Below are 72,089 nucleotides of genomic sequence, written 5' to 3' on the forward strand. Positions count from 1 at the left end.
TACTTATGCTAACTTATCAATGTCCCCTTTTGAGATTGCTTCACTTGTAGACCTAAGAAGAAGATTAGTTCCCCCATCATACTCATTTCAAACTCACTTCCTTTGAGTTTTGCAAATTCTTCACATAGGGAATCAACTATTGCTCCAAAAATGATGTCATCAACATAGACTTGAACAATGAGCAGGTTCCTTCCTTGTTTATTCGGAAAGAGAGTGTTGTCGATTTTCCCTCTTGTAAAGCCATTTTCTAGATAGAATTTTGACAACCTTTCATATTAAGCACGGGGAGCCTACTTTAACCCATACAAGGCCTTGTCGAGTTTAAAAACATGCTTAGGATGCTCATGATTCTCAAATCCAGGAGGCTTCTTGACGAAGACTTCTTCTTTTAGAAAGCCATTCAGAAATGCACTTTTGACATCCATTTGGAACAATGTGAATTCCATATGTTATGCAAAGGCAATAAGAATTCTAATAGCCTCCATTCGAGCGACTGGGGCAAAAGTTTCATCATAGTCAATCCCCACTTCCTGATTGTAGCCTTGAACTACAAGCCTTGTATTGTTTCTTGTCGTGTTTCCAAACTCATCAAGTTTGTTCCTGAATACCCACCTGGTTTCTATAACGGTTCGATCTGCAGGTCGAGAAACCAGGTGCCATACCTTATTCCTCTCAAATTGATGGAGTTCCTCCTGCATGGTCGTAATCCAGTCTGCATCTTTCAATGCTTCTTTGATATTTTTGGGCTCTATTTGAGAGATAAAAGTTAAGAAGGCAAGTGAGTTTCTGGTCTTTGATCTGGTTTGAATTCCTGAATCAAGATGAGTGATTATGTTATTATTTACCTTGAAAATGGTAATTACAATTAGATTTAATTTTGTGGTTCTAAAAATACGTGATTTATTTTTATGCTAGTTGTTAGACAATAGATGCTAAGTATGAGCTAAAAAAGTAAAATAAGAGCTTGATGATAGTATGTTATGCAAACCAAATAGCCATAAATCGGGGCCTCGAACTGGCCTAAGCTGGGCCTCGAGGTTGAGCTAGAGTGCTTGACTAGGGCTGTTCGATGAAGGACTAACAGACCTAAGGGGCTTAAAGGTTGCTATTTATGATCAATGATGAATAATAAATGAAGAACAATAAATGTAAGCAATAAATCAAAAGAAAGACAATGGAGAATGTTTAAGTTGGAGAGCAGAGAATGTTCTTATTTTTGTATTAAATATCATGTGTGCAGGAAATAGCAAGGGTCCCCTTTATATACGAGGAGAATCTCAATATGGTACATGTATAATTATTACAAGGAAAAGTAGCTGACGCAGCTACTTAAAGGTCCAGTACAGACTCGTACTATTCTTGCAGGCATTGTCAACTTTTGATCATGTGCCTTGGGAATTTCCCACTTGTCTATGATAGTCGTCGATTTGTGCTACCCTGATATCGAGCATAGGGGACCCTCGAGGTCGGACTCGAGCTGAACCTTGAGCCTTCTGAGCTACGGAATGTCATAACGATCATAAAATCGGACTCTCCAATTTTAGCCGTGTACAGATAGTCCCCATGTTTCTTAGAGTGAAAATGATAAGAAACAGTCTTGGATTCTTGCCTCTTCGATACATCCATCATGACGTTAGTTTCGCTATATCAAGCGATTGATGTGACAAAAAAGGGCGTCTAAAGGTCACACCCATACAACCTTTGAAGAGCCTTTGAATTGATTACAGTGGTTGGCTACCGTTTGGCCTGCTTCAACATACATGATTGGCCTCTATAAATACTTCTTCCTTCTCCCCTTATTTTCCACTGTATCATTAAGCCTTTAAAAGAGTTCTTCTTACTTCTCTCTTGTGTTCTTTCTCTGATTACAATCTCTTCTCCCCTCTGAAACCTTTTTAACAAGAATGGCGAAGACTTCCATCTCGGTCCCTTAGGAAGATGTGCCTCCCTCTTCTTCACGCTCATCTAAGGGTAAGCCAACAGTACCCCCTCATCTTGAGGAATGCATCCCAGGACCCTACGAAATAACCTCCAATTTCAAGGTCGACAAGCCTTCTTCGAAGCCGGGACGATATGAACCCGTGTCCCGATACATTAGTTTAGTAGCATATGCAAAGAAGGTGAATATCGACTGTCGCTGGAGAGATGGGGTGATGGTGGAAATCCCTTCTCGGGGAGAGGACATAACGACATTCAAAGCCTGCTTCCTTAGCGTGTATACCTATCTATTTACTCTTGGCCAGGTGGAGCCATCCTCACCTTCATTAGACCCCGTGATCCTCGACTTCTGTGAACGATATCGGGTGACTCTCGGCCAAATTCATCCATCATTTTGGCGGATTGTTTACATGATTAGACATTTTTCGAACATGATTAAGGGGATGCCCTTCATCCTCGACCACTTGATCAGAATGTATAGTCCCCGACTCCTTCGAGGGGGCCTGATTAAGCTCTGATGTTGGGCCTCGAAAGCCTTTTTTGCTTGTACTGACGAGGTTAGGGACGGAGGGTGGATGAGATGTTTTGTCCAAGTTAGGACCTCGGACCTGATCCCAGTGGAGAAGATGCCGTTCCCCGAAAGGCGGAACACGAAACGTAAGTGGATATGCTGATTAAGCATTTTTCCTTTAGTATTAATTTATTTATGAACTAATGTCCTCTGCTGATGCAGCTGACGTAGTGTACCCTGGCATGATTAGAGATCTATGTGACTGGGTTAGCTGGCTAGATTCGACTTGCCCATATGTTGAGCGCACGTGGCGCGATCTGTCTAGGGCTCGATGGGAGGCCAAGAACCATGGTGAGCCCTCACTTCTACTGTAATTGAATCACCGATTGCGCCCTTATCCCCTGCATTTATATTTTGTATTTGTGCGGGTTTGTGAGAGGCCTCCTTGTGAGAGAAGCAACGCCTGGGGAAATGGATACCCCGAAACCTGACAAAGAGAAGAGAAAATGAAGGGAATCGTCAACTGAGCCTTCAAAATCTAAGAAGGCCAAAGTGGAAGAACCTAAGGCAGATTTAGTAGCCTTAACTCTAAAAGTATCGGGGAGTCCCCAAGCTGAAGGCGAGGAAAAAGGTGATTCCTTGGTAGCACCCGAAGGAGGAGAAAACATGTCCGTCCTTCATATTGCTAAGCTGGTGGCTTCTAAATCAGAACTTGATGCTGTTGTTGACCTACCTCGGGCTAAAGAGGCCTTCGAGGGTGTATCAGGTAATGTCCCCGAGCCGGTTGACGACCAAAATATTCCTCGAGTTGAGGTATATTTGGTAGGCGGTCCAGAGGAGCGTAGTTCTGGAGTTCTCTAGAAATAAGAGGCGGACTTTATTGATCCAGTCGGGGTTATTGAAGTGAGAGATTCCCCTCCGGGACCGACTTTACCTCCAAGGGAGATGCAGGATGCCCAAAATAAAGAACCTTCTGATATGGGGGCATCCGTCAGAGATAAAGATGCATTTGAAAGGCTTTTTGTTGTGCCCGAGGAAAACCCTGAGCTTGACACCTCACTTACTTTCAGTGAGATCGATATGCTCTATGAGCAGGTAATTTTTTGTAAATTCTACTCAGCGTCCTGATCTTCATCTTTCTAACTTTGTTTCTTTCACGGTTCCAAGCCAAGGTGCTTCATAATCAGACCTTTGCTAGATTTCAATTCGAGTTGGCTCACTACGAGGGTGAGCGCAGGAAGCTCACCTCGGAAGTTGATAAACTTAGAGCTCTTTTTGCCAAGAAGGAGGAGGAACTCCATGGCCTTCGGGGTTGTTTGGAGGCGGTGTCCTGAGAGAGGACTCATTTTACTATGTAGGTTTTTGTAGTTTTTGTTCGTTTTTGTCTACATGCTTACCCGACTTCTGTGTTTTAATACCTTTGGGCTGATCTATGAATCTTGAGAAGAAGGATGCCCTAATGAGGGAGGAGCTCCGAGCTAGAGATTCTGAAATTGTCAAACTCAAATGGCACGTGAGTGAGATAGCCTCTGAGAGAGGTAACCTTCAGGGGAAGGTGGTCTCAGTCGGACGTCAACTTTATGATACGAGGGCGAAGAGCAATAAGTATAAAGAACTTCATACTGAGTTAGTTGTTGCGCTATCTGGGATCAATGCTGAAGCCGAGGCACTCGTATCCTCGCACAAAGAGGATGATGTTGCTGCAAATGCTCAGGCCAGGAAGGTGTCCGAGGGGGTCGAGCTGCAATTTACCCGAGCCGTGGAACATGCCCAGTTAGAATCTCCGAGGCAGGCTCTCGAGGATATACATCCAAGGAGCATCGATTTGTCTGCCGAGATCGAGAGGGCTAGAAGGGGAGGCTACAACCCTGTTTGCTTCTAAAGGTGAGTCGAGTAGTGGCTCAGAAGATGATGAAGGCGAAATCCTCGAAGGGGAAGATGCCATTAAAGACTTGGGGGCCATGGCCGGAGCTATTGAAGGAACAACCTTCGAGGGAGCCATCGAAGGCACAGCCCCGGTGGTAGATTAAGGTTTCACTTGCTTTCTCCCTTATAAGGGCTTTAGGCATAAGCCTTGTAAATGTACCATTGTGAACTTTCAATATATATATATATGTGTGTGTGTGTGTGTGTGTGTATGTAAAAAGCCATTCGTTTTATATTATTTCTTGTTTTTCCTTTGCCTTTTAGGAATAAACTATGACGCTTGTTGACAATTGGTCCAAAATTTTGGACCTCGGGTTAAACCCTTAGGTTCTCTCTATTGCTGAGTGATTTGTAATGGTCGAAAGTTGACCATTTGGGGCTTAGTCCCGAGTCGAGTTTTGACTTGAGTTCATCGACCTTTAGGTCTAAAAATCGGCCCAGAGGCTATTTGAGGCGGCCCTTAGGCTCTTACGCATTGGGTCGGTGCCACCTCTAATCGGCCCTAAGGCTCTTTCAAGATGGACCTTAGGCTCTTACGTGTTGGGTCGGTATGACCTCTAATATAGGCTGGCTCTTAGTCTCTTATGTGTTGGGTCGGTACGACCTCTAATATAGGCTGGTGCTTGGGCTCTTACGCGTTGGGTCGGTACGACCTCTAATACAGGCTGGCGCTTAGGCTCTTACGCATTGGGTCGGTACGACCTCTAATATAGGCTGGCGGTTAGGCTCTTATGCATTGTGTCAGTACGACCTCTAATATAGGTTTTATTTTTCCTTCGTTAAAGACTTTTTGAAATTTTTTTGTGTTCGTCCGACTCTTCGATGGTTTGATAAGAACCTCGATTGTGAGCCATTATGTAACAATAAATGAGCGCCTTGGGAGGTTTCGCTCGATGGCTGAGTTGTCTCGAAGCCTTTTTATTATTTGGAGCTGATATGATCGAAGCTCTTTTGCTTATGTCTAGGGTAGCCTGATTAACTAGTTCTTTTCGAAGTATTTTCGAAGTAATTGAAGGCTATTGATTTTATAGCGACGGTCGGGCGTCCCCGAGTCGTGTTAGTTTAGCTGGTACAGCCTTGTGACCATAGTCACTGTATTCGGCCATAGCCTTTTTAGTCCCCGAGTGAGGTAGCCTCAACGCCTATATCGAGGGTATGCCTTTTCAGGGGTCTTACAAGTTTGAATATATAGCCTTGACTTTAAGATCAGGATTATGCCTTTTGTAAGGTCTTATAAATTTGAACATGCTATACTTGGGGTCTTACAGGAAGGTTACTTGTTTTAAGTATAATTCATGCCTTTCTTGAGGCCTTACAAATTTGGTATTGCCTCATGAAGGTCTTATATTTCTAGCATTGCCACAGGAGGGCTGTCGGACTTTGAGGTTGCCCACTTGGGGTCTTACGGCCTCGAGTTTTTGATAGCTCGATGGGTGACAGTCCTCGAGACATCGAAAGTTTTTGGCTCTGGATCCGTTCCTTGTAAACTTGATGTTGGCTCATTCAGGGCTTGTGAGCTCGAAGTTTCCGGCCCAGAGGTCTTATGGCTTCGAGTTTTTGGTGTCAGTTTTTGAGTGTTCGGGAAATTTCTGGCCCTGGGGCTGTTTCTTGCGAAAATAGCAAACTTATTTGAAGTGCAAAGTGTTTTGATGGAAAAGATATTCCTTGATTACTTGGCACAAGTATACATAGTTTTCGTCGTCGAGGGTTCGATTATTCTACGCGGACACGGTTCATTCAACCGTTTGGCCCGATACATCATCTTACTATCGAGACCCTCTTTGGCTTGTTTTGATCTCTCCGATGAGGCGATCTCCCGGGTGAATGCCTCCAATATTCGAGGGTGATTGGAGAGAAGCCTTGAATACTTGTTGAGTCTGCTTTAGGTAGCATATAGGTGTAGCCTTGTTAAAAACCTTGCCGGTAAAACCCTTTCTAGGATAAAATCCGATCGAAGAAAAAGAGTACAATGCATGATTTAAAACCCAAGGTCTTTGAGTCAGAGGATGTTTATATGTCTTTCATTGGACACCTTAGAAGTAATAGCATTTGAGCATTGATATGTTCCAATTGCTTGGAAGCTATTCGCCTTCCATGGTACCGAGCTTGTAGGACCCTTTGACGATTACTCCGAGGACACGGTACTGTCCTTCCCAGGTTAGGCCTAGCTTCCCTTCATTAGGGTTTCAAATGTTTAGGGTGACTTTCCTTAGGACTAAGTCCCCGACTCCGAAATGTCGGAGATTTGCTCTCCTATTATAGTAACTTTCCATTCTTTGTTTTTGGGCAGCCATTCGGACCAGTGAAGCTTCTCACTTTTCATCTGTTAGTTCGAGGGCTGCAGTCATGACCTCGTTGTTCGAGATCTCGGTGGCATGTCGAAATTCGGCGCTTGGTTCTCCAACCTCGACCAGTATCAAAGCCTCGGACCCATACACCAGAGAAAAAGGCGTCTCTCCCGTGCTTGATTTTGTAGTTGTTTGATATGCCCATAGCACCTCGGACAACACTTCTCTCCATTTTCCTTTCGCATTTTCTAACTTCTTTTTCAAGTTTTGAATGATAGTCTTGTTTGTGGACTCGGCCTGACCATTTGCACATGGTGGTAGGGTGTCGATAGGATCCTTTTGATTTTATGGTCCTCGAGGAACGTTGTTACTTTGCTTCTGATGAACTGCTTCCCGTTATCATATGTTATCTTGGAGGGAATCCCGAATCGGCACATTATATGGTCCCAAATGAAGTTACTGACTTCTTTTTCTCTTATCTTCTCAAAAGCCTGCGCTTCCACCCATTTTGAGAAGTAGTCAGTCATAAATAAAATAAATGTAGCTTTACCTGGTGCCGTTGGTAGGGGTCCGACGATGTCCATCCCCCACTTCATGAACGACCATGGTGACAAGACTAAATTTAGCTATTCACCGGGTTGGTGGATCATAAGTGCAAATCTCTAGCACTTGTCGCATTTACGAACGAATTCTTTGGTGTCTTTCTCCATGCTATCCCAATAGTAGCCTGCTCTGATCACCTTTTGGACTAAGGAATCAGCACCGAAGTGATTTTTGTAGGTGCCCTCGTGGATTTCTCGGAGTACATAATCTGTGTCCCCCGGTCCCAAATATACTGCTATGGGCCTATCAAAGGCTCTTCTGTATAGAGTTCCTTTTTCATCGAGTGAGAATCGGGCTGCTTTGGTTCGTAGGGCCCTTGACTCTTTTGGGTCTGCGGGCAGCTTCCCACTTTCCAAATAGTCGATATATTTATTTCTCCAATCCCATGCCAGGCTAGTGGAGTTGATCTCGGCATGGCCTTCTTCGATCGCTGATTTGGATAGCTGAACAACAGCCTTGTGAGTATGTCATCTTCCTCGACAGATGATTCTAGGTTTGCGAGGGCATCGTCCTCGCTATTCTGCTCTCGAGGTATGTGGACCAGAGTCCATTCTTTGAAGCAGTGCAATGTGACTTGAATTTTGTCTAAGTATTTTTGCATCTTGTCTTCTCGAACCTCGAAGTTCCCATTTACCTGATTCACCACCAGAAGGGAATCACATTTTGCTTCGATGACCTCTACTCCTAGGCTTTTATCCAATTCCAGACCTGCAATCATAGCCTCATACTCGGCTTCGTTGTTAGTAAACCTTGCAGTTTTTATAGATTGCCTAATTATGCCGCCCGTAGGTGGCTTCAGAACTATGCCGAGCCCGGACCTTTTCACGTTCGAGGCACCATCAGTGAATAAGGTCCATACCCCTGAAGATGTGCCCGCTTTTAGGAGAAGTTCTTTCTCCACCTCGAGCACGAGGATGGGCGTAAAGTCGGCCACAAAATCTACCAGAATTTGGGACTTGATAGCCGTTCGGGGTTGATACTCGATGTCGTACCCCCGAGTTTGATGGCCCATTTAGCCAGTCGGCCCGATAGTTTAGGCTTATGCAATATGTTTCGAAGAGGATATGTCATTAAAACACAAATACGATGGCATTGGAAGTAAGGCTTTAATTTTCGAGATGCACTTATCAATGCAAGAGCTAATTTTTCTAGGTGCGGATACCTGGTTTCGGCATCTCCCAGGGTACGACTTATATAATAAATAGGGACTTGCGTACCTTGTTCTTCTCGAACCAATACCCCACTTACCGCTACCTCAGATACGGCCAGGTACAAATACAATGTTTCATCCTCCTTTGGGGTGTAGAGTAAAGGTGGGCTTGTTAGATATCGCTTCAACTCCTCTAAGGCACGTTGGCATTCCGGAGTCCATTCGAAGCTATTTTTCTATTTGAGTAAGGAGAAGAAATGATGATTCCTATCTGATGACCTCGATATAAATTGGCCCAAGGCTGCTATCTGCCCGGTCAGCCGTTGTACGACCTTCACATTGTTTATCATCGTGATTTCTTCGATGGCTTTGATTTTGTCGGGGTTGATCTCAATTCCCCTGTTTGACGCCATGAAGCCTAAGAACTTTTCCGAACCCACTTCAAAGGCACATTTCTCAGGATTGAGTTTCATGTTGTAGCTTCTAAGGATGTCAAATGTCTCCTGCAAATGGGGCAGATGGTCCTCTACGCGCAGGGACTTAACTAGCATATCATCAATGTAAACTTCCATGGATTTGCATATTTGATGTTCGAACATCTTATTAACTAGGAGTTGGTACGTGGCTCCCACATTTTTTAGCCCGAAATTCACATTGTAGCAGTACGTGCCGTACTTCGTGATGAATGAAGTTTTTTCCCTGTCCTCGGAGTTCATCTGAATTTGATTATACCCCGAGTAGGCATCGAGAAAGGTGAGGATCTCGTGGCCGACCGTGGCATCGATCAAGCGGTCGATGTTGGGCAATGGGAATGAATCTTTGGGGCACAATCTATTTAAGTCTTTATAATCTACACACATTCTTAACTTATTCCCCTTTTTGGGGACTACCACCACATTGGCCAACCATTTGGTATATTTTACCTCCCTGATAGACCCTATTTTGAAGAGTTTTGTTACCTTGTCCTTGATCGCGTGTTTTACCTTGGACTGAGGTCTCCTTTTTTGCTTCACCGATTTGAACCTGAGGTTGACACTTAGTCGATGGGTGGTTATTTCCGGCGGGATCCTTGCCATATCTAAATGGGATCAAGCAAAGCAATCGACGTTATTAATAAGAAATTGAATGAGTTTTCTCCTGAGTTCGGGGGTTAATCCCATTCCCAGGTATACCTTTCAATCTGGGAGATGCTCGATCGAAACAACTTGCTCCAGTTCTTCGATTGTTGATTTTGTTGCATCTGATTCTTCGGGGCAACAAAAGCTCGGGGAGCGAGGAAGTCTTCTTCATCATCCTCGGGGGTCTGTTTGCCCTCCGGCTCCTCTGAGGTAGAGGGTATAGAAGTTGGTGCCTCCATGCGAACCGCGAACATCTCCTTTGCCGCACGATGTTCTCCATATACCATTTTATACCGTCTTCTGCGGGAAACTTTATCATCTGATGAAGAGTTGACGGTACTGCCCTCATATTATGTATCCATGGCCTTCCAAGCAACACATTGTACCTCATGTCACCTTCGATGACGTGAAATTTGGTATTCCGAACTATATCAGACATATTGACCGCGAGGGTGATCTCCCCTTTTTTTTGCTTTGCCGGGCATGTTGAAGCCGTTGAGGACTCGAGAGGTAGGTATGATTTGATTGAGCAGTCTGAACTATTCTACCACCTTCGACCTGATTACGTTGGCCGAGCTACCTGGATCCACGAGTACATGCTTAATTTGAATATTATTCAAGAGAAACGAGATTACCAGCGCATCATAATGTGGATGCGACAAGGTCTCAAAGTCCTCTTCGCTGAATTCTAGGATGTCCTCGGGCATGCCGCCCCGAATTTGCCATTCTGTTGCAGCGGAAACTTTTGTCCGCTTGATCACGGGTCCTTGAGGAATATCGTTCCCCCCAATGATCATATGAATGATGTGCTGAGGTTTTCCCGTTCCGTTCCTCCCATCTGCCTCTCTTTCCTCCTGGGTTGGAGTTTTTCGAGCTTTCTGTTGGCTTTCTTGGCGTATACTTCTGTTAGTGTAGGGGTTTGTCCCGACGCGTTGGGTGTTGCGCGAGCCCACATCTATGGGGATTGGCCTTGGTGCATCCTCAAGGTTTCGCATTGGTAAACCGATGCCTGGAACAACTACATCATTCTCTCCATAGTCCCCAGGACCATTGTTTTCAGGTGCATTCACTGAGTTAGACATTTTAACCTGAAATAAAAGATTCTTGGATAAGAAAACGTGTGAAGAATAACTTGTGTTTTCAGTAAACCAGCACCAAAACAATCACTATTATTTTTAGCCCCACGGTGGGCGCCAAATTATTTACCTTGAAAATGATAATTACAATTAGATTTGATTTTGTGGTTCTAAAAATACGTGATTTATTTTTATGCTAGTTGTTAGGCAATAGATGCTAAGTATGAACTAAGAAAGTAAAATAAGAGCTTGAGGATAGTATGTTAGGCAAACCAAATAGCCGTAAATCGGGTCCTCGAACTGGCCTAAGCTGGGCCTCGAGGTCGAGCTAGAGTGCTTGACTGGGGCTATCCGATGAAGGACTAACAGACCTAAGGGGATTGAAGGTTGCTCTTTATGATCAAGGATGAATAATAAATGAAGAAAAATTAATGAAACACAATAAATGTAAGCAATAAATCAAAGGAAAGACAATGAAGAATGTTTAAGTTAGAGAGCAAAGAATGTTCTTGTTTTTGTATTGAATATCATGTGTGTAAGAAATAGCAAGGGTCCCCTTTATATAGAAGAGGGGGAATATCAACATGGTACATGTATAATTATTACAAGGAAAAGTAGCCGGTACAACTACTTAAAGGTCCAGTACGTGCTCATACTATTCTTGCAGGCGTTGTTAGCTTTTGATCACGCGCCTTAGGAATTTCCCACTTGTCCATGATAGCCGTCGATTTAGGACCCTCGGGGTCGGACTCGAGCTGAACCTCGAGCCTTCTGAGCTATGGAATGTCATAATGATCATAAAACCGGACTCTCCGATTTTAGTCGTTACAATTATCAAGGGGATGTGAACTTTTGTGTTTCCAGTTAGACACCTGAACCTCGTTGTGAGAAGGTCCAGGTATTTCTGCTTGTGCACCTTGATTGCTTCTTATCTCAGCATGTTAGGTCCCTTGAACATCATTGACAACTCTGTTTTTAGCTTCAATTGTTGTGATTGAGGGACCAGGTTCCCCTCCATTAGTTGGAGATATGGTTGCACCATCCTCCTTTGATTCCTCAACGTGGCTCATCATATCAGCCTTTCCATTTGCCATGTCAATGATTTTACCAGGAACAAGTGACTGTTCTCCGTCTTGATCATTCTTATCATTCAAATCCCTTCCACATAGGTCATGAGATTCATTGAAGATAACATGAATGCTTTCCTCAACACATTGAGTTCTTTTGTTATATACTTTTTAGGTTTTGCTTTGTGATGAATAGCCTAGACAGATTCCCTCATTGCTTTTGGCGTCAAATTTTCCAAGGGCTTCCTTACCATTGTTGAGGACAAAACATTTGCAACCAAATGTACTCAGATGTGTCAGCTTGGGCTTCCCTCCGTTCAGCAGTTCATATGGCGTCTTGTTCAGAAGGAACCTGATCATGCACCTGTTCACCAAGTAGCATGCAGTATTGACGGCTTCTACCCAGAACCCTTTTGCAATGCCAGTGTCAATCAATATTGTTCTTGCTATGTCTTCAAGCATTCTGTTCTTCCTTTCCAAACCACCATTTTGTTGAGGTGTTTTTGGAGTTGAAAAGATGTGAGTGATGCCATTTTTAGTACAGAATTCGTCGAATTTTTCATTGTCAAATTTTGTCCCATGGTCAGGCATGATACATACTACATTTCGACTCATCTTCACCTGGATCTTCTTTACAAATGCCACAAACACTTGAAACGTTTCATCCTTGGTTATGAGAAACAGAGTCCAAGTGAATCTGGAATAGTCGTCCACTATGACAAATATGTACCTCTTTCCTCCTTTACTTGGCACCCTCATAGGTCCACATAGATCCATATGAAGGAGATCAAGTGGCTTTGAGGTGCTAACTTCCTTTTTGGGTTTGAAAGAGGATCTGACTTGCTTTCCTTTTACACATGCATCACACACCCTGTGATCCTTGAAGCTTGGCTTGGGTAGACCTCGAACCAGGTCCTTCTTGACCAATTTGTTCAGCAACGTGAAACTTGCATGACCCAGCCTTCTGTGCTATAGCTCAACATTATCATCAACATAACTCAGACAACTAAGATCCCTATTTTGGAAGGACTCAAGTTAGCAACATAGATGTTTTTGTATCTTTTGGCCACTAACACCACTTCACCAGTCACAAGATTTGTGACTGTGCATATTTTGGATAAAATTTCACTTTGTTCCGTTTGTCATAGATTTGGGAGATACCCAGCAAGCTATACTTCAATCCCTTCACATAGTACACATTTTCAATAGAGTGAAAGAGATACTTCTTGATCCTTTCAACTCTCAGAATGTATCTCTTTTTGCCATTTACAAAAGATACACTCCCTCCCTGTAGGACCTTTAGTGAAATAAAATCCTTTGTACTTCCAGTCATGTGCTTCGAGCAGCCGTTATCTATATACCATTATTGGCTGCTTTATTTCACTATTCCCTGCATAAGAGAATCAAGAGTTAGATTTAGGGACCCAAACTTGTAATGAGAAAAGGGTTAAATTAGGGCTCTTTTGGTCCAGGCAAGCATTACACATTTTTTATGTGAAGGACTAGGTTCCCTAGCAGTAGTTACTTTTTCAGCAAAAACTTTATTTTTCTGTTGAGATTGGAATTTGGCCTTACAGGTTTCCTTAAAGTACCCAGTGTTACCACAGTGAGTGCATAACCAATTGTCAGGTATAGTGACGTACTTGCTATGAGGGTTGTCGGGAGTCTTTTCCCATTGAAACCCGATTCCCTGCCTGTTTCCCCCATTGTTTGTGTATATGGAAGTGATAGCATCAGAGGACCAGGTCTACTTGAGTGATTTTTCAAGATCACTCTTGACTCTTCCTAGTTCTTCCTGAAGTTGTTTGTTTTTCTCAAGCTCAACACACAAACTAGATTTCACTGATTTTAACTTATTTTCAAGCTTAAGATGTGCCTCGCTTGTAACTTCCTTTCCCTTTTGACTATTCCCAGGCCTACTCTCCATTTTAAGTTCCTCAATTGTTTCCTTTAGATCTACCACCACTACTAGTAGGTCATCTCTCTCATGTTCAATGTTAGTGACTCGCTCAATTAAAACTTCTTTCTCATTTTTAACACAATCAATGGTCTCTTTTAGATCGACCACAAAAACCACTAGATTGTCTCTTTCATGTTCTATGTTTGCAATTTTTTCAGCTAAGACATCTTTTTCTTTCTCCAGACTCTCAATTGTTTCCTTTAAATCTACCACAATGATTACTAGATCATCTCTACACTGTTCTGCTTCTTCTAGTTCCACACTTAATACATCTTTATCATTTATGAGACTGTGATAAGCATCAATTAAAACATTTGCTAAAGACATAAGTTTTTTCGGAGAATAAGACTTTAGATTTCTTTGAACATCCAGAAAATTTACCTCATCATCATCGTCGTCATCTCCATCATCATTAAATTGTGCCATCAAGCCAAAAATGAATTCATACTTAGCTGTTTCATTTTCCACTACCATCATAGAGCTGTTACCTTGATCATCATCTTCTTCAGACTCGCTGGAAGAGTCTCCCCATGCAGTAAGAGCTTGTTTCACAACGTTATCAGCGACATTTTCCTCTTGAAGCGTTTATGAAATCAGGTTCCTCTTGGCTACTTTGTCAATATTGTTTTTGTACTGGTCTTGATTTAGGAGAGGGAAATCCTAGATGAAGTGTCCTAGCTTACCGTACTTACGACATAAGTCATAATCTTTTGGCTTGCTGGAGCTCCCCCTTTTTGGAATGCCTTCATTCTTGCGAACCATCTTCTAAAAATATTTTGTCAGGTAAGCCATATCAGCATCCTCGCCACTTAAATCATTGCTGTCAGTTTCTTCTTCTTCTTATTCTTCTTCTTATCATTATTTTTCATTCTGAAAAGCTTATATTCAGTTGTAAGCATGCCAATCATTGATTGCTTGACCTGTGTTGTTCCCTCATGGGCTATTTAAAGAGCTTCCCAGATTTCCTTTGCTGATTGGCATGCCGATATCCTGTTATATTCATCAGGACCAATGCCACAAACAAGAATTTTCTTTGCACGAAAATTCTTTTTTATGGCCTTTCGGTCAGCATCATTGAATTCCTTTTTTTTGTTTTGGGAATAGTTACAGCTGGGTTGCCAAGAGTCTTGGTAGGAACAAAGGATCCATCACAGATAACATCCCAAAGCTCAGAATCTTCAGCCATGATGAAATTGTGCATCCTAGTCTTCCACCATCCATAATATTGGTCGTTGAACCTTAGTGGTTTTTAAGTAGACTGGCCTTCTTCGAAGTTTGGCGGAGGATCCATGAGGATCCTTTCTAGGTGTTAGCCGGATAGAAAGAACTTGCTTTAATACCAATTGATAGAATTTAAAGGTCCACCAAACTAGATAGAGAACCAAGTTCTCTATTTGTTTTCACAAGTCACACGCACACTGCAGTAAGTAAATGACACAGAAGAATTTTACGTGAAAAATTTCCAGCTCACGAGATAAAAAACCACGACCTACCTTTGTAGAATTTTAACTTCACTACTGAGCAACTTTAGATTACAACCTATGTAACCTAGGAATTAACCTCTTAATCTCTTATTAACTTGTAACACTCTATTACAAGCCACTTTATAATAACTCTATTACAAAGACTTTATAACTCGACTAACTCTAGCCAAGACACAAACACAAGGGTTTATGATTTACAAAGGGTTTCCTACGCAATGCTTCTAACTAAGCTAAGTAGGAATTACAAGTAAAAAACTTCAACAAAGGTACAACACAACTAAGGACATATAATAACTCAATACGGGGAACTGGTCCGTTGCTATGTTGTTTTTTATTCTTGATGCCCTAAAGAGTCACTTGCAATATTGATGGATGACTTGAGAGAATAGTTGATCAATTCTTGAATGTGCAAGTAATTTGTTTTATCTTGCTTGATGTTAATAATTCATTTGTGACATCACTTTGAATGATGTAAGCAAGTTAGATAAAGGGCATTCCCCATAAAGTTGACTGCTGCACTGTTTATGTACTGTACTATGTGCAGGCAACAACTTTACAACTGGGGCAGTTGACTTGTACAGTCTCCTCGGAAACTGGTAGCTATCTGTTCCCTCTGTTGTTCCTTTGACTCTGAAGAGTTGAACTGTGTCCCCCAACTGGAGACTTGTTGATCGTTAAGTTCTTGAGGATGTGTATCGGGTTCCTTATCTGGTTCTTATCAGTAGGTTTATTAGATCATCCATATATAACAGGGATATACATATAACCTATCAAGAGGCAAAGCCCGCAACTTTTAGAGCTATTTTACCTGTATAACTGGCCCATTAAATTGCCCGAGAAGTTGTCTTTATTTACTAAATTCTCTTATGGCATTCAAAGTAATAATATAGAAAAATAGTGGCAAAATATAAAAGCCTAAGCAAGCATGTTGATGACACTGACTCCTGATGGAGCTTAACTGCCGCTTCTATAATAAGAGAAAAAAAGAACGACAGTCGAGTAAGTTAAAAAAATAAACAACTCAGCAGCTACTGAATTATCTTGATATTCCCAACAGACACATAGAAAGTTGGTAGAAAATGACAAGAAAACTCAACACTCCTGGTGTGTACGTAATAATTTTTGTAAGCGGTGTCACAATTTATAGAAGAATTAAAATAGTAACTTTAGTTATCATACTTCTATACAATAAATAACTTTTGTTTATTAGTTTTGTTGAGTATTAAGTTAGAAAAGACAATTTATGTTAAGTGGTGTTAGTTTTTCCTATTTATTCATTTACTCACAGTATTAATACATATATTTAGTTAAAAAATTCGACGAAGCGATATCACGTGGCACTGCTATGTTTAGCATGCATCCATCCCTGCAACACTCTGAGCATTGATATAAGTTTTTAGGGTTACACTTGATTGGCTATTTGATATTTTAATTTATTTGTGTGAATTTGATTCCTCACCTTATAATCTCATTCCCCTATTTCCCCTTTTCATATCCCATTTTTTTTTTTAAAAAAGAGGTTCATAATATTGGACAGTACTCGTAGTTGTAGTAACTAGCAACCAATCTTTCTAAGGAATATTCAATACTATATTGTATTAAATTATTTTATCAGATAGTGAGAAAATCTCATAAGTAGAATAGTTTGAATGATAAAAATCAACATGAGGCAATGCTTTTTATGATAAGTTTAGTTTCTTTTGCAGTCGTCCGCAGAAGCGGATCCAGAATGTAAACTCTATGAGTTCAACTTTTAAGGTTTTAGTATTGAAGTTTCACAATCTAGAATTCTCATCATCAGGACCATGATGGCTCCTAACATTTCACTTGCCAGACAAGCCAACGTTAGAATATTTTTTTTAAATCCATTTTTAACAGTTTAATTTTACTTAATGAGAATGAACTGAAACTACTGCAATAATTCAAAGTAATAATGCGGAAGCTAAAATAACCAAATATTTAATACATCTCTGGACCCGGTGTCACAAATGCATGAGCTACTAGAATAGTACAAACAAGGGTCTGAAATAACATAAAGATGTCTGAAAGGAAAGTGCACAGCCAAATAGAAAGGAAATGAGACTCTAGGAGCTGTGGGCGCTGAGCAACTGTACCTCAAGTCTCCACAAGCTGTCCAATCCGAGCACGCTAATATCCGCCGCTAGGACTGACTCCAAAATCTGCACAAGAAGTGCAGAGTATAGTATGAGTACAACCGACCCCATGTACTCTGTAAGTGCCGGGCCTAACCTCGACGAAGTAGTGATGAGGTTAAGTGACGAGTGTCTAGCGTATATAAAATTCTAACTCGTACTATGTAAAATAATAGTATAGAAAGATATCGAACCCATAGAGATTGGTTTATCTATTGTACAGACGTTTCTTGTTTTAATTACTATTTGAGAAAATCAGAAAGAGTTGAGTTGTGACTTATCTAACTAAAAATACATGGATAGAGCAATAGAAAATATTTTGCTTTCCACAAATATAATAAAAAGGTGTTAGGATCTTGACTTCACTTAATATTTCTATTATATAGCAGAATTAATATTCCTCAATTTTTATTTCTAAAAAAAGTATAAATGCCTCTCACGATTATAAATATGTATTATTACTCAAGTTGAATAATTAATTGCACTCCTCTCAATTACACAAATTAATCTTCAAACTAGTAATACTAAAGAACTAGAAAGATATGATTGAACTAAAACATGTTCTAGTTAATAAGTCCATTTCTGTTACCCTACTTGTTATAACTAATTATTACACTATTCGCCTCTCTCGATTACAAATAAGTGTAAAAATTAATTATAACATAAAATAGATAGATGATACTAAATAAATATTAACATCTATCAATACTACAATTAACTATATTATTTCTTCCGTCTCTCTCGATTACAGAATTAATAAATAGTTAATATAAAGTACAAGATAGATAGATATTAATAAATCAAAATGTCTAACTGTAAAAGCAAATAAAAGTTTAAATAAAAAGTTTTAGCTCAACCATGTGAATTTGAGGAATAATATCTACTATTATATAGAAATATTAAGATCTGTCTTTCTCCCAATACAAGAAAAGTTACTCCATATTGGAATTAGTACTAACAATGAAAATATTCTCGTCCATTAAATAAGAAATAGAAAGAAATATTCAAGAAGAATAATTCTCCCTATTTAATTAAAAGCAGGAAGTAGAGTAATTTTCTACACTGGAATCTATTTAGAAACAACAACTAAACCACTATTGTGATTTAAAAGAAAAGATAACTCGATACTAGTGAAAGAAATAAACATAGAAGCTTATTAAGAATTTGGATTCAAACTTCTAGCTCTAAGCTTTCTCTCTACCGGGACAGATAGAGTTAGAAGAAAAACGCACTATACTTTTCTCTAAATAAAGAAGAAGATGCATTTATTTCTTATGAAAGAAATTAGTAAAATTAAATGGAATAGAAAATTAATCAAACTAATAAAATTCTAAGTCCTGAAATGCAAACTCTTACTATATGTTATGATTTACTAAGCGCTCAGTGAGCTTATTGTGCACTAATTCTGTATATTCCCTGATGACGAAATAAAAAAAAGGAAATTCCAATATAGTGTTTTTTGGGTAGAAAAGATAATTATATTATAATTAAAGGGCCGTTGCTTTCACTCAATTAACATCGTTTCGTACTCGGTCAGCAACGGCTACCGTCACACTGCCTAAAACCTGGGAGAATCACAGAGCCTGACTAGAGTGCCTCCACTTTACTACAGTTTCCATATTCATAAATTTGGAAGAGGAAAGAAAACAAACTCCCAATTCCAAATTCATATTTCTGCTCTTCTTTCACAGGTAATATCTTAATGAAGGGTAAAATAAATTTGCATTCAAATGATTGTTTCTTGCTTTATGTGCATGTTTCTGCGTTTACTGTTCCTGCCAATGTTGATAAAAACTGCACAAGTCCCTTCAATTTCTGAGTGAGTTCACATGAAATGTAGCAACTGGAGTTTGTGAAAGTGCTCACCTTTGGCAAATTTAAACGACTAAAACTACTCAATTAAGGATATAGTTAAGGAACCATTTTAGATCTACCCCACACGTTTTTGTCATTTTCTCAAGGAAATTACCAAGATAGTGAGATCCCATTTTCACTGGAGAGATCGATCCCATTTGGTTGATACCGAAGCGTTTGTGTTTTTATTGGGGTATAGAGATTTAGAAACTAAAGTGTAGCTACATTTACCTTTCGTTTAGGATATATTTAGACTATTTTGTAACGTTAGTTTTTGCAATGTCATGCTTACCTTCTTATGCGTTTAACTTGATTTGTCAATGCTTTTGCAAAAGGACTGTTTTACTCCCTATTGGATAATAACTTGTTTAGGTTAATTTAAGTGTTTTTCTTCATCTATGAAGTATATTACAAAGATCAGAAGAAAAAGGGGAGTGCTAAAGCATAAAGATTCTTGAATTCTCCAAAATCTTCTTTACTTTCATCTGTATTGAAGTAATTGGTCAATGAAAATCATGTTATAATGCACCAACTGCTTAACTGTGTGGCGAAGTCAAGAATTTTGCTAAGGTGTTCAAAGTTTAATATATATATGTATAAAAGGTAAATTTTGATCTATATACATAGTATAATTTTTATATATACTCAGTGTAATTTTCCGATGAAGGGTGTTCAACTGACCAACGTTCACGCTATGTGGCTACGCCACTGAACTAGTGTACTGCTCTTATTAATTTCTCGCATTTTCATGTGTTACTAGGAAAGGCGAAGGGTGCTATTTCTTGATGTCTACAGTGGCCAATCCTGCAAACATATTCTGGCATGATAATCTAGTCGGTAAGACAGAAAGGGAAAAGCTGCTTAACCAACAGGGATGTGTTGTGTGGATTACAGGTCTCAGTGGATCAGGTTGGTGTTAATATGTGTTGTTGCTTATTATTTGTCTATTGTATCAGCTGTATCAAATTCATATAGTTTGGACGTGTGTTTAGAGGCAGAGGAAAAAATGCCATCCCATATTCAGTTTGACATTTAGTCTGAAGTCTGAACTATTATTATGAGGTGGTCAAAAGTTTCAGATGCTCACTCTTGCAACATATTTTTACCGTTAGTTTTCAAGATTCAATCTGAATTTATGCAGGAAAAAGCACAATTGCATGTTCCCTAGGTAGAGAATTTCAGGCAAGGGGAAAGCTTTCGTACATTCTTGATGGTGACAACCTTAGGCATGGTCTGAACAAGAATCTTGGGTTCTCAGCAGAAAGCCGTGCTGAGAATATACGTAGGACTGGTAAGTGTATTCTTGCAAAATATAAGTACAACAACCACGAGTTTAGTAAGTTGTCTATTAGTGAGACTTGTGATGCAAACAACTTGAGCAAACAATGTGTTGCATATCTGTTTACATATGACTCAATAGATTAATTCTAGATTTGGAAGCAAAATCCCGGCTTCAAAATCTCTCCAGTCTCCAGTCCCCAGGATTTCTTATTTCAAAATTTTAAGCTCAAAAACGACCTGTAAACACTTGGAGAACGTGATGGTTCTTTCACCTTCAAATTTAAGTCCACACTCCACTTCAGTTACATGAAAATGGAGTGTATAAAGGCGGTGATGGAGTGGGAATAGCTGCAGCCTTATGGGAATTGCGTGTATCTCAGGCTTTAGGCTCAGTGTCATCCTGAATAGGTGTAGTTAAGGGGTACCTTTTTATTTTCTCTTGGACTAATTGAATTACTCTAGGTACTTATCGGTTTGGCACGACACTTATTGGTAAACAGTTTGTGTTCCTGATTATCTGTACTATCTATAAATTTGATCAGGGGAAGTTGCAAAGCTCTTTGCGGATGCTGGATTAATTTGCATTGCAAGCCTGATATCTCCTTACAGAAAAGATCGAGATGCTTGTCGTGTGCTATTGCCAGATAAAAAGTTTATTGAGGCAAGTCTAATGTTCAACAATTTATTGTAGAATCTTTTGCATATCTAATGTTCCTTTTCTTATGACATTCCAGGTTTTTCTGAATATGCCTCTACAATTGTGTGAAGAAAGAGATCCAAAAGGCCTCTACAAGCTAGCTCGTGCAGGAAAGATCAAAGGTGTGTTTTAGCTTTAGGATAGTAGCCCATATTGCTTTTGATATCTGTAATCTGGAACCAGAGTGAATTATCTCATTAAGTAGTTGGCATCATTTACTGTAGTGCAGTGGTTTATATTTGCTTAATTGGTGGTGAAATGATATCTTTGACTTTATTACTGAATGAAATACTTCAAATTCTTATTTGCAGGTTTTACTGGAATAGATGATCCTTATGAACCACCTTTGAATTGTGAGGTATGTATTATATTACTTCCGCTGGCTGCTAAGCTTTGAAGAAATTGTTAACTCCCTATTGGTTTTCATAATCACTTGTGTTCAGAAATGATATCTTTCACTTTTTTCTTTTTGCTTCTCTTGTTAGATTGAAATACAACAAAAAGATGGACTAGTTCCTGCACCAAATGAAATGGCTGGGCAAGTAGTCTCTTATATGGAGGACAGAGGCTTTTTGGAAGCTTAGTAAGCGTGGCGTGCTTGCTGCAGATAACAAGAAAAGACTCAGCAGATGGAATTGCCGAGAATTTTTAGTTCTCTCCATCTGTTTCTAACATTACATTTGCTGTTTGATATCATCACTATCTATGTGCTACAGGGTTAGGAGGTCAGAGTACGGCTGGCTTGCTTCTTCCAATTAGTTAGATGTGTTACTTAGATGACGAATATGCTACCTGTCAATTTGCCACTTTCTTTAAGACAATGTTGAATGCCAGAGTCTCCTTATAAGTTGAAGGTTTTTCAAGCAGAGAAAACAAGAAAGTCGGCATTCCATGTTTTTATGGAGAAGCTACACTACCAAGGAGATATTCTTGTTGAACTCTCTTAGCAAATTAAAGGCATCTTCTGCTAAGGACTTGAACCAGTGGATTTAATTGGAATTATGCAGCTAGCTTGCTTATTTTTTTGCTCTTTAGTGATTAATTTACTTTTCACTTATCGGGAGTGAAATGATTCAGTCAAAGATATTCTTGCTTCTACGAGCAATTTTGATGCTAGTAATGATTTTGATGTTAGTGACTATATTGATCGTGACCTTGATACGAAGCTGGGACTGCTAATTCGAAGGAATGAGCTAACTATGGATGTAATGCTGGAAATAGACCTATTTTATATGGTGTCACACCTTCAACTTCAAGAATGTTATGACATGTTTGGTAGTGAATTGACAAAAAATAAGGTATGCTGAAAAGTTCCAAACACGATGCCAATACTGAATGATATCTGAAGTTAGAAAATGTATGTTCAGATCTACTTTTTCAAATGGAAGCTCACTGCTTTAGTAGTAATTCTTTAGTTTTATTTAATGATTTGAAACAACAACAACAACTCCCAGGATTAGTCACACATTTACTGGCTCTTATTGACTGATTATTAAATCATAAAAGAATAAAGAAAGACATGTTAAGTGCCGTCAAAAAGAAAAATAAGAGCTGTTTGCCAAATGTAAATGGCCTACGTCAATAAACCATCCACTTGGCCTCCAAATTCCAAAAAGTTGCTTTAGATTAAAAAGATAAGACGAAATCAAAAGCTAAAAGCAAGAATCAAATAGAGATTTGCAGCAAAAGAGACGGAGAAAAGCAATGGTTTTTAACAGTCCAGTGGTGGTGAGTGTGGCGAATTTATCTGCAGATTTTTGCCAATTTATAGCTTGCAATCCGGAAAGACTAAGCAGTGATCAAGTTCTTTATCTCCTCTTTTGTTACCCTTTTCAACAGCTTCATCGCTTCACACTCTGTCTCTGGACTTTCTTTTGTTTCCCTCTGCCTAACTCATCTCTCTCTTTTCCCTCCTCTGCTCTCTTTTAAATGTCACACCACATGCTACTTGAATAATGTTTGTTTTATAACCATCCCGATACTCACTGGCTTGACTAATCTGGATCCGTGCTGTGTATGCTCATTCTACTCGGACATCTTTGCTAAAGGGTGGAGGGATCCCATCAATCCAATACTCCCCTTGGTAGTTTCTGGAATAATGTTAATATATGCCCACATGTAGTACAGTGTCTGTAATAATGATCCTTTTTTTCCCTTACTAAGGAATATGTCATTTTGATCGTCTTACTATGATTTTCTTGTAACTCCCTGTTGGTTATGGGGGAAAGATTTTCTAGACTGGTTATGATATCTAAATTGGTTAAAGATTCAATTTTTGGCTGTTTCTTGTCAATTGAATGATCAGCTAATGGTTGTTGTAGATTTGATGAGTAATTATGTTGTTGCTTTAATTTGTTGTGTAAGATTTATTAGCGTAAAAATTCTTGGTTAATAAAACCTACTTGAAGGAATACCTTGATCAACTTATGCAGAGTTATGGATTCAAATTCGTAATTCTATCACCTTCATCTAATTTACTAGGTTCAAAAACTATTATTTGTATATATTTAGTGGATATTTGAGAAATATATATGGTCTAAGCCGAAAGTTATGGGTTCAGATGAACCCACAACTTGTTTACTGGATAAGCCCCTGAGCTTATGTGAATAACACTATCACAGAACAGGACTGAGCAGCATGTAAAGCATACAAAAGCACCTAGAACGGCCTAAAACAATACATTATTGAAATAGCTGTGTATTATCTTAACCAAACTCCAGTGTTACATAACATATGACTTTACTACAAATTGCTAATTGAATAATCTGGGAATTAAGTCCAGTATATATACAACGGTATATAGTATTCCTATGTTTGGACACTAGGATCGAATATTGAAGTGTTAAAATGATTCATGAGACTGATAAACAGTCTTGAATATGCTCCAAGGAGCGTAATAGTAACCCCTCAACGTCTGTGATGCGTTTGTTTGTTATAGGAACTCCTCTTACTCCACAAATTGCTTCATTCAACTTTGTTGGCTGCTCAACCACTTGCTTCATTTTCTGCAGTTCCACATATATATAACACTTTTGTTAGATCAGTGAGTTCATAAGACTGCACATGCATATGATGAATCATAATTGATAATATCAGTGTATTTCAACCTATTGCGCCAAGTTGTGTACTCTATTTTTCAGGTTACTATATCAAACTTAGTTATAAAATGTTGGTTCCCCTAAACAAAAGTTACTTTTAGGAAAGTTTTCCTAATGATCAATGCATAAAGCTTAGACCAAAAAAGGGAAGGGATCCCGCGTTTACGGAGAGTCCGAGGAAGGGCCACGCTGCGAGAGTGTGATGTGGACAACCTACCCTAATCAAGGGTGGATCTAGAGTTCAACATATGGGTTCACGGGGACCCAACAACTTTTGCTCAGACTCTGTTTATATATTAAAAAGTCCACTAAATATCTATAAATATTTGACTGTAAGCCGAGTTATTATTGTAAATTCTTGAAGTCAATTTTAGGATACATAAGCTTCAAATCCTCTGACCCTAATACAAGTTCTTCCAATTACATACTTGTTTTTGGCAAACCAGTAATATTGAGTGCTAAAGTTGTTGATGTTTAGATTCATAAAAAAGGATTCAAAGAAAATAATGGAAATTTAGTCAAACCTTGTCATCAGAAAATTGGAATTTAAGCTTCTGATTCTGCTTATTTTGTTTCTGTTTTTGGTGATTTCCTATGAAGATGCAAATGGCAGCAGCAGCAATCCCAAAGGAGCAAATAGCACCAATTCCAGTGAAGCTCCAGTTCCATAAGTTCAATCCACTATTGTTCTTTTCAATATCTGCTTCCATGTTTTCTCTTTTCTTGATCACAGTACTCTCTTTGTCAATTACCTCAGCGTTATCCTCAAACTGCAAAGGATCTGAATCAATTTGAGACACACAAGTCTTGTTACTGAACTTGGGTGAGTCCAATTTCATGTTTTCATATTCTGTTTCCTTCATTTTCTTGAAGAAAACTTGTGACACTTGATCTTGTTCATTTTCCACCACAGTTGCTCCCTGTTGTGATACAATAGACGTAAGTAATTAAAGTATGCTCTCCGTAATAATTTAAATTTTCAGGTGAGATGATCACTCAATTTAAATAGCCAAAAAGCAAAAAATATTTTCACATTTTTGATCAACAGAAAAAGAAACATTCTCGACTTTTAGGCGAGATGATCACACAATTTAACATTCCCAAATCTGGAGCTTTGATCTTTTTTAAAAATATTTAGATGGTAACATGTTTACCTCAACTGGAACCTTAGTGATAACTTCTTTAATAACCTCATCATCTTCTTGGATATTTTGTATACTTGGATTCAGCTGATTTGGGAGTGGAACAATTAGTTGATTTGGCACTCTAGAGTGCTCTGTTGAGTCGACAAATTGAGAATCATATTTCCTAAAGGAAATATTTTGGCCTCCATAATCATGGATTTCAAGAAGTCCATTATTAGGAAGAATTTCCCACTCAGTTTCAAGATCCATTTTTCACTGAATGAAATTAGCAAGGAGTTGTTACTATTGAATTGGTTTAAATAGTTTAGAATTCCGTGGAGTTCTTATTCTTTTGGCAATTGAAAAGTCAAAGAGAGTGAGTAATGTGGGATTTTATTGAGAGAAGGCACTCAACTCAATATGGAGGATGTCTTCTTGCTCTTTAGAGAGTGAATGTTGAATTTCTCCTCTTAGTTATGATGGTGATTGAGTCATATAGGTGGAAGCTTATCACTCTTTGAAAAATCAATAGGATAGACCACATATAAGGAGGCTAATCTATACTAGATATTTCTCTCAATTATTAATTGGATTAATTAATATATAGTCATTCTCATTAGTTCAATTATGTCATTTCGGATAAACTTGAACTATGGTGTGAATTAACTATAGATTTTCTTTATATTAGTGGCGTCTAATCAACTTGGCATACCTCAACTGTTCCATTCGATATTCAATATTTACTTAGATTTGAATTACCTAAGTTTTTCATAATTTTCGGTCACTTTTCAATATCTATTACTTACTTAAATTTGAGTACGCTAGTCTTTCATAATTTTTGCTCACTTCATTAATAGTAGTTAAGCCATACCCTTTAGTACAACTATAGAGTAAACAATGTTCTCAAAGCCCTTTTATTTCTTCTCTCTTTTAACTAAAGTGATTCTCATCAACGGTGTAATTATAACTCCAATCTCTCATAACATTTTTTTATTAGGCGAAATACATAAACAACTGACTCATTTACCATTTAGACACTTCAAGTAATTATTAAGTGTATCAAGTAAATACCCGAACGCTGAAGACTCTATACGTAAGCTACATTTGCCAATGACGTGTCAAATAAGCCAATTAAAAAACGACACGTGTAAATTGGAATAAAAAATTGACACATAATTAAAAAAAAAAAGAAAGAAAAGAAAATACATTAAAGATGAAAGAGAAACCATTTTCCTTTACTTTTGTTAAGACCAGTACTAACCCTCCCCTTCCCCCTTCCCCTCCCTTCCATCTTCTTCTTTGCAGCAATCGTGTCCCCCATCCCCTTTTCTTAAATCCCCCAACAAATTAATACTCAAACCAATATGAAATAACATAGAATAGCTAAATAGAGAACCACTAAGGATCGTTAATTGACCTCGCTGAAAAAGCACATTATGCAACCTTCATTGTCGAAAATTTGTTCTCCAAGTAAAGCTAGAAAACGATTCTACCGGAATCTTCAATCTTCTCTCTATTATTTTCTTGATTATGAATTTAGGCTTATATTACTTTTTTTCTCTCTACTTTGTTGTTTTTGGTATAAAATTATACTTTAAATTTCTGCCGTGAAAATGAAATAAGGTGGAGAAATTGTGTTTTTACGGTGGAGATGAGAGTGACAAGACTACTAAGAAAAATAATTGGTAGCTCTTGTTGCTGTATTTTTGTTGCTTCTTTCGCTGGGTTTGGGACTGATTTTTGGTCGATGGAACTAGGCGGAGCTCGTAATAGAGTTTTGTATTGAAAGGTGGTAGTTTCTGGTGGTTTCCGGTGGCTTAGTTAGAGCTCTAATGGCTGATTTCCTGGCCTCTATGGTGGTTTCATGGTGGGTTGAAGTGGTTTTGTTAAGAAGAAAGAAAGAAGAGAGGCTAAGTTCTTGGTTTTTTTCCAAAGAAAAAACAATAGGCTGAAAAAATGACTTCAGGCGCCCAAGACTTTGTTAGCAAACATGCATGTGACACATCAGAATCATGTGTTTACTTTATATACTTAATAAAGTCTAAATGAAATATGTGTTAGTTGAGGTATTTGTTTGATTGTTAAAAATAACTTAAAAGGGCTGTTTATGTATTTTGTTTTATTATTATTATTATTATTATTATTATTATTATTATTATTATTATTATTATTGTTGTTGTTGTTGTTGTTGTTGTTGTTGCAAATTGTAAGAGGTATTTTTAGAATTCACGTAGTCCTTTTTAATTAAGAGAAGGTAGAAAGGAAGAAAAAATTAAAAGAGGCAAGAGTGAAGTTACCACACTCTATAAGTCATTAGATACAACTTAGGCCGGTTTATAGATAATGAGTTGTAAAGCATGAATTAATATAACATACTATTATTCATTTAAGACTCTTCCATTTTCTTCAGCAATTGATGTGAATGGTTTTTTCATTCTTACTTGTAAAGGCCAACGACGCAGGAAGAGAGAGGAGCCAGCTAATAATTAAGTACTTTCTTGGATTACCAATTTTTTTTCATTTCAAATTCTCAAGTACATCCACAATATTCAAGTAACTATGATTCAGATAAGAGAAATATTAATTAAGGAATTGAGATAAGTTTAGCTTTAACCTAAATTTAATTTTTTTAAAAAGTATTTCACTCCTATTTTTTTTCTATAGATTTTAAAAAATGATGTTAAATTAATTATTGAAACTCTAACTAAGAGATACACTTGCGACATTTCCATTAGTTTTATTTATATTAGGCGAACAAAACTAATGGTTATCTCATTATTACACTTATTAGTTTAAAGTACTTTAGTAGTTTCCGTAATTATCTAGAGTATACTATATAGTTTGAGTTTTTTCTAAAATAAAAAAGATAAAGTACTATGTAGACAATAAATTGCGTCAAGAAAATAAAATCAAGATTGAAAATATCGCAACAATTGTAGTATTTTATTTCGAATATCTGAGTGTACAATCTCTATGAATCCTCTGATTCTTCTTTTCAATAGTAAATAAATTCAAGGGCCTTTGAGCTTGATCTTGAATCTATATTTGTTTCCACGAACGATGATCTTGTTCTTGAGCTTGAGCTTGATTGCTTGAACTTGACCTTGATTTGTTCTTCGTTCTTGAGCTTGAACTTGATTTCTTGAACTTGAACTTGATTGCTTGAAGTTTAAAACTTGTAGAGAAATTTGCGGCGTTTGATCCATGAGCTCTCTCTTGCTTCTTGTTATAACTTCTGGTGTCTTTTCTGGGTTATGAAGACCCCTATTTATAGTTGTGGAAGGGAGGAGTTATGATAAGAGCAAACTCTTTCCGACCAATCAAATTGAAGTGTGACATGGTCGCATTTGACTGGCCAGAACATGTCGCTTGCACACGTGGCATGATTACATTGGTCTTTTAGTGTGACTTGGCATGCCTTGTCATTTTGACATGTGGCATGACCCTATTGGCTTTCCCGTTTGACTTGGCACGCCACGTCATTTGACATGTGGCGCTAAACTGGGCCTCTAGGAAGATGACATCTTGACTTAATGAAGTGAGCTCATCACTTTAGCACAATTAAATGGGCTACCCCAATGGATTAAGACTTATTTATTTAATTCATATATATTGAACTTATATAATTAATTCAATTATATTAGCCCATAATATTTATTTGGATCAGTATATTTAAAATATAGTCCAATTATTTATTGAATTTAAATTCAATAAATTTTATATGCCTAAAAATGCCCCATACTTCAAGACTTGTCACAGTATATATTTTGTTTATCAAAGACGAAGCTAGAAGTATCAACTCATATAAAGATTAGCTTTGAATTTGTATGCTTCTTACGTGGGGCAAATGTCACTACTTTTTGAATTCATAAATTATCATATTTGTCATGACATGGACAAACACTAATCACATTACTTTGTCCACTTATTTTGCCCAATCGTGTTCTTTAACAGGGAATATTTTCCCTCTTTTTACGCAGATCCTTGGACATCCCAAGTCGGATACATTCGGGTAATTATTTGGAATCGAAATGCTTGAGGAAGCATATTTGACTTCAAATTGGATACCTAGTGCCATTCCCAGTAGATATAGGGAAGCAATTTTTTTGCCACCTATACACATGATCCCACATCGGTAGTTACTGCACACAAGTCGTCCTTTACACACCTATATAAACCCTATGCTCATGTGATTGTTGAGCATTAATTCGCAAGCCACTTGAGTTTAGTTTTTTGGATTCGGAAGCATCAACGCGAAGGTAATTTCTTCTTCTTTTCTTATGTTTTTCTTCCTTTGTTGTCTTTTTTTTTTCTTTTTTATATGTCAAGCGAGAAAGATATGCTCTTGTTCAACAAGATGATCTATGCATGAAGAAGGCGGTCTTAGGGTGTGAGGGGATGGATACTCATCCCTGCCCAAATATCGGAGAGATTACTCTCAATGGCCCAACTATCAGAGAGATTACTCTCAATGTGGCTCGACTATCAGAGAGATTACTCTCAAAATGACCCGACTATCAGAGAGATTACTCTCAATATGGCCTGATTATCGGAGAGATTACTCTCAAAATGACCCGACTATCGAAGAGATTACTCTCAAAATGATCCGACTATCGGAGAGATTACTCTCAATGTGGCTCGACTATCAGAGAGATTACTCTCAAAACGACCCGACTATCAGAGAGATTACTCTCAAAACGACCCGACCATCGAAGAGATTACTCTCAAAATGATCCGACTATTGGAGAGATTACTCTCAAGGCAACCCGACTATCAGAGAGATTACTCTCAATGTGGCCCGACTATCGGAGAGATTACTATCAATATTCCCCGACTATCGGAGAGATTACTCTCAATGTGCCTCGACTATCGGAGAGATTACTCTCAATGTGGCCCGACTATCAGAGAGATTACTCTCAATGTGGCTCGACTATCAGAGAGGCCAACTTAAGGTGCAAAGGGACTCATATGTCCACCTTAAGATTGGAAAGTTATAGTTCCTTTTAAGGACAAACCCACGAAGAGGACAACTTAAGGTGCAAAGAGACTTATATGTCCACCTTAAGATTGGAAAGTTATAAAGCTTCAACTCGAAGACTTTATGGACTTGATGACGTCTACTTGAACACTTGGAAAACTTTGAAGATTTGGCGGACTTTGCAGACTTCAACCTGAAGACCGACAAACTTGAAGATTCGGCGGACTTTGACGTTTCAACCTAAAGAAGGACAAACTTAAAGATTCGGTGAACTTTGACGTTTCAACTTGAAAAATTTGAGGGCTCAAATATTTCCACTTGAAGTCCAACGAGTTTGAGGACCTCAACTTGAAGACTTCAACTTGAAGATTTGGAGGGGTAAATATTTAGACTTTAAGACCGACGAATTTGAAGACTGAAACTTGAAGACCGACAGATTTGAAGACTTTAGCTTGGAGACTTGGAGGGCTTAAATATTTCAACTTGAAAGGTGGAGAACGTGAAGACGTCAACTTGAAGACCGACTGTTATGCCCTGCAATATTACGATAATGTTACGCCTTGCAGTATTACAATACGATGATGCTACGCTTCGCAGTATTAAATTACGATAATGTTGCACCCTGTAGTATTGTACGTTGAATTTGTCGTAAGGTAATTGACATAAGTCCAAGGGAAAGATTATTTGGAGATTATAAGGATTATGCTACTTCAAACAAGTGATGAGTAAGTTCGTGAAGATGAAAGGGGAAGAAAGTCAAAGAAAATAAACTTTCGTCCAAGTTTGGCATGTTGGGATAAAATACGGGCCGAGCATTAATACCCGATATTTATGGACTAGTACCATACAAGGTACCATATGATCATGTCAATATGATGTATAAAGTGTATTAAAAAGGAGTAGTATTTAAGTAATTTGAGACTATTCTTAATTATGTGGATAATTGGTTAATTATTGAATTAGTGAAGAATTACCAAGTTAATTAAAGAAATCGATAATTAATAATAATTTGTGTAATTCTTAAGCATGATGTGGAAGCCATATAAAGCCCACATTATGATTATTCACTTACATACCATGTGGCATGTGTAGAGGAGTTAGTGGCTTACAAGGATAATTATGTATAGCTATGAGAAAAGTGCATAAATTTGCCAAAAAAAGGCTTAACGGATGGAGCTTGGCATTCAAATATTTTCCATATCCAAAAACTACAATCATAAGTTTTTAATACATTCCATTCTTAGAACACTTCGATCAAAATCTAAACATTACAGTGATAACATGATTTCTTCAACCAAAATCCAACAAGGTTCTTAGCACAATTAACAACGTAACATTTTGCGATTCTAAGGGAGTAAGGTGCAACCTTTTACAAGAATATCATAAGAATTTTTTTCTACTCCAGGTATGTTAAGGCTAAGCTCTTCTTTCATTTTGCATGATCTCATAATTACACAAGTTTGATAACGAGTCATAAAGAAAAATTCATATCCCGAAATTTACGTATATTTTGCTAGCCTCGTAAGTTAAATATATTTTTCTAGTTTTGTAAATTACGATATTCTCCTTATCGGAACTTCATATTCAATTGAGTATTTCCTTCTTCCAGTCAAGAGAGCAGAGAGTCTATATTTATACAGTATCACAGTATTTTCATTACCATTGAGCTATAATCGATGGACAAGTCCCTATTGGGCAACCTCTGATAAGATGGTAAGTTATATACCGAGCCTACTGTGGCTGAGTGCCTATGAGCGAGCCCAGTAGGTCGCGATACAGAGATTAGTATGGTCGAGTACCTATGAGCGAGCCTACTACAATAGAGCAGTTATATATATACCAATCGTTATAGGGCCGGAAAGCTATTTTACTTACTATATTGAGAGAGTTGAGTCAGTATCAGCAGGTAAGCATATCTTTAGATTATCTTTGACTTTCAGCTACTTGCAGTTATTATATTATCAGTTCAGTTTCAGCTTTCTGTATATTGCCTTACATACTCAGTACATTATTCGTACTGACGTCCCTTTTCTGTGGGCGCTGCATTTCATGCATACAAGTTCAAACAGACAGACGGGTAGGCCTCCTCATTAAGTGTTGCCCGAGTTCAGCTTAATCGGTAAGCTCCATGCCTTTCAGAGTTACCGGGTCTAGAACCTTATGTACATCTTGTATATGTATGTATATATGTTATGAGTAGGTCGGGGAGCTGTTCCGATCACATTATATCAATCAGTAGAGGCTTGTAGACCTATCCTGTCAGATAGTGCAGTATGTTGGGCTTGCATGCCTTGTATGTATATTTGGTTAGTTTGTCAGCTGTAGTACTTATGATAGCCTTGTTGGCCCAGTTTTATATTGACATTTATTCAGTATTCGCAGTTGTCTTTCAATGTGGCCCATGGCCAAAGTATCACATCATATGTTTAGAGTCCCTTAATTGCAAGTAGGTACGTAAGGATAGGTGAGACACTGGGTGCCGGTATCGCCCCCAGGTTCGGGGCATGACAGAAGTGGTATCAGAGCAGTTCTATCCTAGGGAGTCTACAAGTCGTGTCTAGTAGAGTTTTGTTTATGGGTGTGTTGTGCACCACACTTATAAGCAGGAGGCTACAAGACATTTAGGATTGTCACTCTTTCTTCTTACTCTAGATTGTGTAATAGAGCTCACTTATAAGAATTCAAACTCCTAACTTCTATTCGTGATAAATGATACCTACATCCAGAAAGACAGTTGGTAAGAGATTGAATGTGGCTATGGAAGAGTTGAGTCAGGGGAACACAATTTTTCATGATGCCCATGATGAATAAATATGAGGTATTCAGCATATCATGTGTGTATTAAGACGTGTAAGTTTCTTGATAAGGATCTCTAAGGCAAGAATGTCTATCCACTCTTACGGTAAACAAAAAAAAGAATAAGAGAATCAAAAGGTAGACACAAGTTTCAACAAATAGAAGAATCAAGGTGAAAAAGGGTACGAGGTACCTAATTAGTAGAGATGAACATTACCTACAATTCAGGAACAGAGATATAAGCATTTTGAGTTACCTTCATTAATAACAGAGGTGATGTTCTAAACGTCAATACCACACAAGAGGGGGGGGGGGTGATTTGTGCGGTACCCAATTTTTCGATCTAGAAGAACCTGATTCTTCTAGGTGTTCTAACTGCTACTGTTGCGGAATTAAAAGTACAAAAAATAAAGAACACAGAGATTTTTACGTGAAAAACACCTAACTCAAAAGGTAAAAAAACCACGACCTACTACTCAGTAGAATTTTCCCAAACATCCACTAAAATCACTGAGCCAAAACAACATTTACAAAACTCTTTGTAAACCTAAGGATTAACTCTAATCCCTGTGTAGCACACAACCTCAACTGTTGCGACACCTTTAAGTTAGCCTATAACTTGAACACTCAAAGTACCAATTACAAATGCTTCTATGAAAGCTGAAAAGGTACAACTTTAAACCACCTACTACAATTGAACTAGAATAAAAATAAACACAATGGAACTGGTTCTTCTATCTCTTTCAAGTAGATTCAGGTTTGCACACTTGAATCACACACGAACTGCTTGCAAAAAACATTGCTATTTTTCTCCCTATTCACGTTTAACTTCTGCGTATGTGCAACACCTGTAAAAGAGAACAATCACTATTATTTAATGAGTTCGTAATCAGAGTTTGATTGAAACTCAATTGCTGATCTTCCATCGAAGTTGAGTCCTTGTTCAATACAAACTCCAACCCTATCATTTATTCGAATTGTGTGATTGTGTCATCTTCCCATAAGGAGACTTTATCTCCTCATCCAATATGCAAACTTTTTGATCAGTTCAGGAGATATTGCTGCTTGATTACTGAGACTTATCTCCTTCACGTGTATCTCACATGTCTAGGTTGATAAATAATGTGCCTCACATGATGAACCTGGTCCATGACTGAGTTCATTTGTCATTCTTCAAAACTTCACCTGAACTTGGGCCAACAAATTCACCATTTTTGATGATGATAAACTCTGTGCTTTTACTAATCAATGAACCTGTAGGAACTCAGCTTGACCATCAACACATTAACTTAGAATTTTAACTTATCATCAAGGACTAGATTTAATTAGGTTATAAATATCACATTATTCAGAATAAAGAGTAAAGCATAGTATCTCTTCCCCCTTTTGGCATCATCAAAAAGTTACATGTATTGTGAATCCCAGATTTTAGTAATTACTCATGGCCACTTGGGCAACTGCAAGTGAGAACATCGATGAAATCATCAATAATCAACAAACATATTCAAACTATTAAGAGCAAAATCTTCATAGAACAAGAGAAACAACAGCTGTCATTGATAAGATATGTTTCCACCAAAAAACCACAAAAAGAAAGAAAAACTTCCAAAGCATGAGCAAAAAAAAACGAAAAAGTCCTAATCTGGGTCACTGGGGGTACTAGTTTGGTTCAGAAGACAACAACTGGACATCCTAAGGCTTGGAGGAACTAGAGGGCTGGGTTTGGAGAAGGTTGAGCATATTTTGAAGCATCCCATCACTCTTCTCCTTTTCTTTTGCTATCTCAGTTCTAAGGCCATCTCTTTCAGTTTCCAGTTCAGCTACACGAGCCTGGAGCCGAGCAATTTCAGCATCCTTAGATCCACACTCTTGAACCAAAGCCCTAACCTTGCTATTCACATGTGTCTTCAGGGATGAACCATGTTCAACTGGGGTGACATTGACTGGATAGCCACAAGCCAGAAGAGTCTTGACCCAAAAGTGTTCCTTTCTTGATGCCATCTCCCATTTCTTTAAAGGCACATTCAACCTATCCAGAACAGTAGTCAATATGAACCCATATGGGGTGGCATGAGCCTTGGAGCCATTTATGACCCTGTCCAGTAATTTGATAATAAAGGTAGGCCAATTGATCTGCATTCCTCTCACAAGGCACTCCATAAGAACCAGGTCCATGTAGTTGGCAGTGTGCCTCCTCTCCTCTTTGGGCAGCAGGCACTTGTTAACAAATTCAAACAAGACCTTGTGCTCAGGCCTCATCTCACTTTTCTGCCCAAACCTGGCTTCAGGCACATCTTCAGCAGTTGCGGCATCACAAAAATTCCTAGTGATTTGAAGAGCAGTAGGGAGAGAATCTAGACATGGCCACCTTTGCCTTGTATAATCATCATACCCCTCACTAGGTATGTCTAGAATTTTACCCAATTTGAGTGCATCAAACTGCACCCTTACTCCTTTCACTATACTGGTGACTACCCCATTCTTCACTGTGGCATTGGCCATAAACTCAATCAATTCTTTCCTAGCCAGCCTCCCATCCATTTCAAGGACCATGTCCTTCCAACCTTGTGCAGCTAGGGTATCCACCAGTCTTTCTCATTCCTGGCTCATCCAGGTCTCTCAACAGTTTTCCTTTCAAAAATTTTCTTCTGCCAAAGATAGCAAACCTATCTTGTTCCTTTTCAGATTCCTCTTATTCTTCTTCTTCTTCTTCTTCTTCTTCTTCTTCTTCTTCTCCACTCCATTCTTCTTCTTCCTCAGTAATTTTTACCTGCTTACCTTTCACTACAGATCTGGTTCTTTTGGCTAAAGGGGGTTCATCAGATACAGGTTTAGAGGAAGACTTCTTGGAAGAAGCCTTGGCCCTTTTTGGTTTGGGTGTAGGAACCTCCAAAGTTGTTCCCCTTTCTTGATGGACCAGTTCCATCTCTTCTTCTTCTTCTTATTCTTCTGCAACCTCATAACTCTCCACAACCTTTGCTTTTCCCTTCTCCTTCTTTTTCTTCTTGCTTTCTACTAGAGCTTTCTGTAACTCAGCTTCACTTTGTCTGACCCTGCTTCTAGTGGCTCTTCCCTTAGGTACTGAAGGTATAGTAGGTTTTGGGAATGACATTTTGCTTTTCTTTATTGGCTTGGAAGCAGTTGGAGCCTTTTGTGTGGAAGCTTTACGCTTCTTTGGATCATAACTGGCCCCAACCCTCTTCAGAAGATCAGCCAGTGTTTCCTCAACAGATGAACCAGGTTCATCTTGTTGCTTGCTTAGATGCACAAGCCCTTCAGCCGCCTCCCCAGAACCACTTCCCCCTGACTTGTTGCCACCTTCTTCAACACCTCCACTAATAGCCATAACCTTTTCTTTCCCATTTCCCCTCTCATCATCACTTGCTCCCTCTTTTTTTTTCTTTTTACCTCCACTTCTACTAGATTCAGCCCCTTTTACATCTTTGACAGGACCAACCAAGACAAACCTATTTTCTACATTTTCAACCACAGTAGAGAGTACCACACAAGAACTTACCTCACCAGGGGTTTCTTGAATTTTGGTAGTGTTAGAAGACCCATGTTCTCCTCCTTCGCTAGTAGAAATAAAAGCTTCAGACTCAAAGCTTGAGTCAGATTCTTGAGTAGGACTTTCCTTCCTCTTGCTAGCCTTCAATTTCTCATTTAGAACTTTTCTTAGAGCTCCAGAAGCTACAGTTTTTCTGGCCAACATTTTCTGCCTACGAAACTTAGGTTTTGGGGTTTTACTAGGGGGTGTAGATGAGGATGTATTTGAAGGGGATACTGGTGGTGGAGTGCCAGGATTATCTTGGGGGTTAGTCATGGTGGATTGTTTCTTAAGAAAAATTTGGGAATTTTGGAGAGAAGAAGAGCGATCAGAACTTGAGAAGAGTTTTGACGGTTATGGACTAATGAAGAAGAGGTGTGGCGTGTATTTAAAGATGATTAGACTTAAATGCAGTAACGATAGCTTTTTCAAAGGTCAATTAGAAGTCTAATCAAGATATAATTCCGGTCTCTTAGTGATTATTAGGCATCACTAGATTTTAGGAAAAAATCCCGATTTTTAGAGTTCTAGGGGAACGAAACCGGTTCAATGCTCAACAGATAGAATTTCTGAGAATTTGATGAATGTAGGACTTCTGCTCATGATTGGAAAAATAATCTTTCTAATTGTGAAGAGTATAGAAAACATACTTGAGCTTTTCATATGAACACATACTGATGAACCAGGTTCTTTATATAGAACTCTCTTGAACATGCCTCAAATGCCAAAATAGAAGAAACTTTGTAAGAGATCAGTGAGTCATACATATGTCACAGGAGTATACTAATTAAAGTATGAAACTGAGTAAGAATTGATCTAGATATTTACACAAAGTTAGAACTCCTAACCAATATATATATTTTCATTATGCATTCTATATATATATATATATATATATATATAAAGGAACAGAATGCATAATATATATTTATTATGCATTCTGAACTGGACCTATTAGGTGATCTTAATCATCCCTAACTCCAACCTGTTCCTCTCAAAGTTTTCTCTACTCAGTGCTTTAGTGAAGATGTCAGCTATTTGTTTATCAGTAGCACAGAATTCTATTGAAATCAATCCTTTCTCATAGTTATCTATTAAGAAGTGGTGTCTAACATCTATGTGCTTAGTCCTCTTATGATGAACAAGGTTCTTTGTCATACTTATAGCACTAGTGTTATTACAGAATATTGGAATACATCCCACTTCAATTCCAAAATATACCAGCTGTTGTTTGATCCATAATAATTGAGCACAACAGGAAGCAACATCAACATACTCAGCCAGCAGTAGATATGGCCGCATAATTTTGCTTTTTGGTAGCCCATGACACAAGACATGAACCAAGGAAATGTGCCATACCTGAGGTGCTTTTCCTGTCCACTAAGAAACTTGCATAATCAGCATCAACATATCCAACTAGATCAAAATTACTACCTTTAGGATACCAGAGACACATATCATTGGTGCCTTTCAGATATCTCAGTATCCTCTTTACCGCAGTGAAGTTGGACTTTTTTGGATTTGCCTAAAAACGAGCACAAAGCCCTACACTGAAAACGATGTCAGGTATGCTTGAAGTAAGATACAAGAGTGAACCAATCATACCCCTATACAACTTTTGATCGAATGATGAACTAGGTTCATCAATATCTAATTTGGTGGCAGTTGCAATGGGTGTGTCTATTTCTTTAGATTCCTCCATTTTAAACTTTTTGATTAGCTATTTTGTATACTTCTACTGATGGATCATGGTTCCATTTGAACTTTGTTTGATCTGCAAGCCTAAAAAGAAGTTAAGCTCACCCATCATGCTCATTTCAAACTCACTGCCCATTAGTTTTGCAAAGTCCTTACTTAGCTTATTAGTGGTAGCCCCAAATATGATGTCATCCATATATATTTGCACAACAAGGAGATCTTTACCTTTTTCCCTTAAAAATAAGGTACTGTCAATTTTACCTCTTTTGTAACCATTCTCTAGTAGAAATTTGGATAGTCGTTCATACCAAGCTCTTGGGGCCTGCTTGAGCCCATAGAGAGCTTTGTCTAACTTGTACACATGCTCAAGACATTCCTTGATCTCAAATCCCGGAGGTTGTTTCACAAACACTTCTTCCTTTAGGTAGCCATTCAAGAAGGCACTTTTGACATCCATCTGATGAAGAATGAATTCCATGTGTGCTGCAAAGGCTATGAGGAGTCTGATTGCCTCTAGTCTGGCAACTGGAGCAAATGTCTCATCATAGTCTATGCCCTCCTCTTGTCTGTATCCTTGTACCACCAGTCTTGCTTTGTTTCTTGTAACTGTTCCATCTTCATCAAGTTTGTTTCTGAAGACCCATTTTGTACCAATGACTGATCTGTCCTTGGGTCTTAGAACTAGATGCGAAACTTGACTTCTTTCAAATTGGTTGAGTTCATCTTGCATTGCATTCACCCAATCTGCATCCTGCAAAGTCTCAACAACATTTTTAGGTTCAATAAGAGATAAAAAAGCATCAAAAGCACACAGATTCTTTAGCTGTGATCTAGTTTTGACTCCAGATGTTGGATCAGTAATAATGTTCTCAATGGGATGAGAACTTTGATACTTGTGAGGTTTCACAACCAACTGGTTTCTGCTAGATGTCTCTCCCATGTTTTGTTGCTGAGTAACATGTTGATGAACAAGTTCCTCTAGGGGGTTTGATTCAATTTCTCCTTGATTAGTTCTCCCTGTCAGGTTGCCCTGATTTGAAGGACCTGTTCCATCACCTGTTCCTTCTTTTGATGCCACTTTGACTTGTGCTGGGGATTCAGTCAGTTCCTTTACCAATCCAATGGCTTCATCTTCATATTCTTGTCTCTCAAAAAGAGTGTTAGTTTCATCAAATACTACATGTACACTTTCTTCTATACACAGAGTTCTTTTATTAAACACTTTATATGCTTTGCTATGTGAAGAATATCCCAAGAATACTCCCTCATCACTTATGGGATCAAACTTACCTAGGGAGTCTTTTCCATTATTGTGCACATAGCACTTGCAACCAAATGCCCTAAGATGGGATATGTTTGGTTTTATCCCTTTAAGTAACTCATAGGGAGTCTTCTCTACCAGAGGTCCGGTCATGCATCTATTGATTATGTAACATGCAGTGTTTACGGCCTCTGCCCAGAAGCTGTGGGGCAATTTACTAGAAAGTAGCATGATTCTAGCCATGTCCTCCAGAGTTCTATTCTTCCTTTCAACTACTCCATTTTGTTAAGGGGTCCTAGGGGCAGAGAAATTATGATCTATACCATTTTCATCACAGAATTCAGCAAACTTGAAATTTTCAAATTCAGTTCCATGATCAGACCTAATGGATACAAGTTGATTTCCTAATTGTTTCTGAGTTTTTCTAACAAATGCAATAAACATGTCGAATGCTTCATCTTTGGAGGTTAGAAATAGAACCCAGGTAAATCTAGAATAATCATCAACAAGCACCATTACATATTTCTTTCCACTTTTGCTCATGGTTCTCATTGGACCATATAGATCCATATGGACCAGTTCTAATGACTTGGTTGTACTTACCATTTTCTTGCTTTTGAAGGATGATCTTACCTGCTTCCCCCTTGTACATGCCTCACAAACTTTGTCTTCCTTGAACTTGATATTAGGTAACCCTATCACCAAGTCTTTAGAGACTAATTTGTTTAGCTGATTTAGACTTGCATGACCAAGTCTTTTATGCCACAGGAGGGGATCATTAACCAACACACTTAAGCAAGTGAGTTCATTTTCTGAAAGAGTAGACAAATTTACAATGTAAATATTGTTATCTCTTTTTCCCTATAAAACAATCTTGTCAGTGGTAAGGTTAATCACAAAGCATTTGGTAGAGGTAAAAGCTACACGATTACCTCTGTCACACAATTGTGACACACTTATTAGGCTATATTTCAAGCCATCTATCAGGTAGACATTCTCTATGGAATGAGAATCTGTTTTGCCTACCTTTCCAACCCCAATGATCTCACCTTTCTTTCCATTTCCAAAGGAGACATTACCTCCTTTTAAGTCCTCAAGTGAAAGGAACTGGTCCTTGTTCCCAGTCATATGTTTTGAGCAGCCACTATCCATATACCATATTTGGCTCCTCCCTTTCACTTGGACCTCTTGTTCATCATCTGATTCTCCTATGGCCATAAGAACTTGTTCATCTCCAGCTTCAGCTTCTGATTCCTCATCTGATGTATCTCCCCAGGTAGAAACCATAGCCTTTGGTTATCCTTTGTTCCCTTTTGGTTGAACCTGTTCCTTCTTCCTGCTCCTTCATTCAGCTCTTTCCTTCTTCCATTCAATTTCCCATTGAGGGCAGTTTTTGATGTGGTGATCAGTCTTCCCACACTTGTAACACCCCTCATTGGTTTGTTTTTCAGGAACCCTTGGTTTGTTGTAACTTCCACTTCTGGAAGGACCCTTTCCTCTCATTAGGTACTTCTTGAATTCTTTGTGATCATGGTGATTTCATCCTCCTCTAGATCAGCACCTTCAGTGATTTTGAATGCCAGGATCCTTTCCTTCTTGGGTGCATCCATCTTCAAGGTTTGCCTTCTAAGTTCATAGGCAGTGAGATTTCCAATTAGCTTATCCAACTTAAGAGTGACAATGTTCTTTGATTCCTGAATGGCAGTGATTTTGCTTTCCCAAGTGACTGGCAGAACCCTTGTCAAAATTTTCTCAACTTTGTCCTCTTCAAGAATAACCCTTCCAAGAGACTTAAGTTCATTTGTCAGTGTGGTGAACCTTGTATACATCTCCTGGATGGTTTCCCCTTCCTCCATGGTAAATTTCTCATATTGAGAATATAGCAGTGTTCCTCTAGACCTCTTCACTTGAGGTGTACCTTCATGAGACACTTGCAAAGTATCTCAGATTTCTTTAACAGTGGTACAACTTTTAATTCTACTATACTCGTCTGGACCAAGTTCACACACAAGCCATTTTTCACTTTAACATTCTTTTTCCATTTCCTCAAGTCCTCAGCATTGCAGTTAGCTCTTGTTTTTGGCACATCTGCTCCTTCAGCATTCTTCTTTATGGTAGCCAGGGGACCATCAGTGATGATGTCCCATAGCTGATAGTCTTCTCCGATGATGTGATATCTCATCCTATTTTTCCACCAAGAGTAGTAGTGGCCATTAAAGAGTGGAGGCCTATCAGTGGATTGCCCTTCCCAGTTTCCAGGTGGTGCACTCATCTTGATATGTTCCTAAGGTGTTAGCCTCTTCAAGGATAACCCGCTCTGATACCAATTGATGTTCTAAACGTCAATACCACACAAGAGGGGGGGGGATGATTTGTGTGGTACCCAATTTTTCGATCTAGAAGAGCCTGGTTCTTCTAGGTGTTCTAACTGCTACTGTTGCGGAATTAAAATTACAGAAAATAAAGAACACATAGATTTTTACGTGGAAAGCACCTGACTCAAAAGGTAAAAAAACCACGACCTACTATTCAGTAGGATTTTCCCAAACATCCACTAAAATCACTGAGCCAAAACAGCATTTACAAAACTCTTTGTAAACCTAAGGATTAACTCTAATCCCTGTGTAGCACACAACCTCAACTGTTACGACACCTTCAAGTTAGCCTATAACTTGAACACTCAAAGTACCTATTACAAATGCTTCAATGAAAGCTGAAAAGGTACAACTTTAAACCACCTACTACAATTGAACTAGAATAAGAATAAACACAACGGAACTGGTTCTTCTATCTCGTTCAAGTAGCTTTAGGTTTGCACACTTGAATCACACACGAACTGCTTGCAAAAAGCATTGCTATTTTGCTCCCTATTCACGTTTAACTTCTGCGTATGTGCAACACCTGTAAAAGAGAACAATCATTGTTATTTAATGAGTTAGTAATCAGAGTTTGATTGAGACTCAATTGCTGATCTTCCATTGATGTTGAGTCCTTGTTCAATACAAACTTCAACCCTATCATTTATTCGGATTGTATGATTGTGTCCTTTTCCCATAAGGAGACTTTCTCTCCTCATCCAATATGCAACCTTTTCGATCAGTTCATGAGATATTGTTGCTTGATTACTGAGACTTATCTCCTTCACGTGTATCTCACATGTCTAGGTTGATAAATACTGTGCCTCACATGATGAACCTAATCCATGACTGAGTTCATTTGTCATTCTTCAAAACTTCAAATGAACTTGGGCCAACAAGAGGTATGTACAATTAGTCGCACCCATCTCAGTTATGCCCTATGGGGGTTAACAAGTGTAGTTTAAGGAAAGGACAGAATATCAGAATCCGGTTGGGGTTAGAGTAATCCAAAATGGTGAATTGATTATTTGTATTAGTTGACATTTCCAAAGAATATTATAGATGTGCTAATAGATCTCCCCGTAAGACACCCAGGTGATGCACTCTAGAATATTACAATTAGATGTGAATACTAGCATGGTCAAAAATAATTTCGAAGATAGGCACTGAAAGCCTGTAAAAGATAAATATTACCTTAGTGTGACTCTCGTCCCTAGTAGAGCGAGGACGTTGAGAAAGACCCTACAGTAATAGAAATCAGTATGGACTGATGAACAGGATAAACTAAAAATGAATTTGGGACTGAGTTATTTAGTTATAGTCTGCATCATGAGAATTTCAGATTGTATTCCGGTAATAATAGAATGGACAACAAAAGAAGATCCATGATGAATTCATAAAATGATCATTCAGGGAGACGCTTCCTTAAAGCAAGCAGTATGATCAAAGTTAAGCTTAAGAGACTGTATGTGCCAGTTACACTAAGTGTCACCATCGCAAGTGAGGAATTTTGTTATCCTTGGTACAGAAGGATTACCGCAAGGCGAGTAAGGGTCATTGATGATGTGAAAGGATGCCAAAATGAAAAGGAAAACATCTATAGGCAGGTCGTTATAGCTCCAAGTCTTAGTACTCCCCTAAAGGGGGGAGGAATATGGAATAATAAAGGAAGAATGCGATAAAAATGAGAAAGAAATGAGATTGCACCTATCCAGATGTTACAGATATGCTATGATTCCAGAATGTTATGTAAGCACGACATCAAAAAAAAGTAAGGGTTTCTGCCCCGGGTATTATTGATAGATAAGGAGCCAGTATGTGAGGTCAGTTAAGACAAGGAAATAACCCAAGAAAGAATACGTGGAATATGGATATGAGAATGGGCTGACGAGTAGTTAGTAGTTGATTCAGGAAGAGCCTAGTCATGACTATACAAGAAGTTACAGACAAATTAGTAGATCATGCAAGATAAATGTAGTAAACCACAACATGGAGAATTCAGTCTCACAGTAATGACATTATAATACTTGAGATGTATTCAAATAGGAGTCGGGATAGTTAAAGGTAGCGTAGAAGTGTTACGGGGATAAAAAAGTGCCACTAGGAAGCCAGTCAAAATATCAGTTCAGGAGAAACCCTACAAGCACAAGGGCATGGAGGTAAGCAACTACGGATGATTATAGGAAAGGAAGGACATCAAAAGGTCCGTAATAATCTCATAGCTTTACAAGAGTCAAGGGTTCTCCCTAAGTACTACAACAAAAGACTAGCAATAGCTGAGGAAATAAGGAAGAAGGCTTCAACCTAAGCACAACAACCTAAAGAGGAGATGGTCGTGTAACGATAGTCTCACAACAATATTGTAAGCACTCCAAAGGAAAGTGGCACATACCGTGGCTAATGAACGAGAAGTAAAATTAAAAGTAATGTTCGAGATCATATGAGTTGCACGAAAACTCTGGCATGTGTGGGAACTAACATAAGCTAAGTATGTACGCAACAAGAGGACAGAAAGGTCAGGAAAAGTAATAGCTTATGTTAAAGGAAGTTAAGAAGGAACGAAAGGAATTGTTCGATCAATGATCCCGAGTTAGTTACGTTATGAACACACTTAAGAGTTTGGAGTTTTATACATGCAACATATACAGTCGTAGAAGATTCTGGTATATGTTAAAAGAAGGAATTGAGCCTAGGTTATAGACAAAGGATTGAATTATTAAAGGATTGCATCATGAATATTCCTCAGCACCCATGAAAGGCTAAATAGAATAACTAATACCATGAATCGCAGATCGGGAAATGACTTAAGCCTACATAAAGGCTAATCAGAAGAAGGAGGAAACTAAAGAGTTACATCAACAAACAAAATCTGGAATCCGATTATTGGACCCAGAAGTTATAGGAATCATGATTGAGAACATAGCAGAATCACTCTTATTATTAGAGGTGCAAGAGAGATAGAACAAAAACCATATTCTATAACGGCTCTACGATAAAGCCAGTTAGAAAAATACCAGCCTCATAAGAATTCAATAAGGAGCTCCCGTCGGATTGTATAGGCACCAGAGGTGCAAGTATTATAATAGAGCTTCAAATGGTGGACGTAATTTATACCTATGTGGGAGGGAGGTTATGAAAGAGATAGAAGAATGTGAGGTGATATTTTAAAGTAAGTAATGTAAAAGTGAACAACGTACAAAATACTCTAGTATAGAAGGATTAGAGTGGTCCATAGTTCAGGTAAAAGACTAGAAGCGATGGGATTCATTATCCATGAATTATAGCAGCGTTGTTAGTGGCATAACTTCCAGCCTATGGTTTCTATGTACCGAGAGGTCTATTAAAGAGAATAAAGAAGAGATAGAGACGACGTGATGTTTCGCTTGATGTTCTAGAATAACATAAGGAAATATATGGTGCAAGGAAGTTGAAGGAAGGCTGCGAGTAGTATAAATGGACATGTATGGTTCGCAAGCTAAATTATGGTAAAGCGACAAGGTTGTAGGAAGATAGGAGTAAGAATAAGAAAGGGCGAGTGCGAAGGTGACAAGAATGGATAAGCCCTCGGGATTAAGCCCACGAAAATGAGAGAGAGCTGATGGGTTTTTTAAATTATATAAAGCTCAATGTAGCCTGAATAAGCTCAAAGGAGTCTAAGACTAGTAGCATTTAGAAGAAATGGAATACTAACCTGGTAATAAAATGAGGGTGTAATTGTGACAGATAAAGATTGACGTTTGGGCCTTCGTTTGAATAATGATTTGAAGAAAAAAGGAGAAAGAGAAAAGATTTCGCAGACGGCACGAGATTAAAATACCCAACATAAGGTGAATCATATTGAGAGACTATGAAATACGATTATGGAAATCACTTTAAATATTCCTCAATGCAACGTAAGCCCTAATTGCAAGGTATTACGTAAGACGTTTCAAGTTATCAGTGGTATAATGTAGATCAATATGAAGGCAAATCAATAATGGATGGACAAAAGTCATAAAGTATGAGATGAGATTAGGTCGTCATTTTTAAGATGAACAGTAATGAGGAAGCATTAAAGGACTTAGACTTCTACATACAGGATAAGCAATGAGAGTAAGCTGGAATTTGGTAGCAGACCTCAGTAATGATAAATCGAAGTAAGAATTACGGTATAGTATGACCTATCTGGATGCAGTAAAGTCATACGGATGGATAAACGGATCCATGGAATAAGGTATAAACATATTCGTAAATTCAACAAAGTACGGAGCGAAAAATTTCAGTATACCTATAGATGCCCAGAGGGACATCTTGTCAAGCTCTGTATATGTTCACAAAGTAAGGCCTAGAGGTTGGCTAAACGCTGGAGGAAAAAGGAGAGAAGAGTCGCATAGGCGCACTTCCAAGGTCAGAATCGTACAGGCTACATGAAAGAAGGTAGCAATAGTTACAAGATTGGAAGGATTTCGGCCACAAGTCATGGCGTGAGAAAGAAGCCTAAAGGGGGGAATGCCCTATCCTTTGGATTTATTAAGGTATTCATAAGAGCTATAAGTTATGAAAATGATAAGAGCATCAATCAACATTCGAGGACGAATGTTCCAAAGGAGGGAATAATGTTACGCCCTACAATATTACGATGATGTTACGCCTTGCAGTATTACAATACGATGACGCTACGCTTCGCAATATTAAATTACGATAATGTTGCACCCTATAGTATTGTACGTTGAATTTGTCGTAAGGTAATTGACATGAGTCCAAGGGAAAGATTATTTGGAGATTATAAGGATTATGCTACTTCAAACAAGTGATGAGTAAGTTCGTGAAGATGAGAGAGGAAGAAAGTCAAAGAAAATGAACTTTCGTCCAAGTTTGGCTTGTTCGGATAAAATACGGGACAAACGTCCCGATATTTATGGACTAGTACCATACAAGGTACCATATGACCATGTCAATATGATGTATAAAGTGTATTAAAAAGGTGTAGTATTTTAAGTAATTTGAGACAATTCTTAATTATGTGGATAATTGGTTAATTATTGGATTAGAGGAGAATTACCAAGTTAATTAAAGAAATTGATAATTAATAATAATTTGTATAATTCTTAAGCATGATGTGGAAGCCATATAAAGCCCACATGATGATTATTCACTTATATACCATGTGGCATGTGTAGAGGAGTTGGTGGCTTACAAGGATAATTATGTATAACTATGAGAAAAGTGCATATATTTGCCAAAAAAGGCTTAACGGATAGAGCTTGGCATTCAAATATTTTCCATATCCAAAAATTACAATCATAAGTTTTTAATACATTCCATTCTCAGAACACTTCGATCAAAATCTAAACATTACAGTGATAACATGATTTCTTCAACCAAAATCCAACAAGGTTCTTAGCACAATTAACAACGTAACATTTTGCGATTCTAAGGGAGTAAGGTGCAACCTTTTACAAGAATATCATAAGAATTTTTTTCTACTCCAGGTATGTTAAGGCTAAGCTCTTCTTTCATTTTGTATGATCTCGTAATTACACAAGTTTGATAACAATTCATAAAGAAAAATTCATATCCCAGAATTTACGTATATTTTGCTAGTCTCGCAAGTTACATATATTTTCCTAATTTTGTAAATTACGATATTCTCCTTATCGGGACTTCATATTCAATTGAGTATTTCCTTCTTCCAGTCAAGAGAGCAGAGAGTCTATATTATACAGTATCACAATATTTTTATTACCATCGAGCTATAACCGATGGGCAGGTCCCTATTGGGCAACCTCTAATTAGATGGTAAGTGATATACTGAGCCTACTATGACCGAGAACCTATGAGCGAGCCCAGTTGGTCGAGATACAGAGCCTAGTATGACTGAGCGCCTATGAGCGAGCCTACTACGGTAGAGCAGTTATATATATACGTTATAGGTCCGAAAAGCTATTTTACTGACTATATTGATAGAGTTGAGTCAGTATCATCAGGTAAGCATATCTTCAGATTATCTTTGATTTCTAGCTACTTGCAGTTATTATATTATCAGTTCAATTTCAACTTTCAGTATATTGCTTTACATACTTAGTACATTATTTCATACTAACGTCCCTTTTATGGGGGCGCTGCATTTCATGCATGCAGGTTCAGACAAACAGACGGGTAGGCCTCCTCATTAAGTGTTGTCCGAGTTCAGCTTGATCGGTAAGCTCCATGCCTTTCGGAGTTATCGGGTTTAGAACCTTATGTACATCTTGTATATGTATGTATGTATGTATGTATGTATGTATGTATGTATGTATGTATGTATGTATGTATGTATGTATGTATGTATGTATGTATGTATGTATGTATGTATGTATGTATGTATGTATGTTATGAGTAGGTCGGGGAGCTGTTCCAATCACAATATATCCATCAGTAGAGGCTTGTAGACCTATCTTGTCAGATAATGCAGTATGTTGGGCTTGCAGGCCTTGTATGTATATTTGGTTGGTTTGTTAGCTGTAGTACTTATGATGGCCTTGTCGGCCCAGTTTTATATTGACATTTAGTCAGCATTCACAGTTGTCTTTCAATGTGGCCCATGGCCAAAGTATGATATCATATGTTCAGTATCCCTTAATTGCAAGTTGGTACGCAAGGATAGGTGAGGCACTGTGTGCCGGTCTTGCCCCCAGGTTCGGGGCATGATACCGACGAACTTGAAGATTTCAACTTGGATATTTCGAGGGCTTAAATGTTTCAGCTTCTCTTTTGCTTTACATTGTTCGACTTTTATCTTAGTTGCATAATTTTCAGCTTTAGGCGCTTGTAACAAAAGATTCTTTTTTTGTGGTGGGAGAGTCCAAATAATGAACCGTTTGATTTTTCAAAAATTAGATTTCAATATCTAATATATATCCAAAATTTAGAATCAAACACCTTCAAAATCACATCAGATAATATTTTGAACCCAACTTTAGATTTCACCATGTTGAAAATTTCAGATTTGCGCGGTCTCACCAAAAATATCATATCTTGATGTAGAAACGTTAAAATTATAAACCGTTTAATTTCTTGAAAAATAAACATTAAGATCTAGAACATATCCAAAATTCTCAATAAAAAAACTTCAGAATCGTCCAAGATAATATTTTGAATTCAACTTTATATTGCACCATGCTATCAATTCTAGATTTGCGCAGTCTCACCAAAATAATTCATATCTTGGTGTAGAAACGTCAAAATTATGAACCGTTTGATTTTTCGGAAACCAAACTTCGAAATTTAAATCATATCCAAAATGTAAAATTTAATACCATAAGTATAGTTTCAGATAATATTCCAAAAATCAACATAAAATTCTGACACACTGATTATTTCAGATTGCGCGATTTCACCAAAACTTTTGTATCTTGGTATGAAAGCCTCGAGATCAGAAGATGTATTACTTGCCATCAATCAAAATTTAAGATCTATATTCTCACAAATATTGGGTTCAAGTCTCGCGAAATTTGAAACGTTGTGCCAAGCAATCTTTTACTTATACTTGTGTTTCCTTTTGATGTCTCTCTTCTCTTTTTTTTTTAAAGGCAGAGGGAAGACTTGGAGACCAACAAACTTGAAGGTTTGGCGAACCTGAAGATATAGAGAATCCCTGGACTTCAATGCAAATACTTGACATCCTCCTAAAATCGGCCCATTGAAGATATCAATTTACCATGGAGGGTTGCCCCCTTTAAATCAAATGAGATCAAAGTTCAATAGGAGGATGACATTTCAGCTTGATCTTACATTTCTTCATACTTCATTCGAACAACAATTGGGGCAATATGTATCTTTTGAACTTGTGCGACTGAACTTAGAATGAAACTCTAAGCTGCCTACTGTGAGCACGTGATTTTTGCCCTATATGAATTATTCCCATAAATTCAAACAAAATAATTGTTTCCCATTGTTTGCAATTTCGTGGATGTTTATAGCATTTTTGTTAATTACTTGCATTTGTCTGTGCACGTCTATTTTATTTAGTTCATGAAAAATACAAAACAAAATACATTGCATTTGCATTTAGGATTTAATTTTGCATTTTTAAATCAATTAGTAATTTAGTTGCTTTACAAAAATGAAAATTACAAAAAATAACTTATTTTTGCATTTTTTTTAACTTTTAGCTTTAAATTTTGGTAGTTTTCTTTTAATTTGGTATTTAATTAGTCGTGGTAATTATTTTTAGAGTTAATTAATTTAATTTGGTAGAATAATTTGGTTTAGGGATTAATTTAGGTTTTATTTTCAATTTTTTTTTTAAAAGAAAAAAAGAGTTTTGAAATAAAAAGAAAGGAAAAGAAGTGAAAAGAATTGAATTTTAGGCCAAATCCTTAAATTCCCGAAGCCCAAATTAATTTAATACCTGAAACCCGTTTAAGCCAGCCCAAACCCGTCTGTTACCCGGTTCAATCCCGTTGCAAGCCCGAATGACCCCATTTTGATCCCCTTTAATTTGAACCATCGATCTCCCTAGATCGAACGACTCAGAACTAAGCCTCATTTTATATAAAACTGTCTGAACCATTGCAACCCCCCATCTCATCTTTCTCAATCACCCTATCTTCAGATATGCATCCTCAACCCTAGCGCCGCCCTAGCTTCCTCTGGTGGTGGCGCCACCCCCGAAACACCCCAAATCAACACCATAAAACCTCCATAGTCCCCTCTTTCCCAATCTATCATTAGTTTCCCTCGAATCTGTCTAGAGCTCCTCGAATTTTGAATTTGAGTTTCGAGCCCTAAAAGCTTAAAATCGAACCTGTGCATGCAAGGTTACTCCTCTGAATTCCCTGGCTGTTCAAGGCTGTTTTATCACAAAAAAATAACATGCGCTTGTTCTTGACCAAGAACAAGCGTTTGACATTGTTTTGGGCTAACTCAGAGTGTCGATATCGACTTCGAGCCTAGTCAGTGAGTTCCCCTCATTTTTTCTGTTCATTATAGTTTTATCTCACGTTTTATTCTTCTTCTTTTCTTTTCCTTTGTTTTAGTAGAAATTTGACCAATTTTCTGAGTTTGAATTGTTTTCTATTCGTTTGTTCCCTCTATTTCTTTTTCAAATCGTACAAAGCTTGTTCTCCGATTTTCTTGTTTTGTTGAGTTTTATTAATATCATAGTTAAATATTTGATTTTCCCTCTTGATTTTAGTCTCATTAGTTTAGTTTGATTAGGTTTATTTTGATTTAATAACTTAGTTGATTCCATGCTTATTTGTATTAATTAACCAGTAACTTAGTTTAGATTTTTTTTGATTGTGGAAATCATTTCAGTATTTGTATGCTTACAGAATTTGGTTGGGTCCGTTTATTGTTTGGGATTTGGTTTGTCTCTGACCCATTTGCAAAGAGCATCCCGTTCAATTGAGTTTAATTTATTGGATCAATTTGACCCTTGAGATTTCTGAAGTAATTAGCAGGTGTTTAAGGGATAGTCTAGGAATTTAGGCTAGGGGAATCTCTAGTAACTGATCTAGGAAATTTCTGGGAAGGTGCCTTTGGGACTTATTTGAAATACTGATCTAGGAAAGATTTAAAGTGCAAAACTGATTTCAGTATTGCTGCCCTAAAAGCTTGCCTATAAAGGCACCCTTTCTTCTTTAGCAAAGAGGAGGAGAAAGAAAAAATACCCTGAAAACTGAAACGGCTAGCTCAAACAAGAATACTGATTTCTTTGTTGAAACTGCTCCAAATTGAGTTTTGATTCTTGTTTCCTAGCCTTCTTATTTAGCTATAACTTTTGAAAATCACAAATTCTGATCGGGGAGGAAATGGTTTGAGTTTTGGGGTTTGAAGGTCTGGTTTGAAGCTGTTTGGTTCCTGGGTTACTGCTTCATTGCTGGGGATCAGAACTGATTTTTGCTGCTGCTTGATTACTGCTTCCTCACTTCTTTTGGTTTTTCCTTATCCCAGGTACATGTTTCTGAATTCACCTCACATGAGGTTTGACTTGAAGTGTAAAATGAAATCTAGAGTTTAAAACATGGTTTCAACATGCTCGGATTCATTAGTTTAGCCTCATTCTTTATAAGTTATATGGTTTTGAACTTATTTGATGCACTGTATATTTATTATAAGAGCTGTAGTTAGTTGATATCTGGTATGAAGTTATTTTCTAGCAAAGCACTCATAGCTCGATGTTGGTTTTTGAGTTCTTGTAATTGTAGCTAATTTTGAACTGTTAAGAAAGAAAACTTGATGGAAATCTGTTAATTGGATCATTAGCTAGATTCTGTGTTACGCATGTTAGCTAGAGTATGTTGTATTAGATCTCTTACTACTTTGCAAACTCACTTAAATGTTGTGACATAGTGTTGCGTCCATGATTTCATGTTACTATATGAATATTGTCCATAGATTGAGTTATATTAGAGGCAAATTTCATGAGGAGTAGCGGAATATTTTATTTTGAAAGTTAACTGTTGATTTAAAGTCATTTGGAATGAGGATTTAAGGTGGGGGAAATGGGATAGAGAGGAGCATATGCTAATACATGTATACTGAATTTGGGAATCATGCTACTGTGTAGATTATTGAATAAATTGCTCGCATATTGAAATTATAACAGCAACTCTCAAAATGCTCAATTTAATGGTGCTTCAATTTTATGTATTTGAATATTTTCAGTAATTAATGACTTGCTTGTTCACTACTGAAACCAAGTAAAGTACTTGGAATTTGTACTTTAGAATGGCCATTTGGAGCCAAGAGAGTCTTGATGCCCAAACTGATTTGGCACCGTCCAGACTCGAACTCGAGTCCATTCTTGCCCAAAATTCGGGCATGTTCCAGGTCCAAGTCAGAGGGAAATTGAGAATATGACTATCATTAATTGAGCTTGAGCATCTCTCTTTAGAATAAAGTAGAAATTTCCTTTAGTCTTTAATAAATTAATTAGGTCCATTAATTAATGGAGGTGAGCCGTATTAGATATCACAAATGGCTTATGGAACTCCAAAATTTAGTTTGAGCTTCCCTTTAAAATTGGAATCGAGGTGTGCCATGCCGAATAAAATCTTAAAATGCATGGCCCTCGCTTAATTAATATTTTAATCCTTAAAAATCGAGGCGTGCCATTTAGTTGAATTTCCATGGCCCTCGCAAACTTGAAAGTGCGTAGTTGATTTAGGCGCGCTATTTTTAAAAATTACCTTCCTAAACTCGGGGGTGCATTTATGTGACCCAAATCTAACTCTCAACAATGTTAGATAAAATATGTCGGGGACCTCGGGTGCATTTATGTGACGTGGTTCAAGACGTGTTTTAAATAACGTTGAAATCTTCCTTACAAAAATAATTAAATAAAAGCGGTTATAAAGTTAAAATTGCACCATAGGCTAAAACACGTACTAAAATCAATAAATAGGCCAATAATAATAGTTGAGCGACCGTGCTAAAACCATGGAACTCGGAAATGTCTAACACCTTCTCCCGGGTTAACAGAATTCCTTACCCGGATTTCTGTGTTCGCGGACTGTAAAATAGAGTCAATCTTTCCTCGATTCGGGATTTGAACTGGTGACTTGAGACACCATAAATTATCCCAAGTGGCAACTCTGATTTTAAACAAATAATCCCATTTCGATTGTCACTTAAATTGGGAAAAAACTCCCTTATACCCTCTCGGGGGTAGTGAAAAGGAGGTGTGACAGCTCTGGCGACTCTGCTGGGGATCGAAGAACCCAGAACTTCTGGTTCAGGGTTCAGAATTCGAGCTTGGAATAATTGTTATAGTTGGCTTTGTTTATTATCTGACTTTTACGTGTTTGGGCCTAATGTGCTAAGTGTTGCTTTTTACCACTTTGATACTATTTGAGCTATATATAAACTGCTACGAAACCCTTCTCTTCTCATCTTCGGGGATGTGCACGCTGGCGTGACTCCCTATTCTGTTAGTGTCATACCTTGAAATAAGAAAGAGGCTCGGACAAGTTACAAAGTCGGATGACCTTTTGGTTTCCGGTACGTAGCCCCCTCCTTGGCTCGAGCTGTCCGCTCGGGTGCACAAGTCTAGAACAGTATACCCAGGTTTAATACTTAAAATAACTCAGCCTCATGTCGGATCCCTAGTAGGAACGTTTGTTTGCATCATATGCATTTGACTTTGGAGACTCAACACATGGGTTGGGTCTGTCTAGGACATGTGTACCCGAAATGAAAAGACCATCCTGATGCATCTTACTTGCTACTTGCGCATTCATTTGCTTTGGATATGCATGTTGACCAACTTATAAAATAATAGGAGAAAAGTTGAGAAGAAGAAAGTCAATGTGAGGGCTGAGAGAGATAATTGCATGTTTTTGAAAAACCGATGTCCAAAATATACTGGAACTCTGCCGAAATGTTGGAAAAAAAAGAAAAAAAAGAAAATTTTATTTTTTTAAAAAATATAGTTGGTTTTTGTTTTGTCAAAACTACCCGAACTATGCCAGTTTGGTTCTCACCGGATGTGAGATACATAGGCAACCCCCATCGGGTCCAACTTTCCTTTTGCAAAAATAGCCCAAAAAGAACCAATTTTTTTATTGATTTGTTGTAAATAATTAAGGGGGTGCCATGCTTGTCAAAAATAGCCGAATGTCCCCAAAAGGACGCCGGAAGGCTATTTTTGCAAGAACAGCCACCTTTGGTCTCTTTTTCAAATTTTTGGTCGGTTAGCAAGCATTGCCTTAAAATCTCCTCCCCCGAAGTGCTGAAAGGACGTATTTGCAAAGTCGGGTTTTATTTTTGAAATAAAAATTTGAAAAATAGTGTTAACTTTTTCTTGAGTCAAATGAGTCATGATTTTACTTAATTAAATCACCCTAATAAATGTGCAGAATGAGCACCAGTCAAAATTTACCAATAACAGTCATGACCAGATTCCTTTGGAGCTGTATATGTGGTGGTAAGATCTAGGTGAATCAGGACAAGATAGGGTCAATCACTACTTGGGAGGTCTCCCCGGGTTATTGAAGATCAGGCTTAGAGGAGACATAATAAAGGCACTGGTTACGTTTTGGGACCCAGCTCACAATGTGTTTCATTTCTCGGATTTTGAACTCACACCCACTCTGGAAGAAATAGCCGGATATATTGGGAGCATTGAAGCTCCTCTGAGACACAAGTATTTAATTGCTCCAAGAGTCGTCGCTGCACACAAGTTCCTAGATTTCTTAAAGATAAGCAGGGGGTCCATTACCCAGATTTGGCAGCTGGTTTTTCCACTTCGCAGTTTATATACCAGCGATACAGACACATAGGGGGTTTAACAATCCAGAAAGCAAAATTTGCAGCAAAGGGAATCGCCTAAAATGGGAAGAACACAGGTGCTTTGCTTTTATGGTGGTATTTTTGGGTCGTCTAGTATTTCCCAGAAAAGATGGGAATATCGATATATGGATAGCTGGGGTCGTCAGCACTTTGCTTACTCAGGCCAAAAGCACCCTCGCACCTATGATAGTGTATGAAATCTTCTGAGCTCTCACAGCCTGCAAAGCCGGAGGAGACTTTTTTGTAAGGTGCAACTTGTTGCTACAAATGTGGATGATTGAACATCTATGTCATCGTCCTCAATACATGAACTATGGGTCGACAGAGAAAAGTTGCATAGAGGAGTTTTATACAAGGGTTTACGGGTTTAGCATGCCAGAAGGGGTCACAGAATGGATATCACGTCTCCGTTCCGTCACTACAATCAAATAGAATGGAAGTTCGGGTGGCTTCCTGTAGATGAAATCATATACATGCCAGCTACTAGACCTCACTTCCTCCTAATGGGTCTCAGAAGTATCCAGCCTTATGCCCCATACCGGGTTTTGAGGTAGCTGGGGAGATGTCAAATAGTTCCAAAGGATGAAGACCTTAGTACTCAGGTAGTCGAGATTGGTTATAACGGTCAATTTCATAAAGCATCAGTTTGCCAGATCTGGAGCGAGTGTCAGTACTTGACAGCAAGCACCCAAGTGCATGATCTATCCAAGGGTAAAGTCTTGCCCGATTATCTCGCATGGTACCAAAGAAGTGTTGAGTTTGGGAGACCAGCCAAAAGACCCCATCTTCAAGAATTTGTCGAGGCGTCACAAGCGCAATGGGATTGGTTGGACAAAGAAAATGAATATACGGCTACCATAAGCAAGTTGGAAGAGTAAGTCAAGGATCTTCAATTTGAGAATAGTTTGCAAGCCGCCACAGATGAGGGTGAGAAGAAAGGGCTAGCCAGGGAAAATGATGCCTGCGAGCCCAAATTCGGAAAATGAAAATAGCGGCCAAAAATCCTGCCAGTAGTGCAAAAGATGGAAAGCTTATAGATAACCTTAGGCGGAAGGTGAGTGAGTATGGTTTTGATCTGAACAAGGTAGAGGGTGAATTAGCAAGGGCTTGAAAAGAATTGGCCAAGAATGCAGAGGAACGAGCGCGCTTGGTTAAACAGTTAAGAGAGAAATATGACAATGAGGTTGTGGGATTGAAAAAAAGGGTCATCATCTTTGAGAGTAAAATGATCAAGCAGGCAAAAGACTTTAAGGCAGAAAGAGAATACTATTATGCAATGATGACACAGTTAGAACAAGATCTGCAACAACTTCAGGAACAGAATCATATAGCTGAACAAACTTTGGAAGTTAGGGCCCAACAGATTGGGCATTTGTTGCAAGAAAAGGGTGTCATAAGAGAAAGGGTCAGAAGGATCGCGGACTACATCACAATGAAGTGCAGTAAGTGTAAAGACATGACCAGATCCATGTTTTTAGCCACTATAATGACCTTTGTTCGCCAGATAATGGAGGATCTCTATCATCTCCAAGGGGATTTGGCGCATAGGCCCGCGGCGAGACCGACTGATGTCCCGCGGACCCCTGGAGTAGTTGAGGCATTAATGTATTCATGATTTTTACTCAAGTCTGTATTTTCGTCTTTCTGTTAGAGTCTGTTAGTCTATTTTCGAGTCTGTGTTTTTTTTTTCTGTTGGAGTCTGTTAGTTTCCCTTTTCGAGTTTGTTAGTTTTTATGATTAAATTTGATAGATGAGTCGTTGTAATCAAAACATTTTCGTTTTATGGAAAATTTGAAAATCCCAAAATATTTTATTATTTATTTTTACATTTATCCCCCAGAACTACGCTTGGTCTGATTCATGCGGCGTCATGATATGTAGGCAATCCCCATAGGATTCGATCATAACCAGAAAAAAAAGAAAAAAAAGAGAAAAGAAGAAAAAGAAGAGAGAGAAAACAAGAAACGGTGGGAAGGAAACAATGGCAAAACAAGAGTGGAAAATGAGGGAATAAAGAACAACGAGAAATCAAGCAAATAAAGGCAGGAGTGGAAAAGAGAGAAGTTGCAAAATGAAAATTGAGGAAAGCCGGGATGACGCAAACAACCGATCAATTGCATAATAGAAATGGTTAACTACTTAGGTGCATTTCATCCCCAATGTGTGATTTCCTATCTGTTAAGCTCTAATCGTTAACAAGTTTGTTGTTGAAAAACAGTACAGGCAGGTGGTTAGTTTGTTTGGCATTCTGGCAACTCATCCATACAACACAAGTCCAAAAACAAGTTGATCATAACTAACCAAGAACTGGATGCAAGTGTTATTGATCCATCGAGAGAGGGGGAAGAGGCTGATGTTAATCTGAAAGAGGAAGTGTATAAAATGAAATAACAGATGGCAGAGATGTACCAGGCATGGGTGAAAGGGAATCCACCACTATCCTACCCCGCCAACCCTGCTTTCGTCCCGCCGTTGGCTTAATCCCAGAAACCTCCCACTGTTGATTCATCCCCAAGCTTTCCCATTTACCACCACTACCATGGTACCACTTCCCAAACACCACAAGCCCCACCACCCAAGCCAGTTCCATACCCTCCTCCACCAGCCACCCCTGTTTTCGTGGCACCCCCACCTGCTACACTTCACCGATCCTCCAGTGAGCCTTTATTCAAAACCCAAGATAACCAATACTTTCCCCGGAGCCTACTTTCAAGGCCCCATAACCTAATTACTCCTACACTCCTCGTTTCGACCTCCCCGTTGAAACTGAGAAGCCACCTAAAAATCCAGAATAGGAGGAGATGTTTAAGAAGGTTAAAAGCTTGGAGCAGTCATTTAGAAACATGTAGGGATTGGGAGGCTAGGTGAGTGTGGCTTACAAGGATCTGTGCCTATTTCCCGATGTTCAACTGCTAGTAGGATTCAAGATGCCCAAATTTGATGTATGACAGGCAAGGAGACCCGGTGGCCCATTTGAGGGGATTCTGCAATAAAATGAGAGGAGCTGGTAGGAAAGAAGAGCTGTTGATGGAATACTTTAGTCTTAGTCTAAGCGGTGTGGCATTGGAGTGGTACACTCGTCAGGATCACAACAGATGGTATACATAGGATGATTTGGCCCAAGCATTCGCTTGTCACTTCCAATACAACCTCGAGATTGTTCCAGATCATTTGTCTCTGACTAAGATTGAGAAGAAGCCTAGTGAAAGTTTCAGGGAGTATGGTTTTCGTTGTAGAGAACAAGCGGCGAGGGTTGACCTTCCGATGAAAGAGAGTGAAATGGTGGATTACTTTCTACAGGCCCTAGAGCCCACTTACTACGGCCATCTGGTATTGGCCATAGGCAAGTCCTTCAACAAGGTAGTGAAGATGGGTGGCATGGTAGAAGAAGGGCTTAAGTCAAACAAAATCCTGAGTTACTCAGCTATTAAGGCAACTACCCAAGCTATTCAAAACGGTACTGGGGGAGTAATCGGAAAGAAGAAGAAAGAAGATGTGGAAACAATTAATTCAGGATCAAGGTTTGGACCTAGGGGCCCGCCACACCATTATACTCAGCCTCGACCCCGCCAAACCTATACCCAAACCCTGTATAATCTACCCCAGCATTACTTCCCATCATGGACCCTCATTTTTCTGTCCACCATGCCCAAACATACACTCAACCTCCGGCCCACGCATAATGGCATGCGCCAGCCCCACAAAACACCTACCCAGCTCCACAAAATGCTTACCAACCCCCACGAGCCTACCGAAACCCTGCCGGCCCAGGTTTCCGGCCCAATCAAGCATTTAAAAACGAGAGGTTGCAGCAGAAGAAAACCTTCACCCCATTGGGAGAATCCTATACTAGTTTGTTACATAGGCTGAGGCAATTGGATATGCTGAGGCCAATCGAGTCAAAATTGCCAAATCCTCCTCCGAAGAATCTTGATTACTTTGTAAGCCGTGAATATTGTTCTAGTACTCCGGGACATGATACAGAGAAATGCTGGCACTTGAAAAATGCTATCCAGGAGCTCATTGATACAAACCGGATTGAAGTCCAAGCTCCAGAGGCACCCAATATCAACCAGAACCCACTGCCAACCCATCAGGAAACAAACATGATCGCGATAGCACATAAGGGAGGGGAGCCCAAGAAACCTTCACAGACCGTCATGATGATTCGGTCCAGTGAGGTCAAGCCAGTTAAAAAACCAACAGTTGAAAGATCAGTGAACAAGTTAAGTGGTACAAATGGTGAACCATCTACGGTAGTCAAGAAAGGGTCCCCAAGTGATGTTGTAGAAAAACAAGAAAAGTCCAAAGTGGGTGTGCCAGAAGTGGCAAACAAGCCTGTTGTAATTGTAGAGGGTGCCTGTACGGATCCTGTCATCATCAAGCCTGTAACCCAGTCGCCGATAGTTGACAACAAGGCTATCCCGTAGAACTATGAACGGGTGATAGTGACCTAAAAAGGAAAGGATTGAAAGAAGAAGTCAATGAGGCCCATGGATTAACTCGTTCAGGGAGATGCTTTGCCCTAGAAGAGTTAAGGAAAGCTAAAACCTCCAAAGATAACCCAGTTCTTGTGAAGAAAGCGGTAACTGTAGAAGAGGCGGAGGAGTTTTTGAGAAAAATGAAGGTACAAGACTATTCCATCGTGGAGCAGTTGAGAAAGACGGCTGCTCTTTTCATTACTGTCATTGTTAATCCACTCAGACGAGCATCGTCGGGCCTTGATGAAAATCCTGAATGAGGCTCACGTTCCCAACAAAATCTCAGTGAACCATCAGGAAAAGATCGCCAACAAAATATTTGAGGTGAACAGAGTCACTTTCTCTAATGACGAGTTTCCTGTGGAAGGTACTGAGCACAATAGAGCCCTCTATCTTACGGTGAAATGTGAAGATTCCGTGGTTACCAGGGTATTGGTTGACAATGGTTCCAGTGCAAATATTTGCCCTCTCTCTACTCTGAACAAGTTGAAAGTGGATGATGAGAGGAGTTACAAGAACAGTATCTACGTTCGGGGATTTGACGATGGAGGGAAAGATTCAGTTGGTGATATAATGCTCAAGTTGACAATAGGATCGGTTAAATTCACCATGGAGTTCCAGGTGCTTGATGTAGCCGTTTCCTACAATCTGCTATTGGGTCGACCTTGGATTCATGCCGCCAAAGCAGTCCCGTCCACTCTGCACCAGATGGTCAAGTTCGAATGGGATAGACAGGAAATCATTGTACATGGCAAGGATAATTTGTGTACTCACAAATGATGTCGTTGTCCCGTTAATTGAGGTTGAAGATGACAAAGGGCCTTGGGTCTATCGGGTTTTTGAAACAGTGTCGTTTGAGAAAATTCCAGAAGGAAAATGCGTTCCAATTCAAAAGGTAACCACCGCATCAGTCATGGTGGCCTTTGAAATGCTGAAAAATAGTTTTGTCCCAGGTAAGGGACTGGGTGCATCTCTGCAGGGTATCATACAGCCGATGTCTCTCCCTAAAAACTTGGGTACATTTGGTCTGGGATTCAAACCCACATCCGCAGATGTGAAAAGGGCTAGAAAGTTGAAACAGAGGGCATGGGCACTGCCAAAACCTATCCTACGTCTCTTCAGGTTGTTTGTCAAGCCTGGTGTTAGGAAACACCCAGTGAGAACAAGTCCCAGTTCTATGGTTGGCGTTGATAAAGAGTTAATTGAAAGATTCAAGAGGTTGTTCAACGATGTGAACATGGTGGAAGTTGTAGTAGGTTCTAGCAAAGCAGATGTGCAGTTTGTTGGGTCGAGTGCAAAGCTTAACAATTGGAAGGTTACTCCTCTCCCTATTCGGAAGGACTTTTGGTAGTTTGCTTTGATTTTCTTTCAGTTTATCTGGATTATTCCAGGGTTGTAATTCAGATTCTCTGTTCCGTCCATTTGGATGTATAAACCTTGTTATCTTTTAATTTTAATGAAATGCGATTTCCCTTTTTCATCATTCCTTATAGTTTTATTTTTGTTTTTCTTTTTTTCCCTGTACAGTTCTTTTTATGCTGGTTTCAATGACATGACATGCATGAGGAATCTTTGGCCCAGTCTTAAAAGTCAATCTAATTCTGAAATAATAATCCAAGAAATAGAATGTGATGATGGATCAGAATATGATGAGGATGAGGCCTTTGAAGAGATTAGCAAGGAACTAAGTCCTTTTGAGGAAAAACCCAAGCCTAACCTGAATGATACGGAAGCGATCAATTAGGGGACCCAAATAATGTTAGAGAAACTAAGATAAGTGTCTGTCTTGAACCGCAAATCACGGAAGAGATAATTAAAATATTGTTTAAATACAAAGATATTTTCGCATGGTCATATGACGACATGCCGGGCCTAAGCACTGACTTGGTAGTTCACAAATTGCCCACTGACCCGGCATTTCCTCCTGTCAAGCAGAAGTTGAGAAAGTTCAAAACCGACATGAGTGTGAAGATTAAAGAAGATGTCACAAAGCAGTTTGATGCAAAGGTCATTCAAGTCACGCGGTATCCCACTTGGTTAGCCAATGTTGTACCTGTGCCAAAGAAGGATGGTAAGACCAGAGTGTGTGTTGATTACCGTGATCTCAACAAGGCAAGTCCAAAGGACAACTTCCCACTGCCAAATATCCACATTTTGATTGATAATTGTGCCAAGCATGAGATTGGATCTTTTGTGGATTTCTACGGGGTCTATCATCAGATCTTAACGGATGAGAAAGACGTAGAAAAAATGACATTCATCATGCCACGAGGGACATATTGCTACTAGGTAATGCCATGCAGTTTGAAAAATGCTGGGGCAACGTACATGAGGGCAATGATGACCATATTCCATGACATGATACACAAGGAGATCGAGGTTTATGTGGATGATGTGATCATAAAGTCCAGGAAGCAGTTTGACCACGTCAGAGATTTGAGAAAGTTCTTCCAAAGGCTCTGCAGGTACAACCTTAAGCTCAATCCTGCAAAGTGCGCATTCAGTGTGCCATCTGAAAAACTGCTGGGATTCATAGTCAGCCGTCGAGGCATCGAGTTGGACCCATCAAAAATCAAAGCTATCAAAAAATTGCCGCCTCCAATGAACAAGACTGAGTTGATGAGTCTGTTAGGGAGGCTGAACTACATCAGCAGGTTTATTGCTCAGCTCACGACAACTTGTGAGCCTATATTTAAGTTGCTGAAGAAGGATGTTGCGGTCAAATGGATAGATGAGTGTCAAAAAGCATTTGATAAGATACAAGGGTACCTGTCAAACCCACCAGTGTTGGTCCCACCAGAACTGGGGAGACATTTGATTCTGTATTTGACAGTTTTGGACAATTCATTTGGTTGTGTGTTGGGTTAGCATGACATCACCGGTAGGAAGGAGCAAGCCATCTATTATCTCAGCAAGAATTTCACATCTTATGAGGTTAAGTACACTCACCTTGAAAGGACATGTTGCGCCCTAACTTGGGTAGCTCAAAAGTTGAAGCATTATTTGTCATCTTACACTACTTACCTCATCTCTCGTTTTGATCCGTTAAAGTATATCTTTCAGAAGCCTATGCCTACAAGGAGACTTGCGAAGTGGCAAATTTTGCTCACGGAATTTGACATTATCTATGCGACTCGGACCGCGATGAAGGCCCAAGCATTGACCGATCATTTGGCCGAGAACCCGGTTGATGAAGAATATGAACCGTTGAGAACTTATTTTCTCGATGAAGATGTGATGCATATTGACGAGCTAGAGCAGATTGAAAAACCAGGTTGGAAACCTTTCTTTGATGGGGCTGCAAACATGAAAGGAGTCGGAATTGGGGCCGTGCTTATTTCTGAAACAGGGCACCATTACCCTGTTACGACTCAACTTCGTTTCTATTGTACCAACAACATGGCTGAGTACGAGGCATGCATTTTGGGTTTGAGGTTAGCTGTAGACATGGGTGTCCAGGAAGTCTTGGTCTTGGGAGACTCGGACCTTCTGGTGCACCAGATTCAAGGAGAATGGGAAACTCGGGATTTAAAACTCATACTGTACCGACAATGTTTGCATGATCTTTGTCAATGGTTCCGATCAGTAGAGTTTAGGCATATTCCAAGGATCCATAATGAGGTTGTCGGTGCTTTGGAAACTCTGGAATTAATGTTACATCATCCAGATAAGGCTTATGTTAACCCTTTGCATATTCAGGTCCGCGATCAACATGCTTACTGTAACATGGTGGAAGAAGAACTTGATGGTGAGACATGGTTCTACGATATCAGGGAGTATATCAGGATGGGGGTGTATCCAGTACAAGCCACAGGTGATCAAAATAGAACAATTCATTGTTTGGTAAGTGGATTTTTCTTCAGTGGAGGAGTCTTGTACAAAATAACTCCAGATCTTGGGTTGTTAAGATGCGTAGATGCTAGACATACCATGACTATCATGACCGAAGTACATTCCGGAGTCTGTGGACCGCACATGAGTGGTTATGTTCTGGTAAAGAAGATTCTCCGAGCAGGTTATTATTGGCTCACCATGGAGCGAGATTGTATCAGTTTTGTGCTCAACTGTCATCAATGCCAAGTACATTGAGATTTGATTCATTCTCCGCCATCTGAATTACACACAATGTCTGCACCATGTCCCTTCGTTGCTTGGGGCATGGATGTCGTTGGACCAATTGATCCAGCAACATCCAATGGGCACAAGTTCATCTTGGTAGACATTGATTATTTCACCAAGTGGGTTGAAGCTAAAACTTTCAAGTCTGTGACCAAGAAAGTAGTGGTCGATTTTGTTCACTCAAATTTCATTTGTCGGTTCAGGATACCAAAGATAATCATCACAGATAATGGTGCTAATCTCAACAGTCATTTGATGAAAGAGGCATGTCAACAGTTTAAGATTACGCATTGTAATTCCACCCTATACCACCCTAAGGCGAATGGAGCAGTCAAGGCAGCCAACAAGAACATAAAGAGGATACTTCAAAAAATAGTGGAAGGTTCTAGGCAATGGCATGAAAAGTTGCCCTTTGCGTTGGGTTATCGCACTACTGTTCGCACTTCAGTGGGTGCGACTCCTTATCTATTGGTATATGTCACAGAAGCAGTGATACTTGTAGAAGTTGAAATCCCATCCCTCCGGATTGTTGCTGAAGCCAAAATTGACGATAATGAGTGGGTCAAAACCCGGCTAGAGCAATTGAGTTTGATCGACGAGAAAAGATTGGCAGCAGTGTGTCATGGCCAGTTGTATCAAAAGATAATGGCTAGAGCATACAACAAGAAGGTGCGTCCCGGAAAATTTGAAGTGGGCTAGCAAGTATTAAAACGCATCCTTCCACATCAGGCTGAAGCAAAAGGCAAGTTCACCCCAAATTGGCAGGGGCCGTTCATCGTAACGAGAGTGTTGTCCAATGGTGTTTTGTATTTAACAAATATAGAAGGCAGATGTGTAGATATGACCATCAATTCAGATGCAGTCAAAAGATATTATGTATGATTTATTTGATTTAAATTATGTTTGTTTGTATTTGGCATGTTTTGAAGATTGGAATGACGAAGACATTTTGTTTTGCTATCTAAACACTTTATCCTTTATTACCCCTTTGAGCCTTATTTATTTCCTTCCATACCCCTCTTTTGGAATCAGTAACAAAATTCAGAAATATGAACACACAAGATAAGTATGAAAAAGAGTGAAAAAAAGAGAAATAAAAGAAAAAGAGAAGAAAAGAAAAGAAAAGGAAAAAGATAAGAAAAGAGAAAAATCACAACAGCAAGGTAATTCATATGTCATGAACTACGTCCGACCTGAATCCTTTTAAGGATAAGTAAGCAGCCTCACGGTTCGGTCCCATCAAATAAAAATTCAAAATCCCCCAAATAAAGAAACTGGGGAAGAAGTTGTGGTTGTTGTAAGAAATCTGATTCCAAAAGTTGTAATTTTTGAACCCAATTGAGTTATTTTGAGCCTTTTGATACCCTTTCTTTCTAACCCTATCCAAAAGCTCACATTATGGTCCAAAGAAAGACCTTCTGATCAGTCTTGAAGAGATGCCGAGTCGAGCAAGTAGAGGTGATTCATATTAGGAACAACACTCCGGTCTAAGTAGGAAAAATGAAAATGAGAGAGTCTTATTGGTGATAACCCTCACGAGCACCGTAAGGCGACATTGAGTTGAGAGATGAACAAATAAGAGAGGTTTGTTGGTGAAAACCCTTCAGGGCACCGCAGGCCAAACAGGGTCAGTGATTTGGTGAAGAAATTGGGTTTTGAAGATTTCGGGGCATTAAGTATGACAACTGAAATTCGATTCGTTGGGCAGACTGGGCTGACTAATCCGAAATGTATGTCGTGATCATTGGTACCAGCTGCTCCACTCAGATAAGTCTCTTTTCTTTTTCCCCTTCAAACAGTCATCCATGTTTTGGATTTTCCTTCCTTCCTCCTAACTCTCAAAGTCATTGCATTTCATTTCTTTCGGTTTTATTTCTATAAGATGTTTTCAATATCAGTTGTGTTTAAGCAAATAATAAAGGATTTCAAATCTTACTACCAACTTCTAATTGCACAAAGCAAAGGGCTGCCAAAGCATATCAAAGATAGTATGATGTAAAGTGGGAAACAAGGTGTTAGTGAAAATTCCATTGGTCGAAGGGTTTAGTAATCTTGTGGGAGATACAGAGGTTCAGGTAGAAAGGTAAAAAATGTAAAGCAACGGTTTGGGTATAGAGCACTCAGGTCATCCAGGGTCCTGCGGTTCAGTATCAGTTAGAAGGTCAAAACAATTCTTGGTCAGTTAAAGGCATCCAGTCAAAGCAAAGCATGGAAAGGGAAGAGCGACCTTCAGCAAGAATGCCACAAGCAAACCACCCCATTTTTTAAACTGACAAGATTTTTCTTTTATTTGAAACAGGGGAAGAGAATTTTGTTTGTTTCGAAGAAACCCTCCGTAAGGAAAATCAAGCACCAGACAGGTTTGACCGTAAATTCTCAAGACCCTTCTGGATAATGGGACCTAGTTTAAAATTCAAAATATTCATGAGTAACAAGATTTAGCATAAGTGTACCCTAAAGAAATATAAGTCGGCTTCAAAGTTTTCATTCTTAGGATAGGATTCAATTCGAAATTTTTAGGACCCTCCTAATTAATGGGACATAGCTTTAGGACCTCCATTAGATAACAAGATTTAGTGTAAGTTCTGCTGTAGGGAAGTATAATTTAGCTTTAAAAGTTGTAACTCTTAAGATAAGACTTGATTTTGATTTTCAGGATCCTTCTGGATAATGGAATTTAGTTTTAAGACCTTCATAAATAGCGAGATTTAGCAAAAGTCATACCTTTAGGAAGCATAATTCAGCTTTAAGACTATCATTTAACTAGGGGTTCTTAGGACCCTCCTGGATAATGGGATTTAGCTTTTAAATTCTTAGAGCTTTTGGGTACTATGATTCGATTAACACTCACAGATGTTCCCGATATCAAACTGAGAAGAAAACTTTCTTTTGTTTTGTTGCAATCAGGTTCACAGGAAACAGTTTCAGAGGAGTCAGTTCAAGTGTTAGAAATCAGGCGCCCACCTGGAGAATAGAGGGAAAGCAACAAGGTTCAATGGAGTTCAGCAATCAGGAGCCCACCTGAAGAACAAAGGAAAGTAGTTCAAGTTTCAAGGCAGCAGTTAAGTGTTGGTAATCAGGAGCCCACTTGGAGAGCAAGGGAGAACAACACGAGTGTTAAGGATAGAAAGTAGTTCGGGGTCAAGCAATTAGGCACCCATTTGGGGAAGCAAGGAAAGATAGTTCAAAGGAAAAACAGTCGCAAGAGGAAGTAGTTCAAGCTTAGTAATTAGGAGCCCACCTGGAGAACGAAGGGAAGCAATTCAAGTGTTGGTAGTCACGAGCCTACCTGAAGAACGAAGGGAAGCATCAAGTCAAGTGTTGGTAATCAGGAGCCCACCTGAAGAACGAAGGGAAGCAGCAAGTCAAGTGTTGGTAATCAGGAACCCACCTGAAGAACAAAGCAATTCAAGTGTTGGTAATCAGGAGCCCACCTGGAGAACAAAGCAATTCAAATGTTGGTAATCAGGAGCCCACCTGGAGAACAAATCAATTCAAGTGTCGGTAATCAGGAGCCCACCTGAAGAACAAAGCAATTCAAGTATCGGTAATTAGGAGCCCACCTGGAGAACAAAGCAATTCAAGTGTCGGTAATCAGGAGCCCACCTGGAGAACAAAGCAATTCAAGTATCGGTAATCAGGATCCCACCTGGAGAACAAAACAATTCAAGTGTTGGTAATCAGGAGCCCACCTGAAGAACGAAGGGAGGAACAATGTTCGAAGAGGGATAGTTCAAGATCAGCAATCAGGCGCCCACCTAAACAAAAGGGAAAGCATCTCAGATTACAATTCAAGCCGGTAACAAAGGAACTTCACCTGGAGAATACAAGTCAACAAGGCAACAGGAACCGCAAGACCAAGTTTGAGGACATAGATAAGATTTTTGTAATGCATAGATCATAGTTTAGTCTAGCTTCTTTTATTTTGTCATGGTATAATAAGGAGTTCAGTAAGCAGTAGTAGCAGCAACAACAGTGAAATCCCAGCTTCATGGTAGTTCCAGCTACCGAAACTTCCCGAACTACACTGACCTGATTCCTTTATAGCCAAGGATATGTAGGCAACCTCGGAAGCAGGGTGCGGTCAAATCTTTCAAAAATGCTTCCCACGGAATATTCAAACGGGCAAAAATCGCTCGTATCCGCTCACTTTATCTTTGCACGGAAACTCTCCGTGTTTCCGAGCAAAGAGGGGCAGCTGTGAGCACGTGATTTTTGCCCTATATGATTATTCCCATAAATTCAAACAAAATAAATTTTTCCCATTGTTTGCAATTTCGTGGATGTTTGTAGTATTTTTTGTTAATTACTTGCATTTATCTGTGCACGTCTATTTTATTTAGTTCATGAAAAATACAAAAAAATACATTGCATTTGCATTTAGGATTTAATTTTGCATTTTAAAATCAATTAGTAATTTAGTTGTTTTACAAAAATGAAAAATTACAAAAAAATAACTTATTTTTGCATTTTTTTAATTTTTATCTTTGAATTTTGGTAGTTTTCTTTTAATTTGGCATTTAATTAGTCATGGTAATTATTTTTAGAGTTAATTAATTTAATTTTGTAGGATAATTTAGTTTAGGGATTAATTTAGGTTTTATTTTCAATTTTTTTAAAAGAAAAAAAGAGTTTTGAAATAAAAAGAAAGGAAAAGAAGTGAAAAGAATTGAATTTTGGGCCAAATCCTTAAATTCCCCAAGCCCAAATTAATTTAATACCTGAAACCCGTTTAAGCCAGCCCAAACCCGTCTGTTACCCGGTCCCATCTCGTTGCAAGCCCGAACGACCCCGTTTTGATCCCCTTTAATTTGAGCCATCGATCTCCCCTAGATCGAACGACTCAGAACCGAGCCTCATAAAACTATCTGAGCCATTGCAACCCCCCCGTCTCATCTCTCAAATTCACCCTATCTTCAGAGATGCATCCTCAACCCTAGCGCCGCCCTAGCTTCCTTCGGTGGCAGTGCCACCCCCGAATCACCCCAAATCAACACCATAAAACCTCCATAGTCCCCTCATTCCCAATCTATCATTAGTTTCCCTCGAATCTGTCCAGAGCTCCTCAAATCTTAAATATGAGTTTCGAGCCCTAAAAGCTTAAAATCGAACCTGTGCATGCAAGGTTACTCCTCTGAATTCCTGGTGTTCAAGGCTGTTTTATCACAAAATAATGACATTCTCTTGTTCTTGATCAAGAACAAGCGTTTGACATTGTTTTGGGCTAACTCAGAGTGTCGATATCGACTTCGAACCTAGTCAGTGAGTTCCCCTCATTTTTTCTGTTCATTATAGTTGTATCTCACCTTTTATTCCTTTTCTTTTCTTCTCCTTTGTTTTGATTGAAATTTGACCAATTTTCTGAGTTTGAATTGTTTTCTATTCGTTTGTTTTCTCTATTTCTTTTTCAAATCGTAAAAAGCTTGTTCTCTGATTTTCTTGTTCTGTTGAGTTTTATTAATGTCATAGTTAAATCTCTGATTTTCCCTCTTGATTTTAGTCTCATTAGTTTAGTTTGATTAGGTTTATTTTGGATTTAATAACTTAGTTGATTCCCTGCTTATTTGTGTTAATTAATCAGTAACTTAGTTTAGATTTTTTTTGATTGTGGAAATCATTTCAGTGTTTGTATGCTTACAGAATTTGGTTGGGTCCGTTTATTGTTTGGGCTTTAGTTTGTCTCTTACCCATTTGCAAAGAGCAACACGTTCAATTGGGTTTAAGTTATTGGATCAATTTGACCCATGAGATTTCTGAAGTAATTACCAGGGGTTTAATGGATAGTCTAAGAATTTAGGCTAGGGGAATCTCTAATAACTGATCTAGGAAATTTCTGGGAAGGTGCCTTTGGGACTTATTTGAAATACTGATTTTTAAGCTAAGGTTATAACGGCAAAAATGAAAATACCAAAAGATTTAAAGTGCAAAACTGATTTCAGTATTGCTGCCCTAAAAGCTTGCCTATAAAGGCACCCTTTCTTCATTAGCAAAGAGGAGGAGAAAGAAAAAATATCCTAAAAACTGAAACGGCTAGCTCAAACAAGAACACTGATTTCTTTGTTGAAAACTGCTCCAAATTGAGTTTTGATTCTGGTTTCCTAGCCTTCTTATTTATCTATAACTTCTAAAAATCACAAATTCTGATCGGGGAGGAAATGGTTTGAGTTTTAGGGTTTGAAGGTCTGGTTTGAAGCTGTTTGGTTCCTGGGTTACTACTTCATTGTTGGGGATCAGAACTGATTTTTTCTGCTGCTTGATTACTGCTTCCTCACTTCTCTTTGGTTTCTCCTTATCCCAGGTACATGTTGTCACACCTCCTTTTTCATCGCACCCGCAGGGGCACAAAGGGAGTTTTTCCAATTAAAGGACAATCGAAATGGGATTTGTTATTTAATTCAGAGTCGCCATTTGGGATATTTATGGTGTCCCAAGTCACCGGTTTAATCCCGAATCGAGGAAAAGAATGACTTTGTTTAAAAGTCAGCGTACCAGAAATCCGGATAAGGAATTCTGTTAACCCGAGAGAAGGTGTTAGGCATTCCCGAGTTCCGTGGTTCTAGCACGGTCGCTCAACTGTCATATTTGGCTTATTTATCTGATTTTAATACATTTTGAACCTATGTACCAATTTTAACCTTGAACCGCTTTTATCATTTATTATTTAAAGAATTGCAACGTCGTGAGAATGCATCTCGAATTGTGCCACATAAATGTACCCACAATTTTCGATATGTTCCAACTTCGTTGAGATTTTGATTTGGGTCACATAAATGTGCACCCGAGTTTAGGAAGATAACATTATTAAATACGCGCCTAAAGATGCTAACGCGTTATTATTTTGAGAATGCCGCGAAATTTGCTAAGACGGCATATCCCGAAACCTAAGTGTGTATCATAAGCACCTATTGAGGGCCCCGCAGTTTGCAACTTATTAGGCGAGGCACGCCTCGTTTATTTTAAGGATATCCTAAAGCGACTATGGTTCTCTATTTACTTTTGTCTCTAAAGATAGAGAAAAAAGGCCTAATTAATTACAAGCGTGCAATGTCCCAGCTTTTGTTGTTCGAACCAACAACTTAATGATGACGCACCTCAACGACAATGCATACCTTCATTTTAATTGACAAACATGAACTCCAAAATTCCTAAACCAATTTATCATACCCATTATCTATTACGAACTATGGGTTTTAATGAACCGATTTAATGTAAATGAGCCTTTCTTTTCCTGACTTTTAACTGATTTCAACACTAATCTACCAACAACAATTCAGGTTTTGCTTACTATCGAATTCAGAAACTGTTATTCAAACGAAGACATCCTAATACACTAGCATGATTAATGATAAAATTACTAGCGAGTAGGATGAATATTACTAGATCAGCTCATGAATTGAAATCCTATTACAAGTTTATTACCCTTTTAACCTGACATTAATCTAGATCCACCTATTACTGATGACAATTGAGTTCCTCCAAACTGATTCAACAATCCCATTTTAGAAACCTATTGAACTGACTACACTTCATACCATTCCAAGGGTTCAATTTACCAGTTCAATATTATACAATGTTTAACAGATAACCCACCTTAACAAACAGTTCTGATTATACACATAACTACCATCTATATAATAGGAAAACATCTAAACTACTATCAATTAAAATGCAGGCAGTCCTCAGTTGAACAATAAATGTGTTCGAACATTTCATTTCAAACTTCAACGAGCTTACATCAATGTGGTTCAGGGTAGTGTACCTGGAATCGAGAATAACAGAAGAAGAAGAATAAGAAAGGCAGGTCAGCAGTAGCAGTAGTATACAATAAAGCAACACAATAGCAAAGAGCAGAACAACAACCAGCAGAAATAACACCCAACACAAGCAGTCCAAAACCCAGGAGTGAAACCAGAAAATACCAAGCAATTCACAGACAGGAACAGAATGTATTCAGAAATGAGACAGGAGAGTAGATTTTCTGATTTATGTTGTTCAGATTCTCAAATAAAGACACTCAGAACCTCAATTAAAGAGTAACAAACTGATTCTGATTTTCAGTAGTAAAGAAGACCTCACTTTTTCAGTATTTAGCTCTCAACCTATTGAACTCTTTAGGGTAAAAACTCAGCTTGTATTTCACTCTTAAACTCTGAATTTCTGATGTCAAAATCTAGCCCCTCAATTTGTCCCAAATGTCCCTTATTTATAGCCAAAAAATCAGCCTGCCTTCCCTGGGAACACTTAAAGAAATCAGGCTTAAACTACTG

At 38.7% G+C, this 72,089-nt stretch overlaps 4 protein-coding genes across 5 annotated transcripts; 1 reads left to right on the top strand and 3 right to left on the bottom strand.

Moving 5' to 3' along the window:
* Positions 1 to 18,869: 18,869 nt before the first annotated feature.
* Positions 18,870 to 22,416, top strand: LOC104243758 (adenylyl-sulfate kinase 3-like). Of its 2 annotated transcripts, none has more exons than XM_009799009.2 (7): positions 18,870 to 18,965; positions 19,889 to 20,037; positions 20,270 to 20,419; positions 20,952 to 21,070; positions 21,144 to 21,228; positions 21,418 to 21,464; positions 21,592 to 22,416. In XM_009799009.2, exons 2-7 carry the CDS (start codon positions 19,914 to 19,916, stop codon positions 21,688 to 21,690), a joined length of 624 nt encoding a protein of 207 aa, XP_009797311.1. In that variant the 5' UTR covers positions 18,870 to 18,965; positions 19,889 to 19,913; the 3' UTR covers positions 21,691 to 22,416. The 2 variants fall into 2 exon arrangements, with proteins under 2 accessions (XP_009797311.1, XP_009797312.1); XM_009799010.2 differs by lacking the exon at positions 18,870 to 18,965 and adding an exon at positions 19,092 to 19,321 and having other exon boundaries at positions 21,592 to 21,774.
* A 1,371-nt stretch (positions 22,417 to 23,787) lies between these two features.
* Positions 23,788 to 25,820, bottom strand: LOC104243756 (uncharacterized). The gene is made up of 3 exons (XM_009799007.2): positions 25,359 to 25,820; positions 24,729 to 25,124; positions 23,788 to 24,111 (listed from the first exon to the last, which is right to left on the bottom strand). Exons 1-3 carry the CDS (start codon positions 25,596 to 25,598, stop codon positions 23,959 to 23,961), a joined length of 789 nt encoding a protein of 262 aa, XP_009797309.1. The 5' UTR covers positions 25,599 to 25,820; the 3' UTR covers positions 23,788 to 23,958.
* Positions 25,821 to 36,043: 10,223 nt separating this feature from the next.
* LOC138883439 (protein gar2-like) lies at positions 36,044 to 36,925 on the bottom strand. The gene has a single exon (XM_070164127.1). It carries the CDS (start codon positions 36,923 to 36,925, stop codon positions 36,044 to 36,046), a length of 882 nt encoding a protein of 293 aa, XP_070020228.1.
* A 1,000-nt stretch (positions 36,926 to 37,925) lies between these two features.
* LOC138883440 (uncharacterized mitochondrial protein AtMg00810-like) lies at positions 37,926 to 38,351 on the bottom strand. Its single transcript, XM_070164128.1, has 2 exons — positions 38,183 to 38,351; positions 37,926 to 38,083 (listed from the first exon to the last, which is right to left on the bottom strand). Exons 1-2 carry the CDS (start codon positions 38,349 to 38,351, stop codon positions 37,926 to 37,928), a joined length of 327 nt encoding a protein of 108 aa, XP_070020229.1.
* Positions 38,352 to 72,089: the final 33,738 nt, after the last annotated feature.

The sequence above is a fragment of the Nicotiana sylvestris genome, chromosome 12, assembly GCF_000393655.2.
Source record: "Nicotiana sylvestris chromosome 12, ASM39365v2, whole genome shotgun sequence".
Taxonomy (NCBI): Eukaryota; Viridiplantae; Streptophyta; class Magnoliopsida; order Solanales; family Solanaceae; genus Nicotiana; species Nicotiana sylvestris.

Coding starts and splice junctions, on each gene's coding strand:
- LOC104243758 (XM_009799009.2), top strand. CDS start 19,914: ATGTCTACAGTGGCCAATCCTGCAAACATATTCTGGCATGATAATCTA. Junction 20,420..20,951: donor TGAGAATATACGTAGGACTG/GTAAGTGTATTC, acceptor AAATTTGATCAG/GGGAAGTTGCAAAGCTCTTT. Junction 21,229..21,417: donor TCGTGCAGGAAAGATCAAAG/GTGTGTTTTAGC, acceptor TCTTATTTGCAG/GTTTTACTGGAATAGATGAT.
- LOC104243756 (XM_009799007.2), bottom strand. CDS start 25,598: ATGGATCTTGAAACTGAGTGGGAAATTCTTCCTAATAATGGACTTCTT. Junction 25,125..25,358: donor TCACTAAGGTTCCAGTTGAG/GTAAACATGTTA, acceptor GTATCACAACAG/GGAGCAACTGTGGTGGAAAA. Junction 24,112..24,728: donor TCCAATTTTCTGATGACAAG/GTTTGACTAAAT, acceptor GTGGAACTGCAG/AAAATGAAGCAAGTGGTTGA.
- LOC138883439 (XM_070164127.1), bottom strand. CDS start 36,925: ATGACTAACCCCCAAGATAATCCTGGCACTCCACCACCAGTATCCCCT.
- LOC138883440 (XM_070164128.1), bottom strand. CDS start 38,351: ATGGAGGAATCTAAAGAAATAGACACACCCATTGCAACTGCCACCAAA. Junction 38,084..38,182: donor CAGTGTAGGGCTTTGTGCTC/GTTTTTAGGCAA, acceptor GGTATCCTAAAG/GTAGTAATTTTGATCTAGTT.